The sequence below is a fragment of the Lates calcarifer genome, linkage group LG1 (assembly GCF_001640805.2).
Source record: "Lates calcarifer isolate ASB-BC8 linkage group LG1, TLL_Latcal_v3, whole genome shotgun sequence".
Classification (NCBI taxonomy): Eukaryota; Metazoa; Chordata; class Actinopteri; family Centropomidae; genus Lates; species Lates calcarifer.
In genome coordinates, this window is record NC_066833.1 from 2327801 (window position 1) to 2388748 (window position 60948).

General features: G+C 41.7%; 1 protein-coding gene and 1 long non-coding RNA gene across 2 annotated transcripts; both read right to left on the reverse strand.

Annotated features, from left to right (window-relative positions):
- Nucleotides 1–49465: 49465 nt before the first annotated feature.
- Nucleotides 49466–51451, reverse strand: LOC108897635 (ADP-ribosylation factor-like protein 4C). The gene has a single exon (XM_018697361.2). The coding sequence runs from the start codon at nt 50718–50720 to the stop codon at nt 50142–50144; it is 579 nt and encodes a 192-aa protein (XP_018552877.1). The 5' UTR covers nt 50721–51451; the 3' UTR covers nt 49466–50141.
- Nucleotides 51452–54689: 3238 nt separating this feature from the next.
- Nucleotides 54690–60126, reverse strand: LOC108897629 (uncharacterized). Its single transcript, XR_001963331.2, has 2 exons — nt 59939–60126; nt 54690–56579 (listed from the first exon to the last, which is right to left on the reverse strand). It is a non-coding gene; the product is annotated as an uncharacterized LOC108897629 (long non-coding RNA).
- Nucleotides 60127–60948: the final 822 nt, after the last annotated feature.

The window sequence follows — 60948 nt, forward strand, 5'->3', positions numbered from 1 at the left end:
TCTGCTAGATTATATGTTGCACACTTGAACACAAAAGTGACTTTCCAGGCGTGCATGAGTTGAAAAGCAGGTCTTTTACTTATTTTTCTCTCTGAAAACACAGACACACAAGCACATCAGCACGACAACATCGCGACATTCAGGCTGTCTCAGGGTTCACTCATTAATCAACGTTGACCTAACGTACAACATACGTGCTTGCGTTTATATAATAAATCAACACGCTGATAATGGCACTTCACACAGACGATATTTTAGCAGGTGGTTACACTTTTGACATTCGCCATTAACTACTGTTAGGTTGAGCACATTGTCCCACAACTCTCGTTTCACTTGTAAAACATCACACACCGAAATCACATTTACAGTACACATAGTCTCTTATCGTCACGCACTCTCTATGCATAAGTACCGTAACTTTTTTACATATTTCCTCATCTTGCTCACCTGAAAACACAGACACACAAGCACATCAGCACGACAACATTGCGACATTCAGGCTATCTGGGTGTCCACTCATTAATTTAACGCTGACCTGCAGCGGGCTTAAAGGACCCCTAGGCTGCCCCGAAGTGCCTGTGTGAGCTTTACTCCTTGTAACCATTTATTACCCCTACTGAAAATAATAGCTGCTCTCGTAAATGCACATATCAGATCACAAAGAAACAAAATAACAACAACAAAATAATCAGCATAAAGTACAGTTAAAACACAATATGAGAATGAGAATGGGGGGTGTCCGTCCACACTGCCAAGAGTCCCACAAAAAGCATGGACCACCTTCTCACGGTCTGGAGCTTTGGGATTTTCATTTCATTTTTCATTTTTAAAAAAGTAAACTTTGTCTAATGCATTAAAAAGAAGCCTTGCATTTTTTCTCAAAATGTATAGACTACTGCTATTATGTAAAATAGTTGCATATGAACCTCAACTGTAGAAAATACAAGTGTATATATGTTAATATGAAGAGCAGCACATGTAGCAGTGTTGTTATATTGCAGTAAGTTTAGCTGTAATTTGAATGCTGTGTTTTAGTGCTGCCTTCAGTGAACCTGTTCTCCTTTGCTACAGTAAATCATCTTTATGTTTGTGTTTAATCAAAGTGAGAGCCTCATTTCCCTCTCCCCCTCCTGTACTTTGAAACAGGGTTAAGGCTTTGAAGTGTGAATAGTAGCCAGCACATTAAAATCAGCGGGGGAGACTCCAATTATGAACTGCTCCTGCTGGGTTACAGGAACTTCAGGATTCCTCCATCCGCCCTGACTGAACCTGGGTCAGACAAACCCTCCCCCCTCAGCTGTGTGGAGGCCACAGGTCACAGTGGGCCCTGAAGCCCTGTTAGCACTCTTAAATTAGTTTCTGAAATTTGTGTCACAGAGAGCTGTTTCAGTTGAAATGCATCTTCTGATTGTTAAAGTGTATTTATGTTTTAATTGACACTTTTTGTCAGGCTGTGGTACAGTATTTTTGTTGGGTTTAAACCTACTGGGTAAGTGAGGGTAAGAGACGCAGTGACTCCAAGAGTGACTCCAATTGATGTTTGAGTGTGTGATATAAGCTAGGACCTGCACAGCACAGCTAGGGTCAAAAGCAAAGAACAAAGGGAGGAAGGCAGCATGTATAGACTCTCATTAAGGTAAAGTGATTGCACCTGAGGAGGGGGCGGTCCTCTCCGAGCAGGAGCGCTTATTTTTGTGTTTTGTTTGCTTGAGGTTTGATCAGGTGATTCTGACAATTGTAACTATGCAAACTGTATTTCTTGGGCTTATGTTTAAGTTTTCATCCTGAAAATTTTCTTAATATGTTCTTGACCCCTGCATTTTGTTAACAGAAGGTGAATACTGCTGAATCTCGATAGAGCTGTTTGTGTTTTTACTGTAACATTAAAGCCTCTAAAGGGGATAGTATCAAATAAGACACTGCAGTAGAATCAGCAGAATTTGGGACTGAATACATAAGTTTGAAAAGCAATAAAATCTGTTGGTGTGGAGTTAGAACGAAGTGAGTTTAGCACACCTCAGCAGCCCACTCTTCATTCTGCTCCCGGCTCCAGGAGTGTGGAGTCATCTCACATGTTCAGTTTTGCTTGTTGGATCTTTGGATGGACCAGACAAAACGAGTCTTTCCCAGATGACATGAGGTGTGATGCTGATGAGAGTCAGTCAGAGCAGACAGAGTTGACCTGAGCTGTTGTATCTCTGTGACTGTAGCATGTATGTTTTGTATTGCATAAGTGGAATTGCATAGAAAGTCAAATGAAGCATATTGGAGGATTTCTGATTCATTATTTCTGTAACATGTACTGTAAGGTAGCACAATCAGTGCAATACAGTAATAAGGTGTCATTCTTTTGTAGTGATCAAATCTTGGCTTATGCAGTGAATTTAGTAAAAATGAAAGCCACTACAAAGACAGTGGTGAACCTGTAGTGCTACTACACTGAGCTGCACGTTGTTAAAAAGAATTTTGAAAATGTGAAAAATTCATGTAACCTGTGATAACTGTTGATCTCTGTACATGTGTTGTTCTCCTTCTTTTTCAGCTTTGTCTCTCTGTATTTTAAATCTACCTGCTGTTTCTTGTTGAATTCCTTTAACCTCTCAGCCTCTCATCATGCCTCTACCACAGACTGTGATGTTTGTTCTCAGGTGGCAGATCTACAGCCCGTCTATTCTCTGTTAACATTTTCTGCTCTACTTCCGCCTCTCCCCCCACAGGGCACAAACAACCCTGGCAACAAGCAGTGGTGTCGAAAGGGGACTGGATGGTTGCATCTGTGACTCCACACTGAGCAGCTTGTCTGATTGGCCGGCCCAGCGACAAGCGATAAAATGCAGTGCGAGTCAAGCTCCCGAACAAAACTGTTGATGTTCCACGGAGCTTCTCCACCAGCACATTGTCTCTGCAGGAGATTCCTGCTGTGCTCATGTTATCATGTTAACAGGATGAACAGAAAGTCTGATACCCTACTTCAACCAGCCAACTCATGGCCCCACTCTGACCTACTGACCTCACAGACTCTCACAGACTGTGGAGTAAATGTCTTACAGTTTTGTGCTGCGCCATTTATTTTGAATTTTCACACCTTCAGGCTCAAGTCTTTGAATGCTCACCTTCCTCTTTGAACTTTTTTGTCCTCAAAACACAGAAACAATCCAATTAGCCTCAGCAGCTGTGATGCCTGGATGTGAGGAGTGCAAGATTCACAGTTGGTTGGGAGCTGCCAGCCCTTTGGAAGAGAAAGTGTCTCCCAAACACTCCACGTGGCCTCAGTCAGTCGAACCAGGTCACCCTCAGAGGAGAGGAGACCAAGCATGCATCCATCAGAGCTGCACAGAAACACAAACTGGACAGCTGATATGATGATAGTTCCCCTCCTCCTGTTCCCTGCACAGTGTCACAGCTGTTTGTGTGGAGATTTCTTTCATACAGATCTTGTTCCATCAGTCCAGTATCACTACTGCACACACAACACTTAAATTAATTGATAACACACCACAACAGCATGAGTTTAGGAATGATATGTCTGACCCTCTGAGTCTGCAGCCATGACAGAAGCTCTGTGAGGCTGTACCTGCTAACATGCTAACATGCTCACTGTGACAGTGCTAACATGTTGATGTTTGGCAAGGTTTACTATGTTCATCATCTTAGTTTTGCATGTTACCTTGTTTTCATTAGCACCCCTGAATGTGCACGTCATTCTCACACAGCAAGTCAGTTACACAGTTACTCATCATGGTGACTCTGTGTTATCATGTGCAAAAATGTCACAGGGTCATCCAGCTGCTGGCTGTAGCTTCATATTTAATGACATGAAGTGATATCAATCTTCTCATCTAACTTTTTGGTGAGGAAGGGATGAAGCATACTCATTCAGTGTCCCATAAACTTTCTGGGACTACTTGGTTAAAAAGGCTCACAGCAAGTAAACTGTATTTGTACAGCTGTTTATACCAAACAGCGTGGCCAATCAGCAAACAACACAATCAGGACATAAAGGGAGAGTGAGCTGTCTGTGAGTCTGAATCAGCTTTGAAGACTTTCTGCTCACCACAACGAGAGATCCTGATGGATGTCGACATGTCGTGTCTCCAGGACTGAAACCCTCTCTGCCTCAGAGATCAAAAGCTCTTTGAAATCACTGAAGCTGAATCCCTCACTGGTTGAGACAATGCCTGATGCTTAGTGCAGCTCACTGAATAAGAAACACCCACCACTCACAATCTTTTTATACTCAGAGGTTCACAAGTCAACATCAAAGTCAAGAAAAGTAGTTTCCAGCCTAATGAGATTTGTAGATTATTGACTGAAGTATAGGTAAACAGATTGTCCAGTGCTTATGGTCAGTTTGTGGCAAATTTTCAACACCCAGCATTCATCTGGATTTCATATTATTAAGCAGCCTTAAACTGGGAGTGTGCATTTGAAAATGAAAAAAGCAAGTATAATCTTAACTGTGGTCACGGTCTTAGTTTTGTGGGTGAGCATGGCACCATGATTTATTTTACAAACCAAATTATTGACCTGATGATGGCGCTAGATTAAAAGTCAGAGGATCATCAGAGGGGAACACGAACGTCTGAACTAAATTTCATGCTCATTTTTTCAATAGTTGTTGAGACCTTTCACACAGAACCTCATGGTGGCACTAGAGGAAAAGTCTGTGAATCACCAAACTCATTAAGGTTGTTCACCTGAAACCATGTGACCCATCCAAAAGTTTTCAAGAGTCTGGTTCCATCAGTACAAATGATCATAACAAGTTGTGGAGTAGGCAAATGGAAAATACTGATAAAACCACATTTATCAGTATAAACACAAACAAAGCTGTGAGCTCAGACCACACATGTTGTCTGTCAGTAAACTGTTTAAAATATGTGGGGAACTTCAATGTGTTCACTGGTTTGGACATACAGAGCTGAGCAGTAACGGAGGTGTTGGAGTATTTGAATCACAGATTAAGAATTGAGACACAAAATCATCAGCTGGTGAGGGAGTGAAGATAATCTCCATGTAATATGCAAAACATATTTTCTGTACTTAGAGAAAAAAAGGTTTTAAAAGTAATAATCTCCTTAATGCTGTGTGCTGTTATTTTTTTAATCAGAACCTTTTTTTTTTTGCCAAATGGGATGCTGGGATTTGATGTTTAGTACCTCAGCCCTGCACTTTAGCCCCACAATAAAAAGAGGGCTTAATAAAAGCTTGAATCACCTGCAGGAGATCTCAGGAACTCTGGATCAGTCTGACCCTGGATCAGTCACAGTGAGCTCAGATGACGTCGACTCTGTGTTGAGTGATAAGATGAAAATCGGAAAAATCCTGCACCTCTTTGATCAGTTGACCTGCATCAAAGCCCGACTGTCCTGCAGCGCCGTCGGTCAGCTGCTGAGAAGATTGTCTTCACGTCAACACGGCTTAGTCTTCCATGGCACGCCACATTTAACCCGCTGTTAACCCCGTCTGCTGCTGCTGCTGCTGAAGTCAGACTCATAAACACACCAACTGAATCTTCAGGAAAATCTGAACCGTCACATTTTGAGCTGCATGAGTCATTTCTGTGAATTTTCAAATGAGTCAAATATCACTGCACAGATCTAACCACTCAGCTATTATGAGTATGATTTGTGGCTGGGTTGGACTGGGTCTGCTCATATCTGGGTCAGCTGGTGTTGACAGCAGTAGATAAAATCATGTAGTGTGATGTGTAAAGATTGTAACTGTTCAGCAGTTGTTCTTTTTAAGATTTTTTTGGACATTGTTTCAATTGACATCAACCAATGATGCACTTGTGTGTCAACCAAGGTAAACAAGCTTTAAACCTAGGTTTAAAGTTAGCTTCATTTTACAAAGGTCTCTCAGGGTTTTCCACAAATACAAAGAATGTACAGCAGGGTGACAGAAGTAGTCACACATTGTTAAACAGCTCATTGTGTTTCATGTGTAGGTTCAGATTCCTTCAGTGTCAGTTCAGGAGGTTTTTACCAGGAGCTGAATCCTCCTCAGAGGTCTCCTCCTCTCCAGAACAAACAGAGCAGCTGATTAAAACCAGTCAAAATATGAATAAAACACTTTCATGTTAAAAATCTGTGTTATTCTGTGACACACTTTGGTGGACACAGGACATCAGTGAGGGGCTGTGGTCTGTTAGCTGAGATGCTGCTAACGTTAGCTCAGCCTGTTTGGAGGTCAGGATTCCTTCAGCTGACGCTTACGGAAAGCCCTGGTCCCACACCTCTCCATTCAGGATCTCAGTGCCACTGCATGTGCTGTCCAATACAATTACACGTGATAGTGTGTGCTCTCAGTGGATTTATGTGGTTGTCTACCTCCAGAAGTCCAGGTGGTGGTGGATTTACTCAGTTATCAGGTTTATGCTCCATCCTCACTGTGAAAGACTAAAAACTCTGTGCAAGTTGGTTGAAATGATCTCTATGTGCTTTGTCCAGACTTGATAGGTTTTAGCTGGTCTTCAGCTTCATCCCATGATTACAGCTGCTTATTTTTGACAGGAGCATAATGGTTTGTGTTCAGGTTCATGTTTACCTTCAAGTCTGAAATAAATCAGGTTTTGTTAAATGGAGCATGGTATTAGTTCAGGTGGAGCAGTGAAGTTGCTTCGTTCATACTTCACCATCAGTGGCTCTTTGAGCAGTGATACCAGAGATGATTTAAAGTCTACACATGAAGAGTCATTCTAGAAACCTAGAATTCAAATCAGTCTCAGACATAAAACATATGAAGAACAAACAAGAGTTGATGTTTGTTCCCAACAATGCTGAAACCTCAGAGTGTTAAAGTTCACACTATGTCTTCCAGAAATCAGATCATCCATCACACATGTTGTCATATCTACACAATGAACCTCTGTACCTCTGTGGTTCAGAAAGATGCTGTGTGAATAATGAACCATCTCAGACTGGGGAAATGTACTGTACTGCTCCTCATACTGACTTTGTCCTCAGCCTGTGGTGACTTTGATCTGTTCTGTAAAGTTTAGACATTCTGAAAACTTCCCTCTCATTACTCTACAATAACTTTACATTGTTGTTTTCTTCTGTTATTTTTTGTTGTAGTTTTGTGCAGATATTTGTCTCTTTCCAAACCCTCTACTATCTCCCATTCAATGCTTTCACCCCTGTTTTAAATACCAAGTCCAATCATCCATGCATTCTAACTAAAAAGTATTTTGAATTTAAGAAAACAGAGCAGTGCTTATTGTCGTGGTGCCACTGAAGTGCAAACATCCTGTGCATGGCAACCAGCAGGCAGCTTCTGACACAGTTAATTGTGATTGGTGGAGCTGAAAACAGGCCACAGTGAAACTGAAGTCCACAGCAGCATTTGGCCTTCACTGCCAAAGGTCACTCACAGAATGGAGGGGTGAATCATCATGATGTGCTCTTTAGGTTTTTTTCAAACAGTTAATTAATTCCTAGACTGATCTCCTGAAGCATGTGCTCTAACACTGTATGACTGTAAGACTGAACAAGATGTCTGATCTGTATCACAAAAGAAGAAGAAACATTCATTTACACAATTGTCATTGATTTTTTTCTAACACAGAGCCCTAAAGCCACGGTCCGAGCGATGGATGAGTGACCTTCACAGCTGGGAAGCGGCAGTATACTGTATGATGATACCAGGTCATTCAACTCATAGACCCATATACTGTGTACAGATTTTAAAACCAGTCTGCAAGTACAGCCACAGTACAGCTGCTATGTAACTTTGACAGTAACAAAAACACATGACCTGTAATGTGATGGATTAACCAAACCATCAAGTCAAGATTCAAGACTCTTTTCAGACTTTTAAAAGAAGAGGAAGTTAAAATCAGTTCCCTGTTTCCACAGGTGAATGATGTAGATTTCAGTAGGGAGAGGCAGCTCCTGGCCTACAAGGATGGCTTTGATGCACTGTATACTATGTTGTCCCAGTGGTTCCTGTTTTGTGCTGACGTGCTGCCATACCACACATTTATTCTGAAGGAAACCAACAGAATACAACTGCATTCTACCTATATACAGTTCTGATAGAGAAACTTTTTCAGCTGTCTTAAACAGAAAAGTCTGAGCTGTGGTAACACAAACCGACAACTGCATCAAGGTTAAGAAAATATTTTTTTAAAGATTATTTAAAAATAGTTCCAGCTACACTGCACATCATTTGTACAAAAATAAAAACTCAAGTAAATAAATATATTTTAATAAAAATTATATGAAATCATCAAAAGTGCCAAGAGGTCAAAGATTTACAAACTGACAGCTGATATGTATCTGCAATCAATCAGGAAAATGTGTCCTAACAATCATCACATACAGATGACATTTAATAAAAAGCCATTTTCAGTGTCTTTAATCAAGTTACCTACCAAAAATAAGACAAAGGAAAAGAAAAGGAAAAAAAACTCATTAGTAATGGAAAATGTTGTAAATCTTGTAAAAGTGAAATCCTGCAGCTGTGAGTAATAAAGCTGACAGGACTGGCAGGAGGTGAGCTGATGAGACAGACTCACCTTGTCTGGAATATTTCCTCTAAATTTTATAGTATGTTCAAGCTTAATGTGGGACTTTTAATTAATGTGTCCTGTCTGGAAACATTAGAGGAGGAGAACCAAGGTGGTTTTACTTAATGTGTGAGTTTATTTGTACTGTGAAAGTTACAAAAAGTATCTGTTTTTTAATTTCTGTTTTAATGAGCACACTGATATTTGAATAGTGCTACTGCTGAACACATTATTTTTGGATCAAGATTACACACAACATCATAAATCTACATTGATATGTGACAGAAAATGCATTTTGAGAGAAACCTAATGCCTCCCAAACTACATATGTTATATTAATATACATTTTGCAACTTTACAAATAGGTTCATGTTTTCTGCTGGTAGTAACTAGCGGGTAGCAGTCACAGTTGTGGTTTATCAAACTTGTCGGTGTAGTTGTAAGCAAACAGAAGAACATGTGTTAATCAAAGGCAATGTTCACTTAGTAGACTGTCTCCCAGAGCTTTTGGCTGCATCATGTGGCCTTCATCAGCTAATGGAGTTTACTTAGTTGTCTTGAGAGTGAAGAAGATGTATTTCTAAATAAGCTCTTAATCAATGAATATAATAAAATCAACATAATCATTTAAATACTAACTATTTCACATTGAGTACATGAACATTTTATATGATCACAGTTGTCACATGTTATATTAATAATACTTCTTTCTTTATACACAGGTTACAGATGCTTCACAGGAGAAATTGTTGACAAATGCATCAATATATATCTGTTCACAATTTATAAGCCATTTATTAATTGTTAAATGCTGCATGTAAATGTTAAATAGGTCAGTTAAAATAAATTGTCACTGTCCACTCATATTGTGCTGTTCTGAATCAGATTCACGCAGTCCACAGATTAACTCTTGTGTTTCTTCTTCATCCAGGAGCTGTAAACAGGAGCCAGTCCTCAGTCCTCCCCCAGCACAGAGCTCTGCAGATGGCAGAGGTCAGCAGCTCGACCCAGCTGGTAACTGGATCCTGCTCTGGGAATGTTCATCTTTCTGCTGTGAGGTCGAGTCAGAAAAACACAACGCTCAACCAGCTCTGATCCTGAACCCTGCTGGTCTGGCAGACACAGATCTGAGTCATTCAAATACTGTGAAGAACTGTATGTTTAAAGTTGTTATATTCACACCACCACTGGTTTGTCAATGTTTAGAAACTCAATGTCTATTTCAAATTAAGGGATCACCAAAGGCATAACCATTCATCCTCTGAGGACCATGAATGTCTGAACCAAACTTCATGGCAATCCATCTAGCAGTTGTTGAGATATATATTCAAGTCTGAACCAAGCACCTCACTTTACATAAAGCAACTAAAACATGAATTAAAAGTCACAATGGTGCAAGTCATAGTGCCCTTTAAGGTATATTATAATACAGAGATGTGTCCTATGAACAAATTCTTTGTTTTTCTATCCGTGTATCAGGGAGAGCCCACATTAACTGACATCATTCTGAGGTAAATGTGCCACATTTAACTGAAGACTTATTTCTGTTTTAGTCCCTGGGAAGATTAATGTCACCATCATAGTTACCGTTACGTGGCAACACAAGTAGTCTTTCCAGTAATAGAAATTCTGTAAGAGTTGACTGGTTGTAAATGATCCCATTGATGTGTTTAACTGCCTCATAAAAACTAATGACATCACTCTCTTCATATTTCAGAGCCAGTCTCCATCATGCAGCAAATTTCTATTGATAATCGATACCATGTGAATTTCCACCGCTCATCTCTGGTTACGAGCAACATTTGGAGCCATCGGACTGGAGGATCACTTTCACTGCATGTGTTCACCAGCTGCAGATCGAATCATCTGTTCACCTGCGTTGATAAACTGCATTAGGTGCAAAATGATCTGAGCAGTTTTAGTTCAGCTGGTATTACACACTGATGATTTAGCTGGAGAGCTGTGCCACTGCATTATAAATGTAAAGTTTGTATTGAGGGTGGAACTAGGCGCCTTTGATTCCTCTCCCACAGTCACTAAAACAGCTTTCTTCTGTTTCTGTTATCAGCTCTATATAAATACAAACTGACTTTACTCGATAACTCTGTTGTACATAACAGGCCAGTGAACTATTAACCACATGTGCAGAGCTTATGGTTTTGTCCTGAACTGAGTAGAACAGCTTTGATGAGCAAACAACAAATAGAAGACAGTCTGAATTGGCACTGAACTTTAGGCTGTGTGAACAGTGATGTGTTCACTTACTACTGTACGTACTGAACCCCATAATCACTGTTGTTTACGTCTATATTTGCCAATGAGCAAAACATTGTCTTCTTCTTGCTGCACTTGATGCATTGGTGCATCAACAACTGTCAATCAGCAGAAAAAACGTAAATCCAGCAGCAGGGATCTGTATGATATGTATGTTATTGTGTGTCCCAGTACTAGTGATCAAAATCGTACATCTATAAGAGGTTTGTTTAGAGCATGCTCACTCTTTATCAACAACATCCTGCTTGACGTTCATACAGCCAGACTCCTCTACTGACCATCTCTTCAGGAAAAGCAGCTCTTTGTTATTGGGAGTGTAAATACTGCCAACCCAGAGTAAATCAGCCAACTGATTTTCAGTTAGCACTGAGAATAAGCTGCTGAATGAGAGTACATGCCTATCATACCTGAAACAGCTTATAACAGAGTCTCATTCCTTCTCTTTGCTCAATCTGAAATAAAGCGACCTGTGAAACTGGATTTTCTCATCGACTAAAACCAGACTGATGTCACTGCTGATCAGGGTGGTGAAGGGACTGTGAGAGAATGAATCAACTCTTGCTCTTATCATCTTTTGGTTTAGAGCAGCTGATGAGCATCTATGGAGTGTTTCTCCTCATCCCATGTGTGGTTCCTCAGTTCACACGCCGTGTTTTTTGGTAGTAATAGTTTGCAGCCATGTCTCAGAATGAGGATTTTGGGTGAAATTCATGTCCAGAACAAGGCGTCTCTAACTACAGGTCAGACTACTGTAACTTTAGAGATATTCTCCATCTCAAAAAACAATGCTGTCTCCTAGAAATTATTGATACATTTGATCCAGGTTCAACTTATCAGTGGACAATCCTGGAGCCCTCTATCTTTGCACCTCCACTGTGCCGTGCTTTAACCCTAACTCATAAGCATTATCAGGTTTTGTTCAGAACACATCTACCTCTTATTACGCTGCCTCTCTCCTACCAAGAAGGAACGTTTTGGGGGCTTGGCACAAAAACAGTCTGAATCATGTCTGTGATTGACCATTTCTCTCCTGTACTCTGGCCCAGATTGGTTAACCTATGTTCAGTATCCATACAGAAACTTGAAAGGCTGGTAAAGCTGGAGCTGAATAGAAATGGGATTAACGACAGGTTCCAGGTTACTGGGACGTGTACACAGTATATTTCAGAGTGCTACAATGCCAAGATTCGAAAATACCTGCACTGCTGAAGTAAACAGCCAGTGAATTCAGATTGATGCTCCTCTAAATAGACTCTGGGGCCTCCACATTAGGAATTTTGCCTGGAATACAAAAAGAGACTCGGCTGCTGAGATGCAGGTAAACAAAACACACAATGCACTCTCTCTCTCTCTCTCTCTCTCTATTCCTCTCTCTCTCTGTACTGTGCTGAGATAAATCTTAATGGAAATACATTTCATATTTGACATGCAGATTTGCAGCAGGGTTTTAAATCTTCCCACACGCCTGTACAGTGTATGCATATGTGCACATACACTCCAGAGAAAGACCTTCCCCTCCTTCCCCTAAAATCTGCATCTTCTGTTGGATTACAGGGCTGTTGGGTGACCAGACATGGTTGCCTGGCAACCCCGTCTGCATGTGAGGTGGCGAGTGATGGGATCACAGCACACTCGCTCGGGGGAGACTGACATGTTTGGGTGGAGAGAGACACACAGAGAGAGACGGAGAGAGAGAGAGGGAGAGAGAACGAGAGGGGAAATCCTCAGTCCACTTTGGCTGAGGATCAAACACAAAGCTGAGGAGTTGTGTGCTGATGAACATGAGACAGGCAGAATATCTTAATATGTCTGCAATAACCAGAGGAGAGTCTCAGATTACCACTAGTACCTAAAAGCAGTGAGGTACTAAAGGAAAGAATTTCCTGCTACAATGAAAACATGTAAAGTGGTTATATTCTAAATAAAGGAGGGAAAAACACCTGAGGAAAAACTAAATCAGTATGTTGAAATTCACCATGCTCCTGAAATATACGGTATGTTTCTCAGCAAAGACTCACAGCATTAAACACATGATCTGATTAATGTGCAGTGAGGTCCTGTTGTCAAGCTGTGGAGCAGTTGAGTTGCAAATTGTATTCAGGCTGAAGAGTTTCTGAGAGCTGGGGTGAGTTTACTGAGGAGTGGGTTGGAACTGATGGCAGTAAAACATGTTGATCATATCTAATTATACTGAGGAAGTGTGAAAGGAATACCAGGAAGTACACTCAAGTATTAAAATAAAACAGTACTGTAGAACAGATCATTTTTATTATTACTGATAAATTAACATCTTATTTTGTGGGTTGATGTGGAGCAAATTGTTCATTATTGTTGGGTTTAATTGGCAACACTGTGTCATGTCATAAACTGATCATAGGTTTTTTGTTTGTAAAATCTGTAAAGTTACCAGTAACTACAGCTGTCAAATGAAACAGCCTGAATAAAACTACACAAACTAAAAGTACCTGAAAATTGTACTTAAATTCAGATGTGTGTAAAGTTACTTTATTACTTTCCTCTGCTCATCATGTCTGCCTGGTATTTTACTCACAGTATTTTTGGCTTGTGATTCTTTACAGTGCGGTGATGTCGACTAGTTTTGATATTTCCTATCTAATTCTTAAAGGCTAGGAAGCAACTCCGTCTCTTTAAAATGACCTTTATATATCCTACTATGAGTGCGTTCTGCCAGTTGCCTTTTGCAGGAAACTGTCCAGCATGTGGTTTGGTTTAGGCAACACAAGCACTCACGTTTGGGTTCAGGAAAGATTATGGTTTTGCTTTAAGCTGGGCAAATACAGTATGGATTAAGTCTGATTTTAACCCTGAATTGATCGACCACAACTAATTTTAGAATGGGACTGAGTCTCTGTCAGATCAGCTGTCGTTTGACCGTCAGTCTGAGGAGAGTCACGGTCATCAGGGTTTTAGATGATTGGTTGGATTTATCTTACAGTCTCTTGGTTATTCCTGATCCCACTCTAAAAATATGACTAAGTAATTGATTTACTATGTAATTTATTATAAAATGGCAGAAAGTATTGAAAAAGGCTCATTATTATATTCCCCAAAAACATTAGACCAATGGCAAGCGGCATACTGTACTCTCACATCTGAGAGGTTGGAACCAGTGAAATTATGGCATTTGTGCTCAAATCAAAGTAGTTGATTAATTTTCTGTCAAACAACTAATCATTGCAGCTCTAATTACTATAGTGCCCTCAGTTTCAATGAGATTTTATTACAGGAGCTTCAGTCTCCGCACTCCTCTGTAGAGTTTCTCCCATGAGAGACACAGCACCATCTTTATTGGCACTAAGCCTCCTGTTCTTATCAAAACAAAACAATGTTACATTAATGGAAGGATGGAGAACAACAGAGTCAGCCTACAGCGAGGTGGAGGTATTGTTGTGCTAATAGGGGATATGGGTTAGAATTACCCTGCTTGTATAAGTGATAAAAAGGGGGAACTCCTACTGTGTTCATCACCCTGCAGCCAAACATACCCCTCCCTCCCCCCAGCTGCAGTCACCTCCCACAGTGCTGGGAGGGTGGAGGTGGTGGATGTGGAGCTGAATGGATTGAGGCATGTGGGAAACTCGAGCGCTGACGACACCCACTGAATAGCAGTGGACCCAGCAGAGGGAAACACAGTGATCCTGGCCTCAAGGCTCTAAAGGTTATCAGAGCCAGTGTTTTAAGATTCATATTAGACAAAGTTTAGACAAAGGAAAACAAGGCCACAGGACGGTAAAATGTCTGACAGATAATCTAATGTTTTGACTTGTTACACTGAAATACTGAGTTTCAGTGTATGTCAGGAGTCCAGCACATGGCTAGCATCCTCTGGAGACTGTAGTGTTCAGTTCAGCTATGATATGAAAGTGCTGGACAGAACAAACCACACACTGCTGGTTTAGCTCTTCTTATCAGTATCAGAACAAAAGCCATGCTGGTGCTTCTGTTCTGGACAAACTGAACCTGGGTGGCCAGGGAGAGTGGGTTGCTGTCTGTGTTGATTATTTCTAGGCTGCTCAGAAATACCATTATTTGGCATGTTATAGAAAACATCTTGTGAAAGTGTCTGCATTCAGTTTGTACCTAATAGCTGAGGGACTTCAGATATTTAAAAACTCTTTTCACACAACAAACATCCACAGCTGTTTCACAGACTGAGGGTAACATGATAAAATTCTAAGAAAACCAACAAAATAAAACTCCACCCTCTCCTCATGCTCAACAAAGTTTCAGGCATAGCGAGATCCAGCTGGTTCCTTCAGGCAGGTACACATAAGCCCTGTGTTTACACACCTGGAGAGCCTGTTGGTTCACAGATAAGCATGTAGAAACATGCCGGGATGCTGGAATAGCCCAGTGTTTGTGCTCTCACTAAACTCCTTCACACTTCTGACCAAACCCTGCAAGGACATGTGTAAAAATGCCATACACACTTTAATATTATTTTTAGTCACATGTTTCATGAATGTTTAGCAGAGTTGACAGATTCACTCTGAGTAACTAACATTTTTCCAGATTCACATGTAAATATTCATTTTTGATTTGAGTGCAATGAAGCAAAGAATAAAGTTTATTGCTCAGCGTCACACAGCACAGCAAAATAAAGCTAATCTCTTGTTTTGATGTTGTAGATATCCAGTTGTATATTTGAGGCAGTGCTATTTAATCTGGTAACTTGCAGAGGTTTTATAGCCAGTCACTGAGAAAATTCTACATCATCTAAGAAATTTAGTTGAACAGTAACAGTTTATATAGTAAAAAAAAGGAGAAACCCACAAGATTATATCAAGAATGCACTGTCAAGGTTTTCCCTCATGAAGTTGCATTTCAGAGCGACAAGGTTAACAACACTTTGTACTTGAGTCTTGAGTTTCAGTTACGGTTTCCTGTGTGAAAGCAGCGTCAGAGTTCATCTGTGTAACCAGACTGATTCATAATGTGACAGCAGCTCACTCCATACTAATGAGACTGTGGTTTGCACTGATCAGGCAGCTGCATTTTTACATCACTGACTTTTCTTAGAGTTAATAGAAGTGAGAAATAGAAAAGTGACTTCTTTGTTCTTTTACAAGTTGCCACATGTCACCTAAGTGTCAAAGGTAAATGTGTGTTTTCAGCAGCACTCGGCTGGTACATGGGAGGAGCAGAACACAAACAACAAGCGAAGGATTTGGAGAAAGGCAGCAGTCAGCACAGCTCTTCATGTTTGACACAGTTCGACCAGCCAAGTGGTGGGATTTCCAGCCCTGCAGCTGCTCTGTGTCCCCGGGAGACTGAGAGACAGAGAGTTTGGAAGGAAATCAAACATCGCTGCCAGTGATTCATTTAACACCAACCCTCCCCCCAAATCCTCCCCCATCCCTCTCTGTTTCTGTCTCTTTCCCTGCCATCAACCTCTTGACCTCTGCCTCCATCCTGCCCTCTCTGCCTGCTCTCTCTTACTGTAATTCACAGCAGTAATGGTTTTAGGTTTTCAGTTACATCCATGTCACTTATTATGTGTGGCTTGGACTATATTTAGGTCCTTTTCAGGTTCTTTGATTTATCGAACACTGCACCGACAAATCTTGTTTTACATTATCTCAGGGTCATGGGACAGAGGTTATTTATGAGCTATTACACACAAAGAAAACAACACAATGCTGAAGTGAAAATGATATGGTCAGTTCAGCCACAACACAAAAGCAGTTGTTTTTTTCCCACACATCTCTTCATGTATGTATGCATGTATGCAGACAGCTTTGGTTTTATTTGCTGCTGATCTTGTCTTGGTTAAGTTGCAGCTCGACTCTGACATGTCTTGAAAAACTTGAAAGACTTGACTTGTTTCCATTTGGCAGAGTCTGGACTTGACTCTTGACTGAGGCCAATCTCGGTTTAATTGAGGCTTGATCTGAACTTGTCTCGATTGATTTAAGATTTTAGGATGGAGACTCAACTTGGAGTTTTCGTAATGAACGTGACATCTGAGTCAGATTAATCTTGATTAGTTTAAGACTTAAGTTTTAGTTTAATGTGAACTTGGCTCAGTCTTGCCTTGGTTTACTTTAGACCAGAATTAGAGGCTAGACTTAACTGACTTGAGACCTGACTCAGATGTGTCCTGATAAATTCAGGACTTGAGTTGGGCTTGTTTTGATTAACTTGAACTTTGTCTTGATACCTTCTGTGTACTTGAGACCTGAATTGGACTCATCATGGTTAAAAAGAGACTTGAACTGGATAATTGGTCTTGCCTTGAATAATTTGAGACTTGACTTAGACTTGTTTTGATCCACTTGAGACTTGACCGGTCTTAATTAACTTAAGACTTGAAATGGACTTTTATTTCTTAACAAGAGATCTGGCTTGGAATTGTCTCAATTAACTTGAGACTTAACTCTGGAAGATGCTACTAGGGGTGAAAAGAAAAATAATGATCATTGTTATCTGCAAACATTTCCAGTGTGTATTTTCTGTCTGTGAGGCTTGCAGCAGCTCTGCCTGCACCACTGAGCTCCAGGATAATTAGCATCTGATTTTCAAAGGCTGACAGAGCTTTGACTACCCTCATAGAATATACATCCATTATGCATTCATACAGTTCTTCTCTGTATCTCATATTCTGTTTCATATACTGCCTTTGTCAAATGTGACGTGTTGTCTGATATACACACATGTTCAGTCAAATCAAAGCAGTGTCTGACATGATTATTAACCCTTCTCTGCACGTGTGTGGAATATCAACACAGCAAGGCATCCTGGGACAGACCGTCTCAGCAGAGCAGATGTGAGATGTGGTGGCGACAGGGCGCTTGGTGTGGGAGAAAATGAGGGCTGGTAGCACTAATAGTGGTTCTTTATCATCTTGTTGCTCTGTTTGTCGCTCTGCAGAGTGATTATTATACAGAGCAGCCACATCTGCTGTGTGTGGAGCAATGTTAAGATGGAGGGGTAAACTCTTAATACTTACATACCTAATGAGTTGATGAGATGTTAAGTATTTACATGGTAAGAATAAAGTCAGGGGATTAAATTAATACTCCAACATTATTATTTCTGACTTGCCTTTTAAAAATGTCAAGAGCCAACTCCATACAGCCTTCATAACAGGCGTCTTAATATAAATGAATGATACAATTGTAGCTGAAATGTAGAAAAGGACAAAAAGACAAGTGGAAATGGTCTCTAGATAACATTAAAACAGCTATCCAGCACATCTAGCATCGCCTGTGCTGTCACATGACCTCCTAAGTGTTTGCTTGTCAAAGACAAAAATTGAATATCGTCAGTGTAGGAAATGTTTATTTTAACCATCCCACTTAGACAGGTGTACATGTTTAGAAAGAATGAGAGCAGGGACAAACTGTTAGCTCAACCTAACTTCACTAAAACAGAAAGCTCTGTCTCGTTTTCACCTCTTTCCTCTCGCTGTTGATGTTTTTCTTAGCTGTGGATGGTTAGGTTGGTAGCATCACTGACTGAAAACAGCCCATCAAACATTTTTGTTTTGAAATGGAAATTACAGTATATTGCATGTCAAATACCACCACAGCTGATCAACTGATAGACATCTTTACTGGTCCTGTTGAAGAACAGAACTGTGGGTTTGACCTGCTAACAATACTCCATCCAATAATGTTAAGCAGGTATAATGCTCATTATGTTCACTATGGTAGGATGCACAAAGTAAGCTGATGCTGAAGGGAATGTTGTTAATTTCGCAGGTCATAAAGCAAAGTAATGATACCAGATGAAAAGTTGACATGATGTTGTCATCCCTTTACAACAGAAATCTGCTTACTTTGACTTTTCCTCTAGCGTCACCAACAGCACAAGTACTGTCTGACCATCCTCCTCAGAGAATGGACTCTGGAGATGTTAATGACCCCCTGACCTTTAGCACCACCTCTCTAGCCCCACCCCATTTTCTGCTGCAGATGTCCGTTACTGATGTGAACATTCTGTCATTTTAGAAACAGGGTCAACACCACAGGCTGTCTGTGCTATCTGATGAAATGTAACTGACACAAAACAACCACAGCAGTTGCATCCATGCACATTTATATTTATACTGAAGGACAGGTTTTCATCGGCATGTCATTGTCACACTCTAAGAGAAAAAAAAAACATAAAAACACGTTTCTTTTTTAAATGAAGTGTATCTCTGTCAACAGAAATAGGCCTTGAGTTGCATGGCTAACCTAAAGACTCATGTTTCCCAGCCTGCAGCAGTATGGATCTATTTCAACCATCCAAAGTATTCTTGCAATTACCCTCCACTTTATTTAGGATCTGTAATCAAATACCATTATGGCTGTGCTCTAGAACTCCACATCAGTCTATGTATAGGAAGAGAGGAATATTTAAAGCATGTGAAGGATTGTGAGCGTCTCTGGCTTCTCGAATATGTGCTTGTCCATCATCATCACGACCTCCCCTCTGCTGTGCCGAATCAAAACATCAGACGACAGCTGGCAACAACCATTCCTGGCAGGTCTGTCAAGGCTACACCCTTGAGGAGGGTGATATGCTGTTCAGGCAGTGATGGCTGGTGATTTTCAGGGCGTAAGGAGGGTGAAACAACCCTGCATCACTTCAATTCAAAAGTAAAAGCCTGTATTGCTGTCTGCCAGTCGTCGTTTCATCATTTCCTTCTGAAACCAAGGTGGGCCCTGATCCACGGGGTGATTCCTGGGACACAGAAGCAGGCTAGTCCTGGATTAGGAATTAGACCAGAGGATCTCCATTATCCTGTCTATGATGAGCTGCAGCATTTCAGAACAGCAGGGCCTAAAACGGACTGCTGACCATGTCATTTATAAAAGCAAACACTCTAATCCTCTCCTTCCAAATCTGAGCAAAGTTAATAATTAAGTGCTTATCTGTGGCAGTAGTTTCCAGCCTGGGGGTCGGGACCCCCACAGGGGTTGTAGGATAAACATAAGAGATCGAGAGATGATTGGGAGAATAGAAAAAAAATCTGCAACATTAAAAAAAAAAAGACCTCTAAATAGTATTCAAATTAAAAAAAAAAAAAAAGAAAGAAAAGAAAATCTGGTAGACACAATCAGTGCAAGTAAACATTGCTTTGTTTAAAGGAGTCACCCACAAAAATGGCATCAACAGTGTTAGAGACTTTTGACATATGATAAGGATTGTTCCTCATGGTTGTTCATAATCATCTGACAACAAACAGCCTGTTTTCTGAAGGTTTTTCCCTCCAGGCTGCGACAGATTTACTGTCATGGAGCAGGCATGGTAGTGTAGATATATCGGGGAAGAATTACATCTACCATCACACTTGAGGGGATGGGAAAGGGGGAATTCCATTAAATTGACCTACTGTTAGTAGTGTGACAACAAAACTCTTATTTCCGAGGTCAATAATGCATCTTCAAGCTTGTAACACTGGCATTGCCATTCATAAAGCTGTAACAGTGGTGGAGTGAAAAGTGTTATGTTTGTCCTAAGGTTGGTGCAGTCATTAAAATGTAAGTGTGTTGTCCTCTGGGGAACAGGAACTGGATTTGTAAACATCATGGAAACCTAGCCAAGAGACCACATATCCAGATGAAGCAATCCTCCAGTGTTTGCATATTTCTATGGACATTAGCTCTGCAGCACCAATACCTTTCACCTGCAGTGAAAACTCACCACCACTATGACTGTGACCATAGTAACATGACCTGAATGATCCTCAGTTTTACTGTTGTCAGTGTTTAGGGTCAAGTGACACTTTACGTTAATAAATAATAATAATCTTACCTAAATTAGTTTAAAACAGAACATCAGCAGCTTTAATCCCTGAAAAAAAAAAAACCCCATCAGTTTTGATAGTAGAAAATCTTTTAATGGTCACAGTCCACACTTAAGGCACTGCTCATGTGATGGAGGAGTTTGTCACTGTCATGTCTGAGCATGTTGAATAATGGGGAGATGATGAAATATCTTGCCAGAAATAAAACCAGTAGAGAGAGAGGAGTGATAGAGTTTTCTATCATCAATAGAACATGAGTATTGCTTCAAAAATACTTCTGCTTCCCTCTCTCTTGGTGTGAGATATAATAGAACATAGATGAATGATGCACTTATTAGTTCTGAGTTAAATGAAAACTAAAATAAGTTGTAAGTGGCAGTAGCCAGCACAGAAACATCAATTTTCTACTTACATCTCCACACAAAAAAATAAAAATATTCACAAACTGTGCATTTGTTTTACACTAAAGTTGTTCCCCTTTTCTATATTTAACCATTTTTACTTGTCTTTTAAGATGTAGAAATTAAACATACTGAGTGAAGACATCCAGTTGTGCTGCACAGGAGAAACATCAAAAATGTTCTGCTGCTCTGAAACTTTAAAACCCACTAAAAGAATCAGGACAAGACAAAACAAATCTTGATAATTTGTTGCAGCAGTTTCAAAAATAACAGGGAAAGGTTTGTTTGAAAGTGATGCTTCACTCTCAGTTTGTGGTTTGTTCTTCCAGTAAGTGCTGCAGATGTGTAGAGCAGGAAGTGATGAGCTGTTACGTGTTGGTTGTAGGAGTGATTTCTCAAGAACAGACCTAATTTCCCCTGAGGACTACTTATTTCTGTCACAGGTATTTCACCTCCCTCCCTGGATCGGATATGACAGCCCATCGTTAAAATGTTCCTGAGATTAATAAATGAATAAATAAAAAGCTTTATCACAGTATAGCACATTCTTTCATGGAAGTTTTGGAGCAGTTAAAAGTCACATCTGTGCTGCTTCAAACGAGAAACAGCACAGCTCACTTCAGGATTATGTGCACTTCTTGGCTAACAAACAAGTCAGGACTGGTGTGTGATCAAACACACGTGTGTACGCAACCCCATAGTGACGTGGCTGTAGCCTCGCATAGCACACGCCTGTGTCATCATTTTCCACCTTCCTGCAGCAACCATGTGTCGCAACTACTAATTTCCTGCATCTTCATCATCAACCTCAGAATAACTGGAAAGAGAGATAAAAACAGAAGAAGTGTCTCTGCTGAAATTGTGCAAGTGAGAATGTTGCAAAACCCATATTTTTAGGGTGTGTAGTATCCTGTTACAAACAGGGAACAGCCTCCATAGCACTGTGTAAGCAGCTGGATATAAAACACATGACAAAGGAGTATTGCTGGGGTGACATATGTTCACTTCTTAATCGTTCTTAATGCTATCTGCTCTGAAAATATAAGAGTATATAGAGATCTGTTGTGTGATGTAAAAGTGTAAAGCTCACAGTTTAACCACCTAATATTCCACAAATTATTCTTGTCACATGTGTTAAAGCAAATGGTTTTCAACTCTCCCACAGCTCCCCAGGGTGAGGAGGGCCCCTTCAACATGAGAAGTGAGGAGTGAGGAGAGGATACTGCAGGGAAAGGTGCATGCAGGTGTTCTGAAAACTGCAGAGTTAGTTATTATGGTTGCTGCCGACTAGGTCCACAACACAGTCAGGAGTTGCAGAGGCAGCGTTCATGACATAAAGCCATATCAGGCTGTGATATCCATCACAACTGTTATCGTCCATATGCCCCACACCTAAGGTGACAGCATTAGCAATTAGTCATTACTTTTGTGGGAATATAACAGGTGTCAAAACGTGACTTTAAGCAGAAAAAGAGCCTGTTCTGAAAGTAATTTTAAAATGTGTGATTGTTGTAACTTTTCAGATTGTACAGTGTTGTTAATTCTAACATAAGTTCGTCTCTAGACACTTTAACTGCAAATCTTGTTGTTGTAAAAAGGAGCACTCATTCATGGCTGGTTTGGACAAGCAGTGGATTTACATCCTCCAGCTGGAGACACCCCCTCCTCCCACCTCCTTCTCGAGCTCTCCTGACCCCTCCACAGCCAAAGCACAAAGGGTGTGGGACTCTCTTATCTCAGACCTGGGCCTGAATTGTAATGCTTTCCTGGGAAACCTCTACTCCAGTGGGAAAGGACAACAGATCCTTTGTGTTCCTGCTCTTCCCCCCCTTGAACCCCTACAACCCGCCCCCTCCTTCATGTCAAGCCTACAGAGACCACTGCCATTAGTTGACCACCCTCCTCCTCACCCTGTCTTTCTGTGTCTCGCTCTCTCTCTGCGGTGTCTTAAAAATCCTTCCTCCTCCACCTGCAGCAGGCACAGATCCAAAAGGCTGATGGCTCTACTGTATGCTTGATGAATAGTATTTCAGCCCATAGTCAACAGGCCTCTGCCGTTCTCCCTTGTTTGAGAAACAAAGGCAGTTCCACCTGTCCCACTTCATTCAATAGCTGAATGAAGTGACCTCTTATTCTGGGATGTTTGTTCAGCAGGTCTGCTGTAACGCTAGCTGCCCCAGATTTAACCAAACCCTAAATCACCCCCACTGTTCTCAGAAAACTCAGACCCCAGAGGAAACCCACTGGTTGATGTTCCGAGTAGAACTTGACCTGGAAACACAGGCCTGGTTTGGTCCCACTGATGCAAAGTCAGCTGAGACAAACAGCTTTTTAACAGCCTCAACTAAGACATATTTGCCACATATATATTTTTTGTCTTACTCTTAAATCCATGGTTGACCCTAAACCAGTACGTTAAGGCTGCATACAACCAAAGAAAACTATGTCTGTATTTGCCCCATCAAGTAAAAATGATTTAAAACCATCAAAACATTGCAGGTTTCCCTTTTGCTGTGGGTCATAGCCCTGTATTTTTAGTCATGGTAGCAGTATGGCCCTAAGGATGGCAATGTCAGTCTACCACTTTGGTCCACATGGAATGAAAAATTACATATAGGCTCTTAAAAACCTCTAAAACCTGCATGGGTAAAGTTAAAATGGTGTCTCTCAGCTGCTTGCCTTTTATGGCTTATGATTTTCTAGTCTCTCCAGCGTCTACTGCAGAATCAGTTGAGCACTAGTTTCTTCTCTAATACATTTTGAAACTGTACCTCTTGAATCATTGTCCAAGCACTAGCTGCCTTCTCAACCCTCTGCCAGCTAAACTCTCTAAAGATCTCTGGCCAGTCTTGGGACCCGCAGTGCTGAATATTTAATATTAATATATTTAATCACTGACGACTATCTTGTTCCTACTAGCTTTAATACAGCTGTGGTTAAACCTTTACTTAGGAAACCACACCTTAATCTAAGGTCTCTAAGTAACTAGTGGCTTTAGAACACCTCATTCTTTTCAGAAATACTAGAAAGAGTTGTGTCCTAGCAGCTTTCTGCCCATTTCAGGCTGAAATAGCATTTGATCTTCTATGGCTTCAGGTTCCACCTCTGCACTCCTCTTACTCGATCTCAGTGTGGTCTTCGATAACACACACTATTTCATATTCATCAACCAATTGGAAAACAAATTTGGCCCTCAGCTGGTTAAAATCCTACTTGTCTGTTAGAACTTGCTGTATCTCCCATAATAATACCATATCAACATATTCTGATGTGAAAGTACCACAGGGCTCTGTTCTTGGCCCCCTGCTTTTTTCTCTTTTTATTTCACCTCTTTTTTTTTCACTGCTACGCCGATGATACCCAAGTGATGTGCCCATAAAGGCTGATGACTCTTCTCAAATCCTAGAGTTAGAGCTTTGTCTGTCTGTTGTGAATAACTGGATGTCTTGAAACTTCCTGCTTCTTTGGTCAGATAAAACAGCCTGTTATAGATACCAGTTGATCAAGTAACAAAATCCTTTGACAACTAAGAATGTGTGTGTCACATTTAACCCTGCTCTCTCTATCAGCACATTAAAGACAACACCAAGACTACCCTCTTTCACCCGCTGGTACTGAAAGTCATCTAATGGTTCAGAATACTGCTGCAAGATTGTTGAGTAAATCTAGAAAATTTGACCAATTTAACTGCGAATTTAGCCTCCCTTCACTGGCTTCCTATCCAAGTCAGATCAGACTTTAAAAAAAAGTGCATCTGATGACTAAATTTGAACCTGTCTGCTCTCCTTAATCCTTATATCCCATCCCATGCTCTGCTCTGAGCCCTGTCTGTCCCCAGAGTTAAATCCAAACTTAAAACCCAACATTACACTTAACTTTCAGTTAGTGCCTTATTCTCGCTGTTGCTCTCTGCAGGTATTTCTGTCACTGATCTGTGATGGCATGCCTCCTGCTGCCCCCATGATGCTGCTCAATACCTGTTGTTGCATTTTAAATCTATTAGTCTTACTGCTAGTCTTATTGCTATTAGTATTGTCACCATTCTAATAGTAATATATAATTTTTTAAATGATGTGTTCTCCCTCCCTCTCTCTGACTTTATCCAGCCGGTCGAGGCAGATGGCCGTCCACCCTGACTCTGGTTCTGCTTGAAATTTCTGCCTCTTAAAAGGAAGTTTTTCCTTGACTCTGTCACCTAGTGCCACTATAAAAAATAAAACTGACATGAGTAGAGAAGAACACACTGAATCAGAAGGTAAGTGTGGTATTCGAGATGGGCCTTGTGCCATTAAAAGGTTGTCTCTATTTTAATGCCTCTAGTATTTCATTACAGTCCATCTCTGTCTCCTCCATCACTTCAGGTTATATTTGGCTCAAACAGAATTTGGCCATTTGGGTCACTGCTGCCTCTAATGCTGGAGTACTTCTTGTCAAGGCTTTTTACTCTCAGAACGTAGGTATCACATGAAGGTTAGTGGATCTTCAAACTGATCTTCCATTTACCTGATGGCTGCTGGCTTCCACTCCATCCCTGACAGAGCGTGACATGAATGTACTTTTATGAAGTGCATTAGTCTTTCAAAGCTGAGAGCAGCAGTAAAAATGGCTCTGCAACCATTTTTTGTTTTATTGTAACATATTTACATTTTTGTCACAAATATGGCATACAGCACCAACCCAACTTTGTTTCCAAAATTGTTTAAATCTGAACTCTAACAGTGACAGTGATGTCCTATTGTGTCCCTCCTTTATGTTACCATCCACAGTAACATGACATGGGGTTGTTAATCAAGTAATATCCAAATGAACGTGTATCAAGGTTATTTTCATGGATGGATTGGTGAAAGCAGAACTACAGTGATGGCAAATAAAAATAGTACGTGTTTGAAGGCCATGTTGATGTCATTTACTGACCAAGCTACACTTGCCTCTGCAAATATTTGTGTTAGTTTGCTGCCCAATGTCGCAGAGAAGTCTTACTCCTCATGTAAAGTCTCAAACAAAGAACTGACGCACTACATTTATCTGATATCCTGTATGAGTGGAAGGAAACCCTCACAGTACTGATTAACTTTACTGATTCTCATTTAGGATTACTCACAATAAGCCTGACAATATATTATCTCTGACTATATTATATCTCTGGTGTCTCAATAAAGTGACTGGATAATCACTGAATGGTAAGCAGATGTTTTGTATGATGGGAATATGAAATTCTAATCTGTGAGAGTGTTAGTAGAAAAGATCAGTTACAATAATCAGATCAGTGATGGATTAAAGTGGAAAAAATAAAGGAACAGGAACTTGAGGATTTGAGAATTCACTTCATTTAATCAGAGGGATTTTACAAACACGACGGGACCACTTCAGTCCCCATTTTAATTTTTTACACGCTCATCCCTCCCTGCATTTTAATATCAGCTCACAGTTGGGAGGGTAAGAGGGGCTTTTGACAGATTACATTCCTGGCTTGGAGGGGATCCTTGTGTAATTTCTCAATGATTCATGGAGAGCAGCTCATTCTATAATTCAAGAGTTGGAGGTTGTGAATATGAACCACCTGCTGTGAAACAGGAGGAGACTCATTTTCAACCCTTTCAACCCTTCCTCATTCCCCACCCTACAACACGCTCCTAATGAACCGGAGCTGTGTTAGTGTCCTGCAGAAATCAACCACACACACTGGAGTTAAACTGTTAAACTCTTTGTTAGCTGGAATAAGAATAAAAATTAGAAATGTGAACCACAAATCTAACTTGAGAAATCAAATTATACTACAGGTGTTCTTGTCTGTTGACATGGATACTCTGGATTTTCATTCTATGTGCTAACCCATAAATGACCATGGTGAATTTGGGCTAAGAAATCCAGGAAATCCCCTCAACAACAACTTTCTGCTTTGATCAAACCTGATCAACGTGATCCTTGTCAAGAGCCACATCCCTGCTCCTATAAGCAGCCTCACTAGCATTAACTCTGTGTGTTTTCTCCATGAAGGTTTCTTTCGTGTATTTATGACAAGATGTAACATGTTCCTGCGATTTTCTGTCCATATCTGAAGATGAATGGCATCTTCTGTGCTGAATAAGACCTCACTATTGTCATGTTGGGAAGTCATGTTCACTCTTGATGGTGTAAATCTCCTTTCAGTGTAAATGGTTGCTTAATAACCATTTTATGAGCTCATCTTGTCTCCTCACATACTTTACATGAGAAGACAGAGGGAGGAAAGTGCTGCTTAACTCATCAGTAACCTAACAACTGTAAGGTGAACTAGCTAGGTTCAGTCTACTCACCAATACTGAACGACTGCGATTGTTAGTTGTTTGACAAGTACTGACTTTTACTTTTATCAAGTAAAATGCCAAATATTATCTGGTTCCAGCTTCTCAAATGTGAGGATTTTTTAAACTGCTGGTTGGACAAAATAAGCATCAGTTTCATCACTTTACAATCTGTTATATGTTACTCACATTATTGTGACCACTGTGTCAGTAGCTGCCAGTCTTAAATACTGTGCATGTATTTAGTCATCATCAATAATGCACTCTGCATGAGATCATGTCTCTGAGTGGACTCTCTCTGGAGGATATGGGTGGTTTTAAATTTCATCCCCTGTATTTCTGCAGACCAGCTGATGTTACAAGTTCAGGACCGGCTATTAGTACCAAACACACAGTACAGTGGGTTTATTTAGCTTTCTAATGTGGAGATAATATTGTGGAAAATCTGGACACTTCAAAGACTCGTAGACACATAGGAAACAGTCAGGGATATTTTTGTGGGGTGAGGGGTAAAGACTGACAAACGTCCACATTTCAGGACCACAGGAAGATGTGAATCTTCCTTTAATGGGGTCTTACATAAAAAATCATCTCAGAATAACTTTGTAACAGGATATTTATGTTTTTAAAAAAAGAAGGTCATGTAGTTTAAAAGCTCTTAATGTACTTGTCCCTCAAACACCATAAAGCAGTGGTAGAAAAATCTGTTTGAGTCATTGAATTCTCCTCTGAGAGTTGAGTTACGAGCAGTAAAAGAAGGCACACACCTCACACCAAACACAACAGCTGATATTCCCATTTTTTTCCTACCCACTGTGCTTTTAACAGGCACATCAAATCACCATTTAAACTAATCCATATGTTCTTCTGCCAAAGGCCTGTGGCTGTTTTACCATCCAGAATATAAGGCAGCTGCAGCTTACTGCTGCTTTAGACCAACATGTTCAAGTCTAGATAAACTGTCTTTCTGCAGCAGTGTTCTCAGAATTAGTCAGTGTCTGGCAGCCACAGCCTGTGGTACAAGTGTAGATTACACGATATTAAAATGATGCAATCGCTTCCTAAATGACTTAACCAAACAAAGCTGAAGGGCTTTTTGTGCAGAGACTCGGGCAGGGGATCAGATCTGATCGGCCTCAAACACATGACTCAGTGCAGTAGTTGGCCATATTTGTATATTTCATGATTGTTGTAGGTAGGATATTGAAACACAGTGGTTTCCAACCTTTTTAGTCAGACTGCTCCCATAGTCCTATCAGATGAATTCAAGTAATCTCACGGTCAAACTTCCCTCCACATACCTCCAAACAACTGCAGATGTCCTGGTTGAAGTAATCTAACCCTGGCTGAGAGTCAGTGTAGATTAAAACTCAACTCTATTAAGAAAAGAAAAAGAAAACATGTTGCTCATAAGAGAGCAAAGAACTTTTATTTCAAAGGGAGCAAGTTTTGATCACCAACTAAATACAGTGGACACATGCCTGAGGGCCCCAGACCTCCAAGGACCACGAAAGCTCCAGGTTCAGAGTAAGATAGCCAGTTTGTGCAATTTTAAAATCAACACTGAGTAATAACTGTGACAATATTGGAGTAGCAATATCACCCATTATTTCACCTTTCGTACTCTGTGTCTAAATCATTAATTAACAGGGGCACAGCAGTTCATTTGTGCCTCAGAGTTCCTTAGTAGGTTGATTTGGCCACAAGCGTCAGTGCTCTGTGAAGCAGCAGTATGACCAAGAAATATATGGGACAAGCAGGTGGCTGTCAATGTTAACATGCACACAAAAAGCCAGCTCCTTTAGAGAACATGTTAACATACACATGAAATCAGATTTCTGCCCTACCTCCCAAAGTTTCTGAATTTCATTAAAAGCCAAATGTTCAGAGGTGGAAACTGACTTATTTGGACTTGAAGTGGCTGCTTAGTATCTTTGCAAAACACATGAAATTCTTTTGAATATGAGGATGCATCTCTGTGTGCAATGCTCTCTTGTTTCCTTCAGCCACTCTCCCATCACAGTCACACACTCCCTGGCTAAAGTCACTGTTGTGCACATGCTCACATGTAAAAAGCAGCTTAGAGAATTCAGTACGTGATGTATATTTGGACAAGAAATCATCTTACAGGAGAAGTGTAGCTGGGGAAAAAAATCCATCTTCTCTAATCTGATCACAGAAAACAGGTTTGTGGTTGATTAGATACTAGAGATCAGATCAGTGCAGGAACCCGACAGGAACCTGGTTAGAGAAGTGTTTGTAAACGTCCTGATTATTGGCAACACTGCTTCATTTTTCAGTGTTTCCCTTTAAACACAGCTCTTATCTGAGACAGTGGGATGGCTAATGTTTTCTAAATTAGAATGAGTCAGTCTCTTTTGTGCAACTTTTTCTAAGAGGAAAAAAAAGACTGGCCTAAATCTAAACCACTTTACCTCCAGAGCCTGGGGGGGGGGGGGGCTCTGTCCTGTGGAGGCAAAGAGCTTTTACTTTGGAGGGAAAGTGACATGAGTGCTGTTTCAAGCAGCAGGATGACCACGAAACATGGACTCACTCAGCTGGACAAAACCAAAGGTTAGAAAAACAACTTCACCCAGCGGTATGAGACAGACTGACTCTTTCATGACCTCTTTGATACATATGGGCTTTAAAGGACAGAGTTTCCCACAGAGCGCTCACTTTCTATCCTTGCTCTTTATACTCTTTTTAAAGCTCTGCTCATTAATTAGCTCACTCGGCTTAGTGTGTGATATCAGTGTCAGAGAGATCAGCTGCTTGTGTTATTAAATTCCTAATGAGAGTCACTGAAGAGACCCTGATATTACAGGAGGACACACACTTCCACTAATGGCCTGAACAACATTAAAGTCTGATACAAAGAATCACCAACAGCCCTGTTTCTCTGCTGTCATTTTACATACACTGCATTTTATTTAACATTTTTCTTTTTATAGCTTTACTCTTATTTATTTGATGTATTTTACCATGTTTTATTTTTTATGTTCAGGTCTCTGTGCTCTGTGAGAGAAGGCGACTAAGAAGAAAACTAAGAGAGGATGAAGATGTCCTAGTCATCTACGAGAGAACACTGAGGACAGAGCCTCATGATTTTTTTTCCTCTCTCAATTGGGCAAGTACATCTTCCTCTTCTCACTTATCTGTCATGCAAATTAAAGGTTTTCTACGTCAGAAACTTAATGGGTGATGGAAACACCATTTCAAAATAAGTGCAGTAACTTAAAAAAGGCAAAGCTCAAGCAAGTGTAAAACCTTTTGCACAAGAGAGGAAGTTTTGAATTTTGCCATGGAAACACAGCTACGGTCAGCTGCTGTAAACAGGTGTGTGTTTTAATTCAATGATGAAATGCTGTTGATTTGAGTGAATCCTGAACACAGCACTTGATAATATCCTCTGGGCACCATGATTCACTGATATCTCTGTCACAGACACAGGAAACAAACTGTTTCCATAAACAACGATGAAACTATTCTAACATTATTCTGATGAAGCACTTTACACTCCACCCATTTCACCCTCAGTTACTCCTCTCAGCGTCCATCTTTGTGTGCCATGTGAATGCAGGGGGGTGGCTGACTGACAAACAAGTGCCGCCCCTATGGATGTGTGTGTGTGTGTGTGTGTGTGTGTGTGTGTGTGGTGGGGGGTGACATTCCTATATCTCTGAAACAGTCCAACAGCCACAGACAGCTGGACAGGAACCAGCTGACCGGTTGCTATGTGAACGCCTTTCTTTGCTTTCATCCCAAAACAATTGATGGTGACCGACTCAGTGGCCCTTTAATCCACTCCTCCTGTGACAGAGCAGCAGAGTCACAGTCTGACCTCAGATCTTTGTTCAGGCTGTTTGAGCTGAAGCTGTCTGCTGCAGCTTATGTTTCATTACACTCCTGTTAGCTGAGCTTTACTGCCAGCAGATAGTGTTTCTCCCTTGAAGTAGCTTTTTGAAACTTTGGACAGTATGTTTGATAGAGAGCTGAAAAAGGCAGATCTCATCTTTCACAGCTGAATGGATATCAAGAGGCAAAACACTATAATGATACCAGTACAACAGCCATGCAAAAGATGCCATGTGAAACACAGAGTGTTAAGTATTCAACAAAGAGGATTTTATTAAGAGAATAACTAAAGTTGTAGAAGCAGCTCGTCCATCCCTCTCCTACAGCAAAGACATTTCTTAAGCTCTGACTACCTGCACACATGAATAACACAAAGTATTTACTGATACAGCTCTCAGAAACTTTGATTTTCTTGGTCTAATGGCTCATGTTGTGGTAACAGTCTTTCTGGGCCAAGACCATTACATACCCTGTAGTTCTGAATGTATCCACTACACTAAAATTGCTCCACAGTCTGGTGCTGTACCAGGGGGTTTGGACACCCTGTTTGTTCGAGGTGGAGGGATACCTGTACAGGCCAACCAGGCACTGGCCCATAGGGTTTAGGGCCCCCCTCTGTCAGTGCCTCTGAAATTACCTTTAACTTCTGTAGGAAAGTTGATAAATAGATGAACAAAGAGACGCAAAACTACTACAATAAGACATCCATTTCAGTCTGCATGCTTTGTTCCTTTATTGGACTGGTGGAAGACCTTTTACATTTTTGTGCCTCTATCTGTTCTCTCTACTGCTGTGTATTTTCCATTCACTGAAATAAACAGAGTGAAATCCAAAGGTGACAGGGTGAAGGAGAAGGGGGGGGGGTTTATGAGTATTGTGGAGAAACGTGAATCAATTACAACATCTGTGTGAGGAAGAGCCCTTTTTACAGTCTTATGGAGTCATAATGCTGCCCTCATCCCTCACACTCAGAGCTGAAAGCTGCTGTGTCCTCAGACGAGCACTCAGCTCATGATAATGACCATGAGTCAAGTGACCACACACACACACACACAGGAACCGAAACCTGCTGCAGCAGAAGCAGCGAGGAATAACCCCGTCCACGCCTCGGACTCTCCTCCTTCCCGCCGAGAGGTGATAATGACTTCTTGATATCATCGGCGAGGTGTGAAGCTTGGAATCGCACATTTGAAGGGTTTAATGTGCTTTTCCTCTTTCACATGCCAGTTTCCTCTTTCCACATGCAGAGCGTTACCATGGCAACGGCCTAAACTGTCAGCATAAAGACAAAGACTTAAATGAGATTAGGGAAACAGATCCACACTGGATGGAGACAGGAGTCAGCCATGAAGATAAAATATGAATGTTTAGCTTTACGTCTCCAAATGTAGCTAAAGCGTAAGAAAACGCGCTGCCTCGAATAGGGATTTCATGACCATCCATATCTGAGTCAAGTGTAAACACTTGTGAAGAGTCTCTTTGCCTCCATTTGCACCTCAGCAGGGTGCAGAGAGTGGAAATCTCAGCAGCATCAGCTGTTCACAGTAAACACCCAGTTTTACACCTTTAATGACCAGAAATCTTTTCCTCTTTCATAAAAACGCCACCTGACATCAACTCCGTGAAATTTTGTAGCAAAAATCAGTTCATCTCAGTGGAGCCACAAAGATCAGTGGATGTGTTTACAAGGGTAAAGTACATCAGTCAACTTGAGCCGTCTTGACCTTGGAGGGTACAGAGAGCTGAAGAGTCCACAAGGGACGAAGCTATCGTAGCTTAAAGTGAACGTATCGACCAGTTAGCGATGAGCTAGCTAGCTTTTTAAATGTATATAGCACTTTTCTAGACATGTCAACAACTCAAAGCAGTTTGGGATTTCAGTATCTTGCCTGAAGGATGCTTCAGTAACTATGAAGTCAGGAGGTGAATGAGGTGCAACAAACATTTCAATCAAAAAACAAATTTGATTTCATTTGTTTGCTGTAATGTTAGAATGTGTAGACAGTAATGCTGTACATGCATCTCTGCAAAGAGCACTGTGCTTACTGTCTTATTTTTGACTGGTGTTAAGTTAGATTCAATTATTCTTTTAACCTGAAAAGTTTAAATTGCTGAACCGTATTTTAACCCTGAGTAATATTTGCACATTCATCTCAGGCAGCTTACACTCCAACAGCAGCCTGTGTGCAGCCCTCAACTTTTTCATCAGCTCAGATCTTTACTCATCTGGACTGTGGTGGCTGCACAGTCAGAACACTGCTCAGGAAAACTTCAGGTAACTGGTAAAATAAAACTGAGGAGGACAAAAAGAGTTTTGTTATGTGCATGTTGTGGTGTTTTCTTTGTGTGAGGTTTATTTGAAGGAGGGAATGGGAACTTCTCTATCTAATGTATATAAATCAAGACAGATTGTTTCTGAACTAGATCACTGAACTGGGGTAAACCCAGAAACACGCTGCATCATGTGGTTTATGGCTCCTCCAGCGTGAGTGAGGTGGAAAATTAATGCTGAGCAAATAGGCTGAGGTTTCTGATGAATCACCGTTCAGTCTGACCTTAACCCAGTACTTTTAATTTCCTCAAATTCACCAGGGTCGGAGTCATTGTTGCTATAACCACACTATGTTTGGATAACCACAGTCAACAACTTCCTCCAGTGAAGCCAACAGGCCTTTGTCAAACACTACAAGCTTTTCCATCGACAGACAAACTGACCCACAGCTCCACACAGACAACTCCGTCACTGAGACCAAACAAAGCCTGAGCTGTTTCCATGTCTCAGCAGCTGACCAGTGAGTTTCCAGCTGATATCATAAACACTGCTCCTATAAAAGCTTCGCCTCCACTTGTGAGTTGTCCAGTCGCCTGCTAACACTGACCCCCCCAGTATACAAAAGGAGATATTCTTGTCATCAACACAAAGCTCATTTGGCTGTGTCCTTGGTTCTTGCTAATATCTTAAGCATCACATTAAAACCTGGTTCTCAGTATATTTTGAACTGAGTGTGTTATCATTATATAATATAGCCATCTGTGGTTGTGGATATATTTATATTGTATTATAAGTGAGATCAGTAGTGTCCTACCTCATAAATCAGCCTTAGCAGTGGAGCTACTGTATGTAATGTAAAGTTTTGTCCTGAGTGAGGCGCTAGACTTAGGATGAAGGTGGAGTCCTCAAAATCTAAGGTTCACCCTGTGGGGAGCAGGAACTTTACAAACTTTGATACTCCTTGTGTAGTGACGTTTGTCACCAAATCCTCCTGTGGAGACTGGAAATCCACAGTTCATTTCATGGAAATCTTCAGTATTTTTGGAGGTGCCTTTGTGATGCTTTGACTAAAATGATGACCAGGGGGATTTTTTCAGTTCTGTTTTTAGAGGGACATTTGGAAATGCACAATATTGTTAGCAGATGACACATCATGTGATTAACTCAAACCTTAGTTTCTGTTTTTTCCCTCTTCAGTTGATGGTGACTTATGTTTTTAAACAAACAAATGTTGGTGCCTCAGTCACCCAGAGCTTGGGTATTTGATAATCTTATTAAGTATAGAACACTGGTGGGGTCTTGTTGCTTCTGGCTCCTTGGACCATCGACTACCTCACCAACAGACCACAGGATGTGAGGTTCGTGACTGTGTGTCTGATGTGGTCTGCAGCACGGGGGCTCCACAGGGTACAGTACTGTCCCCCTTCCTCCTTCACTCTGTACACATCGGACCTCAGACACAACACTGACAGCTGCCACCTCCAGAAGTTCTGACAACACAGCCATTGTTGGGTGTGTCTCTCAGGGGAACGATCTGAGTACTGGTCTGTTGGTGTAGTGGATCCTCAGAGAGAGACAGGAAGAGACTGAATATGCTGGTCAGTCCTGGACTGCTCTCTAGACTCCACTGAGGATGTTGGCTAAGCTAACATCCATCATGGACAACCCCTCCCACCCCCTGCATGAGACTGTGGGTGACCTGAGTAGCTCCTTCAGCAACAGACTGCTGCACCCACAGTGCAAGAAGGTCATTAATTTACTGCCATCAGACTGTACAACAATAAACCTGCACTCACACTTTATCTACCTCACTGATCACCTTTTTCTGTAAAACAAACCACACATGTTTATTACAGAGTTTTATGCTGCTTTTGCACTTTTATCCTTCTGTGCCTTTTTAATATTTTTAATCTTTTCTATTCTTCACTCGTTTGTTCTCACTGCTGCTGTAACGAGTCAATTTCCCACAAGTGGGATAAAATAAAGTCTATCATCTTCAGGAACCAGTGAGATGATGAAATTTGATCTGGGCTGATCTCCACATTTAAACAATCAGCACTTTTTTACCCCACCCTGCAGTATGGACAAGTGGAACAACTTTGTCCGACCACTTGTCATACATACTCACTGTTCGAGCACAATCCAGCCTTAAGAGGCTGCAGCTACTAGCAGCTCTGCGACACTCTTTTCAAATGCTTCCTTTCAGGTTAGTTACTCAAAAAGCTTTAGAAAAGTGTTACAAAGCCTTTTTCCAGTCTCTACTGCCATTATTCTTAAGTTGAGAGAATTGTCATTAGCCACTAATAGCCCTTCTGGATTAATGTAGCACCAACAATGTGTTACATCCTGTAATGTCATCAAGGACAATTATCTTCCAACCACCTTATTAGCACAGAGGAAGAGTGTAAGAAGTGCAAAATGTTTTCATTTTCTTAATTCTCAGTTTCTTTCCTCTTACAGAGCATGGAGTGATACTGAGGTCAGAGAAGAGGAGCACAGTCAGTCTTTTCTAATAAAAAGCACCATCCCATGTTGATCAAAAACATGTGTATAATTTGTCTCGTTCAACTCTTTGTTACCCGACATGAAATTAAATGTGGTGTTCAAGTTTATTTTCTGACTTTGATTTTGTTTCATCACCAGATGAGATGTTGCTGCTCTGTTTTTAACAAGCCTCTGCTCTGGTTTGCAGCCTTCATGTCTTTTAATGAAATTAAGTTCAAAACGGCCACATTCATTTGACTTTTAATAGATTCCAGCTCTGTGCGTTATATAAGACGAGGGGGGTCATGATTAGATTAAACTGTAACCGAACCAGCTCCTCTCGCTGTGTTTCATTAAGTCAGTTACAAGCCACTGACATGTCAGGGATTTCACGAGAGAGAGAGAGAGAGACTCTTTCTGAGGAGGACATGAAAACAGTTCTGGAGCTTATTAGCCCAAATCATCAATTAGCTTAAAACACTTTGTAGTTAATGTTCAAACGTCCTGCAGGAACACCGGAGTGTTTGTCTGTGTGTCTGTTTACTCTCAATCTGCTGAAACGTTTAAAGGTTAATGTTCACACTCCTCCAGAGACTCAAACAGAAACAAGTGGCTGTTGGAAGCAGTAAAAGTCAGCTTGTGTTTACTCTGCCAGGCTGAGCCCCAGTGTGCTTTGACCTTTGACCTCACCCATCCCCCCTCCATCAGCCAACAGGCTGCAGTCTTCCAGAGAGCTTAGTACAACAGTCAACCCCTGCCATGGTTCTTTCCCCCTTAGACAGTGAAAACTCACTTTTCTTCTTCTTGTAGTCAGGAAGTGCTCAGTGTTAATGTTTTACTTCATTTATACAAACGTTAAAAGAAAATTAACTGTCAGTTTCTTATCATGGTAAATTGTATCAATAGTTACATATACAATGAAAAGCAGTACATTCACATGTGGTTTAACTATGGGGTCATTGTGCTTGAAAATGAGTTGCTGTACATTATACATTTCACTCAGTTTTAGGTCATATTTCAGATTCTATTCCCCAAATTCATTTCTCAGGAAGAGCAGGGTTTTTGAGGGAACCATCCTGTTAAAAATCAGTGATGTTAATATTAGTTTCATTTATTCAGAGTCTGCTGCTACATCAGTGCTCTTTACACTGCATGTAAAATCTGCTCACCATACCATGGCTATGGAGGAACTGCAGCAGTCACTTAAGTATTTGTATATTGAGGACACCTTCTCTAGATATAGTTCCAGTTCCTAGTTTGTCAGATTTGATGTACACCCATAAAGTGAAATTGACACTGTAGCTGAACACTGTCTCCATTTCCCCCATAATCGGCATTAAATTAGAAAAAACTGTGGGACTCATGAGGAGCAGTGAGTCTTATGGACTGCAGCCTGATGACGGAGTATTGTTTTCTGTCTGTGGAGCTGATACTCAGACACAACATGAGATACACACTTTATTTAGTTTCTTTCCCTTTCTTTGGAAAAACATCACAGGTTTACAGTGTTTAATTTTGAGGATCTGACCACTGAAGCAGTAACAGACAACGTTGTCTCTGTAAAGTGATTTTCCACATGTCAGGCAGTTACAGAATTTGAAACGTCGCTGTCAGGACGACTAAACATCACATGTCACTGCAGCAAACAGAAGCCTCTGACACAGGAACACTTCACATTTCAGAGTGTGTTGAGTGGAAACAGAGAAGGAGATCCTCTGAAGTGAAATGGTTTACAGCTTCATTCTGATGTGAAACTACACTATTTATTCCAGCAGTGCCAAGGCAAGAAATGAAAGTTCAAGCAAAGTTCAAGTTAAGCAGTAGCAGAACAACAAGAGGTGAAGACAGGTCTTTGGAAAGAGATGGCGATTTAAACTGATGCATTTCTGACGAAAAAGGCGTTGGATTCAGGGTCACTGAAGCTCCTTCAAACAAAGCTTTTCAGGCTTTGTTGAGCAGAACTTCCTCCTGTTGTAAAGTCCACACCTGCAAAGGTAATGGATCAAAGTCTTAATAACTGGGGCACAGGACCAGGTGTGCAGAAAACAGGCAATAAACCCATTAGACAGAGCAGCTCATAAACACAGTGGGTGTTTGTGAGTTTTCATGCACTTCAAGTTGTCGGTTTTCTGCAGAAGCCTCATCTGCTGAAGGATGATTGTTTAGAGGTCCAGTTTCAGGTTAGACCAGTGTGTTTTCTTACGACTGTAACTGGTTGTTGAATTCTTGAAGCAGATGTTATTCAACAAACTGAGGCTGTAAGCAAATTTAGACACAACCCTCAGCGCTCTAGTTATCCTGCAAATCTAATTACATTTCACCATCTGGCTGTTCTACACCAACATGATGAATAGAAGTCGCTATAACTCAATGATTGTGACTCTGACTTTGTCCAAAGCTCTCATTCTTGGGTTTGGGGTAATGTTCAAAACTCTGCTTCAACATCTAAAAATGACCACCACCACACAGAGTTAGAGGATGCTGGTGACTTCGAGGTCTGAGCTTTGGGTGTTTTCAGTAAAATGAAAGACGGAGCAGCAGTCGATCATAAAACTATAATCATTAACGACAGTCCCAGTCAGAGTCTCTCCACACACCGTTCACTCATTCAGCAGCTTTGCTCCATGGGTGCCTGTGGCCCATTGGCTGGTTCATCAGCCAATTCATCATTTACTCTAGCCCACAGTAAAACAAACAATATGACACAGACATTCATGGTTGTCAAATGGACAGTGGAGCCTTTAGTTTTGAGTGAAATGCCTTGACAACTGATAGAAAGTTAGAATGTGTGATTTATTATTTGACGATGACTTTTCTTCTAGTGGTATCTACTCAGCATGGGTCCAGGGATTAGGCTACATGCAAACAGCTGTATTCATTATTGTGGAAATGTTAAATAAACCTGTGTATATATTGTGTTTAAGACCAAACACTGATATTCCCATCAGCCTCAACTGTACGTTGTCTTGTGCTAATTAGCAAATGTTAGCATGCTCACATATGGAGCTCTGTTGGAGAGATCACTCTAGAATTGTAACATCATCATTTACTACATGCTTTAAATACTATAATGCTTAAAAAGAATTGTATCCTAACTTGAATTGTGGGCAGTGACAATTGTAGAGTTGTGTTTCCACTCATAGAACCTGTGTGTCTCTGGAAAATCCTAAAAATGTGTCCAGAGCTGTTCAAACTGAGTTCTTGATAAAGTTCCTCAACGAGATGAAGAAGCACTGAGAGCAGACAGCACAAAGAAAGTGTTCAACCATGGCAGATCCCTTTCTTCCTCCATTTCTGTAGCCAGGAACCTGGGAAATAAAAGTGAAATCAGTTTTAAAAACAACCACTAGTTCTGCATTCTGTTTGTAAATCAGAGCAGTAGTGTGGTAGTGCCAGGCTTCAGACAAACCAAGCAAACGCTCAGTGATAACAATAGATAAATGTCAGAGTCTCTGGAAAGCTGTAGGATGACAGAAATGGGAACAGAGGAGAGAGAAACAGTGAGCCGGTGAGTGGGAGGAGGCTCAGGAGCAAACAAAAACTGGGGCAACAAAAAGTCTGCTGCATTTCCATCTGAAAGATGTTTCCCCTGGAAGAACAAGGCAGCCCTTTCTGAGAGTCTGCTGGGTGCTGGCTGGGCAGGGAAGCTGGAAGACACCTCCCCTGCTGCCCCACTTTACCAAACCTTCATCAGCCCACTCTGACTTCCAGATAACCCCGGCACTCCTCTGCACACTGCAACATCAAAGTCACCACCTCAAAGCAGAGGTAACTTATTCATAAACCAATACAACACTATTCTCCCATTCATCTTGTGCTTTCAGTCTCTGCAGGAGCTGAGAAACTTATTAATAATGACTGCAGAATGGGAGGCTGAGAGCTCTACATTAACATACACTGTACTGTATATGATAAATAATCTGATGAGACTGAAAGCACAGAGTGAGGACTTAAATGTGCAACCAAAAAAAAAAAAAGGACTTTTACTTTAAAAAGGTTCAGTATACAGGTAGAGAAGTCTAAAAAGGGCTGGAGAAAATGGCTGACTGTGTGTCAGCAGGAACAAAGATGAAGTGTCACAGAGGGAAGAGAGCACACTGACTATAAACACAGGTGCAACACATTAGGGCGGGGCAAGCAATCACAGGAGCGGGAAACACGAGAAGGCAGGACGTGGGATTCGAAACGAAAAAGAGAAAAGTGACAAATAAAGCAGGGAATACTGCGACAGAGGATAGAAACAGAAAATATGATCTGATGTGTGGGAGTAGGCATAACACTAACGCTATCCACCAGAATAAATACTCTGTATTCCACCATCACCACCGTAAATGTATACAGGACTTCATCAGTGGAGACCAGAACTCACGTCCTTTTTTATGCTATTAAAACACTTTGGTCAAGTTTTGGAAATACTGTGGTTTTGGCTGAATATTAAAGTAAATATGTCCTGTCTTGTGTCAACATTGACTTTTTCAATATCGAACAAATGCTGATTTTTTAAATATTTAACCAAGACCTCCACTGTTCCCAAACAACTGCTCTGAGTCTGAAAGGAATCATAACAACACAAGTCATGCTTCAGTTGCAATGATCAGATACTGTAGTGAAACAGTGACATACTGTTGACACTGAATGTTTTGGAGATACAGTCAGTATGAACACTTTTCTACATTGCAGGTACATTCACCTCCTCGTGTTGATGAAAATATTTTATAGATGTAAATTACTAACATATAAATGGGATTTTAAGAGACAGGGTTGAATATAGTTACTGGTGAATATCACACCATCTTCATGTTTCTAAGTACAGGACTTCATTCACATGATAACAGGTGGTTGTAAATGGGGCTCAGTGAGTTTTTTTTAGCTGTAGTCACTGTTTGGTTTCCAGTCTCTTTCCACCTTCTATTTAAACATTACAGTTAAATAGTTGCTGCCATGTTGTTGTTGTTGTTGTTGTTGTTCACCACCGTGCACCAAGTGTCACTTTTTTAATCTAATATCAGTCTGATGTATATCATCTTCACAGTTCTTTGAAATAAATACAGTTTTTTTTTTATCGTGATTCAGGTCCTGGGTTCAGTCAGTCCTTCCTCAGCTTGGTGCTTCAGTTGATGACCTGACTGTCCTCACCTGGCTGCTCAGCTGCACCTGGTTAATCAGTCGTTCTTCCCAGTGTATTTAAACCTCAGCTTTCAGTTGCAGTCTGTTTGACTCTCACCTGAGGCATGTGTTGTCTGGGTGCTGGTGCTTTTTGTTTCACATTACCAACCTCATGTTCCAGTTTTTAGTCAAGAGAAGAGACAGAATGAGACCAAACCAGGTCCAGAGACCAACACACAAACACCCGTTTTCAAATGTATTAAAGAGCCTCCACAGAACACAAAGATACATGTGTACATGCACACAAACATTAAGATTTCTTTTTCTTAAGAAACCCAACCATTTGGACTCTGCTGCACTCTGAACATAAAGCATGAGCATGCATGTTTTGGTTTTTGTTTGCTACAGAAGATGGATGTCTGCTGGCAGCCTCACTGAGCTGCTGTTTGATTATGCACAGTCTGACAGGCCTCTTTTGTCATCCGATAAATGCATAATTCATCTACACTTTACAAGGCAGGAAGCGAAAAGAATGGATTATCATTTCCTGTGTGTGTGTGTGTGTGGGGTACTGTGGGGAAGACGAGTCCTGGTGCCAAGATGAATGGTCTGGACTGGTAGCGTCAGTGGCTGGAGGAGCCTCTGTCCCTGAAGGCCTTGTCTCCTTATAGAGGCATGTTTCTGCTCTCAGACTAAACTGCAGCAGCAGGGCGACACATTCATCAGTCTGCTGCTCAGCATATCACAGCAAAGGGAATAAACCAACACCAGCACATTGTGTAAAAACCTCCTCCCCCAGTACCACATATTACAACCATTCATTCTCAGACTCTTTTAGCTGAATGTGATTTCAGATCTAGCAGAGCAGCAACAGTTAGCTCCGTGGATGTCGTCACATTTGATGCATCTGTGCAGTAAATATCTGTTAATAAAAAGCCAAGATGCTTTAGAGATGGAGGTGTTTTGTTGTTTAAAACGTGTAAATGCATCTGTCTGTGTCTCAGACCTGTTTCTTAGTGGATACACTTGTATGTTCAGTAAGTGGGACAGAGCAATTTGTATGTGTAAAGAAGTAGATGATGATACCAGCATGAACATCCATCCATCCATTATCTGTAATGCTTATCCTGCAGGGTTGGAACTAATCCCAGGTGACACTGGGCGAGACAGATCGTTAGTCCATCACAGGGCCAACGTATAGAGACAAACCATTAACGCTCACATTCACTCCTATGGGCATTTCAGAGTCACAAATTAACCTAACCTCACCCCACGTCTCTGGACTGTGACCTGAGTACATTAGCACATGAATACATCTACCAGCATTTGCAGAATTTAACTCTTTTTACTGAAAATAGTTAGTGATGTGGTTCCAAGTTGGTAACAAACATTTTTTAGCAGGCAGGGTTGATGCCTCCTCTATCAGTGAAGAATTGTTAGCAGGGGGGGGGCATGGCTGCCTCATGGCCGCTTCATGGCCACAAAACACTATAAAATGCAGCATGCACAAATTCCAGCAGAAACATAAAGGCTATAAACTTCTATCTCCTGTTACATTTTCATCAGCTGAGGAGATGCAGCATTGGTTCTCGGGTCCAGACAAAGATCAGCTGATCTTATTGACAACATTGGTGCATTAGAAAATGTTTTAGGATATTCAGAGGATCAGGCTCTGCAACATGTTCCGCAATCACAGCAGAACAGCAAACCTTCTACTGACCGAGGGCCTCCGTACGTTTTGCTGCATGTCACAGAGTAGTCAGTGTACTTTACTGTAAACAGCAAATGATGCAATACTGACTGTTTTTTGTTTTTCATAATGTCCTGAAGGTGTCTGAACACTATGTGCAGTTTATTTAAAATGTTCCCAGCTGTGAGATGTTCCCATTCCTTCTCCTCTGTGGGACAACAGTATTTCCAAGCAACACTGTAAAATCAAACATTGTTTAATGTGCGTGCTGACTTTGACTTTTACTCTACTGTGTTTTACAAGTTAATGTCTGCCACGAGAGAAGAGTCTCTGCAGTCAGATGTTAGCTGAAATAACTGCGTCCACTCTGTTGTGTATTCACACTGTAGGAGACAGAGGAGGTTATCACTGGGTGACAGCAGCTTCATCCCTCAGATGAAGGGGCTCTGGCACTGAAAACAGTGACATACCCACACATGCAGCACATACAGAGTGTGGAGGAGGCAGAACAATAAGAGCATGACCTATATATGCCAGGGACACCAGAACAATGCACAGCTTATCAGCCGTCTGAACACACAGTAACAGCTGCAGGAGCGAGAAAGAGCTGATCCACTGGGGACAGCAGCTCTGTGATGAACGTCCTACACACTCCAAGTCTCAACATGTTTAATGAAACCAGAGATGTAAAGTAACTGAGTCCATGTGCGACGTTCAAGACCACTTTCGAGGCTTTGGTTGGGCACTTGAATATCTCCATTTCATGCTGCTTCGTTTCAGAAGGTCTCTACACACATGCAGGTTTAAGGACACGAGACCAGCAGCCATGTTTCCCACACGGTGGAGCCCCCACAGGAGACAATAAAAACACTCAGGAAACAGAGCTGGCTGTTCAGGTAGACAGCATTTACACTGTCAGCTTATTATCTTTTAATTTCTGCAGTGATTGAAGCAGCACAAAGACACGCTGCTCTGTAATCAGCAGCTTGTTTTGCTCCAGCAGACAGCTCTGTTCCTGCTTTAAGTAGATAATTGGAGAGCTGAGGGAGACACCAACAAAGACCAGAGGAGGAGGAAGAAAAATAAAAGGAGGTGGTGGGGAGTTCAGAGCTGCAGTCAGCAACTCAAAAACTTTGGACATGGAGTGAAGTATAAGACTGGTGAGAGCCACGTGTTTGCTTTGTCATTTGACTTGTTTCAATCATGGTCTGTACTCTGGTCGTTAGCAGGAGGACTAACCTGACCTAAACACAAGCTACAACTCTATATTCCTCTCCAGTCAACCCAAATGTGTAGTTAGTCCTCAAACCAGCACAGTTCAGTCCAAACCACAAGGTTCAGTGTGGATATGTTCAAACAGCACAGCAGTCATTTCCTCTTGTCTGCTTCCAGAAAAATGTGTTTTCTGTCAGAGTCAACAGAAAGTGGCAGGAAATTCTTATCACTTGCTGCAGTTTACAGTAATCCAGCAGCAGAGCCTGGCTATCAAGCTAGCAACATTAGCCAGCTCACTATCCCATGGTGCCAAAAGCAAAGCACATCAAAGAACAATTTTTGCTCACGAGTCTTCGTCTCAGGTAAATCTGCATCTGTTCTCGTCTTTGTGTGCAGTTATGCCTCTTAATATTTGCATTGCTTTACACACGTTTAGGATGGAGAGTTGGTCAACAGAGTGTGGGACTTTTTTACAGTGGAGATAGCCGTCATCTCATACTCATCTTTGAAACCATGACTGTGATCTTTCCCTGCCGTCAGGATCAAACAAACTCACACCAGCCCAGAAATGGACTGACCCAACACAGGTGAAGCTTTGGGGGTGAAAGTTAGTGTAAAGTGCAGCAGCTGCACATTCAGTGGTGTGTTAGGGTGGAAGACAACCACAGTGGTGGCACTAACACAACCATCCTCCTGACAGCAGCATCAGATCAGCTTATACATATGGAACTTTGAAAGGCAATGAGAAACTATGTATTTGTATGTTTCCAGGACTCGTCGAACCTTCCTGTCCTGAAACGTACCTGTTGTAATGAATTCACAGCTACTGTGTGCAGTTGACAAAAGTCAGACCTGGTTTCTGTAGACACTAAAACGGTTCCTGCAGCATAAACAAGGACAAGTTTCTCTGGAGGCGGTGTATATTTGGAGGCCGTTTGGTTTTATAGGCCACTCATGTAGCTAACTGTGCTGCACACGTGGCCTTCAGAGATTTTTCTAGCAGCAGCTTCAGCATGTTTCAAACAGGACAAATGGGTCAAATGAAGAGAGACTGTACTGATGTAAGGTGGACACCAGGGTTTGTGTCATTATGTCTGACCTCACTTTATGTGAACGTTCTTCTTCATATTAATATAAAGAGGTTGAACATACTAAAGCTTATATAAACAGTTATTGTTGCAGGACAGAACAATGAATATTGTGTTGTTAGCAAACAGACAGGTCATCATTTACTGACCTTTTACACAACAAACAACCTTCTTGCACTTCAGTGCTGTAAACCTCACTGGCACAGTGTAAACACAAACTGTGACTGAAAGATAACTGATGACTGAACAATGATTAACTCATGGTTTTATTATTGGTGTGTAGATTGTTATTGTCAAAGTCCTAACAACAGTTTGTTGGTGAAGTAAACTTAAAGCTGGAACCAAGCCACAGATGTGGCTAATTTGAATAAGAAATGACAGCATTTTATAAAGTGTAGTGTCCACTGGAGAGACACCCGCTCACTTTTATAGTTTCAGGCTGATTTCTCTAATAAAAGTCCCTCTGTTCAGTTGCTCTCTTGCTGTCCTGGCACCACACGGGGAAGTTTTTGCCCAGAGTTTTGTCTCTCAGGCCACAAACAGTCTGCCCTTCCTAGTTGGTAAAGGTTGTTGGAGCTGTACGGAGCTGCAACTAAACACTTGCAGGCACTACAGCCAACTTCATTTTTAGGTTAAAAATAATTGAATCTATATTTGACGCTGGAATTGAACATTGGTTGAAAACAGGGCAGTGGAGGGACAGTGCTGTTTGTGGTAAAGATGCAAAATACAACATTATCCATCGCAAAGCAAAGGGAAGCATGATGAATCTAATATTTGTTTGTTGCTTTGTCACAGAACCTACAGTACTGTAGTTTAAATTCAACCCCTGAGCTGAAGATACTGAACGTGTCTGAGAGATTTGGGGGGAAATGAAGCACAAGATACGCAGAATATTTGTTGGAATGGAGCAGAAAAACACAGCTTTGCTTCATCGTGTGGTGTCAGAGGAGATATAAGATACTGTTACACTGTAGAACGACGTGAAAGCGTTTGTCTGCATTTGGATAAACAAAGGAGGCAAATTAAGGGATGAAGACGTTATTCTTTGAGTCCTTGTCAGGGTAAATACAAATGTTACCACTGCAGACAACTGCAAGAGGGGAAATCTGTTTTTCTTAAATCACTGAGGCTGGATGGGGGTTGGTTCTGCTATGCTGTTGCCATAGTGACGGGTAGTCCTGAGATGACAGGGCTGTTTCGGTTTCTTTTTTTGTGAGAAACCACACTCTGTGTTTTTCTGAGCCCGTTGTCATTAAAGAGCATCAAACATTCCTCAGAATGAGCTTTTTTCTGAGGGTTTTCATGAAACAGAAGGAAGTTGGCTTCGACTCTAAATAGACTACGATTTGAAGGAACATGAAATGGCGCACTTGTTGATGTTCCTGTTTAAACCTGTTGACAGGAAATTTTAAACAGCTTTTCCTGTTGATTTCTGTGTGTGAGAGAATGATTTAACTACCAGCTAAAAATGACTCATCACTGATAATAATGTAAAAGCATAACAATTGTATGTACTCGCAATTAGACACCAGCCAGAGGGAATGCTGGATTCTGATTGGCTAGAGGGTGTGCATTATTTTTAGATAACCTCACAGATCTTATATTGTGTCATTAATCCTCACAGATGTAAGGTTTTAGTTTCAGCTGTTACCAGGCAACATCTTCTGCTGCTGGTTAAAACACTACTGTTTATTTTAAGCCTGAAAATCAGAGTGCCGATGAAATATTCACATTTAAAAGGTGCACTGCCTCAGTATGAAGCGGGGGTATACAGCCATGCTAGCTGCTAAAATATCATAGTTTAGTATGTGATTTTGACCTGATGGTGGTGCTAGATGAAAAGTTAAGGCATCACCAATTGATTACAATGTATCTACACGGAGAGCTAAAGGAAGAGTCCCAGGATCACCACAGTTATTAGGAGTCATCCTCTGAGGATGATCAACATATGTCCACCTGACAGGTAAACACTTATGGATTAAACTGGTGGATATAGTGATATATTCATGATGCTATTGTGGCTAAAAACAATATTAAATATTAACATTTCTCCCGGTGTGGTAGTAAATGTTCGATAATCAAGTCTGAACGACGCAGCAAGAAAAACTAACTCAAAACTATAGTGAGCAAAACGATGCATCTTACATCCTTACACAGACCGGCTTTAGACTCATGTGATGTATAGTCTTAGTTAACAGAGAAGTCATGGTAAATGGACTGCACTTGTATGGCTCTAGTCACTCTCATACAGCACTATAGGAAGTGCTCTAACACACACACACCAATGATACATCGGGGACAATTTGGCATCTTGCCCAAGGGTACTTCTGCACACAGACTGGAGGAGCCGGGAATCAAACCACTGACCTTCTGATTAGTGGACGACCCGCTCAACCTCCAGGACAGTCTCCTTCCTGTGGGACTGTTACCTGGGTCCTCAGGTTCAGATTTACAACCAAACTGCAGCCGTTTTATCTCTGGATATTGAAACATAACAGGAGTTGTGAGGAGGTTTTATTTTGAGCCTGTTTAAATAGAAAACATTCTCCACTAACTGTTGGAGTATTCAGTATGTCAGCTCTTTGTCTGCTCTGTCACTGGATATGAGCTTAAACAATCAGCTCAGAGAGGGTTTCCATTCTTAGAGGTCTGGAGCTATCACAGTGTCCTTGTTTGGAACAAGTAAAATAAAATGACAATCATGCGTCAAATGCTGAGTCATTTTCAGGTGATGATATAAAGGCTTCAGGTAATACTGCTCCTGTGCCGACCTGTCGATTCAATTCCTCCGAGGGTTTTATCAGGAAGAGTCTGTACAGTGGAACAAAGCAACGTCCTGTTGACTTGAAAGACCAGACTGGTGGGGTTTTTATGTGTTAGCCCATTCACTACAGAGCAGCTTTATTGCTGCTGATCTCCTATTTAAGAACATGCTGTAGTGTTTTTAGATGGAGCTTTCCTGCCTTTGCATCAGCCTACAGTTTCTGCTTATTTCAGTAAAGCTTGTGTTCTGTGTTCACTGGAGTCAAAGATAGTGTTGTGTGAAGTCAGGATTATGGCGGCAACTCATGATTATTTTCTCGGTTAATTCATTAGGTCAATAACATGTTGGAAAAATCCCTGCTGCAGTTTTCCAGAGCAAAGATCTTCAAAGTGCTTTTCTTTGTCTGAAGTTTGCTGGTTTTCCTCAGTGTCAAGTCAGTGGTCTGGACCGTTCATGTGGGCCTGGTCTGTACTCTGCAGAGGTGAGAGAGGCTGGCGACATCCTGATCATTCAGAGTGATTTACTCACATGACAAGACGTCTGGCGCTGTGGGACACGGCTGGCTCTCCAGTTTTTTTTTAGCTCTTTTAACTTTTTTAAACCTCTTTCCCTCTACTTTTTTCATTCTTATTCTATTCTATTTATATTTTGTGTCGTTTGCAAACTGTCCTGTGTGCTGTGTCTGTCTGTATAAGCTGCTGGAAACTTAATTTCCCTGAGGGAGTCATCCCAAAGGGATCAATAAAGTCTTGTCTAAGAATTTAAAACCCTCTCATACAAAATATTCATTATGTGTAAGAGTGAAGATTTATTCAGATCTTCAGTACCACAATGTAAAACTCAAATCCTACTTAAGTACAAGTCCTTTATTATTAGCTAGATGTAGCATCAGCAGTGAAGGTACTCCTCCTGCTGTAACAGTCAGGCTGATATCTGACTCTGACTTCACATAAAGACACTGCTACTAACCCTCATGAAAACTAGGTACACACAGTAATTATTTGATCACTGAACCAATCAAATGCTTCTCTGCCAACACTTAGGTTGAGATAGTTTATCAGACACATGAAGATCACAGATCACACACTACAATTATTCATGTGAGGCTACAAATTAGAGCCTAAATATGAGTCAAATGTGCCATCATGTTTCAGCCTCTGATAATAAACAGATTACTTTTAGATTGTTGTTCAGACAAAACAAGATATGAATATGTTGTCTGGGTCTTCAGGGGAAACTGATGACTGACTCTATTTACCAAACCAATTAATCACTTAATGGCAGATTAATCAGTAACTCAAACAGTTCAGCAAAGTAGAATCTAAGCGGTCAGCTTTCAGGCTGAATTGAACCTCTCACAGCAGCTGTACATTTTGCCAGTGCTGATGTTAATAAAAGAGTAGTGATGGAGAATCCATGGTACCCAGGTCTAACACTGCTGGTCCTGCTGTAAACCCTGCCATGAAGCACAACACACAGCACTGCAATGCAGATCCATAAATTTCACATTTCTGCTCCAAATGTTCACTTCATGTGCAGAAAGAAGATTAAAGCAGAAATCTGCACTCAGGCCTTTTCCACAGCTCTGTGACCTTTTGACCTCTCTTTGATCCACACCTGTGAATATGTCAGGATAAAGAAATCATGTCAGGTGAATGTTTGACAAGCTGTTTGTATTTTCCACTTCCTGCTGGCAGTGTCACATCCATCATCATCAACTTCAACCACATGTAAAGAAACAACAGTCACCAGAATCATGGATTTTAAATCTTTTAATATTCAAAAAATACTTCAATTCTGTTTTCTTAGTACATAAACCTCCTGGACCTGCTCCTCTATTAATACAGTGTAATTCTCTACTGCTTGTTAGGAAATGAAAAGTGCAAAGTAGTGGACACTCTGTCCTCAGCCCACCACGCAGAGGAAAGGCTACTTCAATGCTCCAAGAAAGAAACAGTCTGTGTGACATCCAGAATCAAACACTGATACTACAGATGTCTGTTTAGAAAAAAACAGAGCAGGGGGCACAGGTGACCCCAGCCACGTGCAAAATCAAACTTGTTTCAACAGTACATGTCCTGTGGATGGAAATAAAAAATACTAGTCCATTAGAGTCCTCAGGGAGGGACAGCAAAGGAGCTTCTTTAAAGTCTATGATAAAGCAGCAGATAAACAGGCCAGCCTGTTCCTCCTCCTCCCTGCTGTAGAAGAGTCATTTCAAGTTTCTTCTCAGTCTTTTTGGTTAAACTTTATGTTGTTTCATATCCTGCAGCCTCCTGTCTGTTCAGCAGGGCCTCACAGCATCGAACAGCTTTAATCCAAACTGAGGATGTAAAAAAATCACTGCAAAGTAAACCTGTGTGGGGCACCACTGGCAGAACCCGGATTCCTCACAGTATGAGACTAAAACACTGTCCGCAGAGTCAGCAGCTGTTACCGCTTCTTCTTCTGCTTTAAGGATTTCCTCCTCTTCAGTATCATTTCATACAGTTTGTCCATGCCCTCGTGAAGCCCCTCGCCTATTATGGCGCATGCAGGTTGGATGTGATAGGTGGTGGAGGGGGTGAGCTCGTGCAGGGCCAGCTGCTTCTCGATATCCGCCACGGGCAGAGATTTGGGCAGGTCCTGCTTGTTGGCGATGACCAGCAGCGGCGTGCCCTGGTTCTCCGCAAACTTGGTGACTTTGTGCAGTTCGGTCTTGGCCTCCTCCAGCCGGTCAACATCCACAGAGTCCACCACGTAAATGATCCCGTCGGTGCACCGGCTGTAGGACTTCCACAGGGGCCTCAGCTTCTCCTGGCCTCCCACGTCCCAGAAATGACAGCTGATGCCCTTCGCGGTGCCGTTACTCAGCTTGATCTTCTCGGTGTTGAAGCCGATCGTGGGAACCGTGTTGACAAATTCATTAAATTTGAGTCTGTAGAGAACTGTGGTCTTCCCCGCGGAGTCCAGCCCCAGCATGACGATGTGAAGAGACTGGAAGGCAGAGATGTTGGAGAAGCTGTTGCCCATTTTGGCGTCTTTTTGTCTGCAGCTGCTGGAGGGTTTAATCCACCTCCGACTCTGGAAATAAAACCGCTCCGGTGCTCAGACCCCGCTCATTAAGTCCTGGGCTGAGGGTGTAAAATTCCTCAGGTCGGGACTGAGCTCTGGACGACTGGTCGGCTCTGTTGTGGCCCTCAGCAGCAGCGGGGGACGCGGTGCGCCTCAGCAGGACGCAGCGCGCCGTTCATTAGTATTCTCCTCACGCACTCACACCCATTTGGCGAGGAAGAGGCTCCACAGTTAAAACGCTCCTGCAGGACAGTGCGGACGGAGGCAGCGCTGGAAGGACAACGATGATCACAACCTCCACCAGCCCGAACAACCCCCGTCTCCTCTGTACTGACTCAGTCCTCTGCACTGTCACGAACACAGTCACCTCTCAGGACTGTGACTGCGGTCAAACCCAGGGAAATAAGGTCCACAGAAAATCCACGGACTCGGTCACCGGCTGGTGGCGGACGCTCCTCTCCTCGCGGTCGCTGCAGCTGCTCTGTTGTGAGGCTGAGAAAACAAGACCGCAGAACAAGAGGCAGCCCCGCTACGCTCCACCCCGCCGGGACATGTGCCAATGAGGCAGCGAGCGTCTACACGAGCCACTGTGCTGATCCTGTTCCTATAGACACGCAAACACAACCACTGCAAAGTCCCTCATCTGCCGCGTGTGTTCTGTTCCTAACGGCAGACTGTAGAGATCAGTGTGATCACTGAGGTAAAGGCTCAGCACTGTCTGAGTTAACTGGTGATTAAAATGCTCCTGTGTTTTATATCATGAGAAATCCTCCACAATCAATCCTGGCCAACTGCGCCACCTCCTGGTATAAATGGACATGACCATGAAGGAAGGATGTGCAGCTGTTCAGGTCGATCACTTCTATCACACAGATAACTGAAGTTGACATTTAAAATTAGAGGAGTACATGTGTCAACACAGACATTGTTTTAACACATGGTTAAATGATAGAGTAGGACACAGTGATTACACATCAGAGACAGTCAGTGTGAATGTGGAAACCTGCACAGTTACCCACAAGTTAAACACATAAAACAACGAGGAAAACAAGTACGTATGTAGTATACGGACACGTGAACGTTTCACCCACATGTGACGGCTGAGAATCTTATTCGAAATCCTCAGGTGTGAATTCACTCAGGCCTCAGGCCTTCCACCTCCAGTCTTTGCAGCCTCACACGGACTGAGCTGCAGCCTGTCACCAACACTGTTCTCATCAACATGAAACTTCAGCACCACCCTGTGACCAAGGGAGTTAAGCTGCACAGTGTTTTAAAAGGTCTCCGTGTTCAGGTTTGTTTGTATTGTTGTGTAAAGAGATGAGAAACAATCACAAAGAGATCTCCCAACTGGACCTGTTGGACCAGTCCCAGCCTGGTCAGCTACGAACATGAACTTGGATGAGAGGTGAAACGTCTTCTAGACTATAACCAAGTCCAGTTGCTTTTGATTAAAACTTTCCTTGAGATACCTATGACCTGGATGAATGAGAATATTCACAGGCTTGAATCACAAAGAGACATTCACTCAGTGGGGGGGGTTGTTGTCTCAGTCTGTCCATGGCTGTTGGCTTCTTGGAGTTACAAAGAGCAGCTATTTATTTTGCATATTTAAAGTTGTTTATTCGGCTTTTCTTCATTACACTGAATAAACACTGTAACTATTAATAATATCCAATTTATTATTGCCAAGACCCAGATCAAAAGCCTCTAAATATAGTCCTGATCAAAACTTATTGTATTTACATACATGTGTCAAAGTACAGCTGTAGATTTTATGATCTAGTCAGGTAAATCTGAACCCTGTAGAGCTCAAAGTACAGAAACCATGAGCAGGACATGTTGCAGTAGGAGGTCTCTGCAGAAATGAAATAGTTTTTGGTTTTGTTTAGTACATTTTTAGGATGATGTGATATTACAGTGTGGGCTGTGTGGAGTCTGTATGTGTTGACAGACAGACAGAGACATTTGCATCAGACCCATCTTCAGCTCGTTTCCAGTCACTTCCTCGTCTTCCTTTTGTGTTGGTGTTTTGTAGATGCTCCATTCTTCTGAGAGCTCAGACAACACTGTCTGTCTGGCCTGTTATTCTCTCTACTTATCATACTAAAAGGAATACACGTATCTCTCCAGAGCACTTCCACCCTCACCTGCTCCTGAATAATGCAACAACCATCCCCCAAAAACATTCACAACCTGTGTCTCCCCAAAGCTGCGAGCAAACAAACAAACACCAGGAAAGTCCAGGACCAGTTCAGTGCATCTGCTTTTAATCTGAGAGTGACGCAGTAACTGTACCTGAGGTTATTAGCAAAGTGTTGAATAAACATCCAACTCCTCTGTTATGTCTTTGCTTCACATTTAAACAGCAGAACAAATCACTGATTGGTCCTTTATCATAAACACAATAGTTTGTGGCACTGATGCTGTGCGACCTTCATCCACTAGATGGCAGATAGAAGTCTACAAAGAACATCAGCACTGTCTTTCTCCCACATTCAGCTCTTAGATGTTTTTATTTCATCAGAGCAGTGTGAGCTGTGATGTGACACGACTGTGACATGAAATGTGATTTTTAATCTGTAGTTTCTGCACATTTCCTCAGCAGTGAGTTCAACAGCTGAGTGTTATGATGAAGGTGTGGTGATAAATGAGGTCTGAGCCCACACACACACACCACACACACACACACAGTTCCAGGAAGTAGCTGTAACGTGTTAGAACAAACCGTCAGGGTGCATGTGAGCACATGTTTCAGCCTCTTCAGTTTCTCCTTCATCACTATTCCACAGAGGATACCTGCAGGAGCACCACGCCGCCCACCTCCTCTTCTCTCTAAATAAATGCACACACACACATCTCTCCCTCTCCTCCTCACATACACACACACCCGTTTGTTTCCCTGTGTATGTGAGAGCCCTCTGCTGACTGCATTTATTCCCTGAAGCCTGATTCATTTCCAGGGATGTCATTACCGGGGCTGTACTGGAGGGTAAACATAAATAAACTCCATTTACTCTCTTCTCAGAGGCTGAAATAACATTCAGGATCTCTTCTCTTTTACATTGTTGGATATTGTTATCTTCACAAGAGCACAGAGGAGCCATTAACCCACCACCCACACACCACCCTTTTTAAACCAAAACAGACCTGAGTCCCTAATAAACTCTAAGTCAGACATGTTAGACATTTAGTTTCATGTTGACACTTCAGCCTGGAGATATTTAGTGGACACTTATTCATTTAAAAAATGTACCTTATTGGTACATTTCAATAAGGAAAAGAGGAAAAGCCATGTTGTTTGTTCTGTTAGTCTGTTAGCATGTTAGCACTATTCCATGTGCCTGTTTTCAGCGTGTTAAAATCCACATAATAACTCTCACTGTAAGCATGGCACATGATACTGTAGATCATTTAACATGCTAACATGCTAATATTGGCATAAAGCTGGTTTTTAAACTGGTCACATTTGACAAGTTCAAACTCTGCTCTGCCAGTGAATTAAAGGCCCCACATGTGTGTGAAGCACATATTTAACACTATGATTTATTCACATTATCAGGCTTGTTCTCCAGAAGCATCTTCATGTTCTCAGTGGGAGTTTTCTGATCTGCTGATGGGGGTATTTGCATGTGTGTGGGCATGTTTATCTGCTGTTCCCTCAGCCTCGGATGTCTGGGTGTGTCAGACGTTCTCTCCTCTGCAGGCCAGCCTCAGCTCTGTAAAGACTGTGAACTTCATGCTTGTGTTGTTGTGCTGGTGGTGAAATATTCTGTGTATTGTCTGAGCTGTGGGTTGCATCTGTACAAATGGATGATGTTCTGCCTTTACTGTATATCCATAACCACCACAGTAAAATGTCATTTTGTAAATGAAAGTGCGATGCCTGCTTAATGTTTAATAACATGAATGAAAGATAGAGGACGATAAAATGAGAGCTGGTTTTATTCTCAAAGACAAAAAGAAATCAGGTTTCGTGTCCTTGAAGGGACCAGGTAGAAAGTGATGTCAGATCAGACAGTTTGTCTGAGACTTCAAAGACTGATCTGCAGGATATCGCAATCCTGATATAACATCCAGACACTCCTAATGACCCCGGAGTGTTTGCATTTCTGAAGCTGGAAGCTTTTTTTTCTCTCCAGTTTTGACAGAGAGGCTATAGAAAATTGGACTGCAGCAGCCATGAAAGATGAGTGATGCAACGGAGGTCTTTGGCTGTGAAATCCATGTTAAATGACTCGTGGGCCTGTGGCTTTCAGAGCTGAGCTCACTCTTCAGTCATGAAGTCAGATTTCATTCAAAACTCTGCCACTGAAAAATATCAGGAAATGTTGTCATCCCTAACCTCCAACCTCCTGAGCGGTCAGAGGATGGATGGAGGCTGTCCGAGCAGGGTCTGAGACAGGGAGGGAAAGCAAGGTAACAGAAACAGGTGAGCTGTCTACGTCAGGACGATGTGACGTTACATTTTTCTACCGATGAGATGAGCAGAGACAAAAACAGCGTGGATGGGAATGTGTCCAGAGAAACTACCACGGCTGCTCTAACACTGATTGTGCCTTCATGAAGAATCACCCTGAGAAGCTGCTTAAAGAAAAGCCTGGCAGAAAATCTGTGAGAGCATTTCCAGTTTGTAGTATCTCTATCTAAACCAGTCCAGGAATAAACTAAATTCATGTTGATGTAATATCGTGCAGTTTATTATTGCACTTCTGAAGGCTCAAAGAAATAAGCGTTTCAGGTTTTCCCCTGAGAGCAGAAACATGATGTTAGCTCATCCTCAGCTGAATGGAAACCTCTGTGAACAGCCTGCAGGAGGCTGTTGATGGAGCAGGTTGATTGCTGCTGCTGGAGGTGCACTGCAGGTTGTGTGTTATCCAACCTGATAGACCACTGAGCTCCATCTTAGTGGATCCTTCAAGCTGCTTTTGAGAGATAAAAGCATCACTTTTAGTATCACATGTGCCTCCAACAGTTTGCACTGAGGTACAATGGAAACTGACAAGACAAGTTCACCTCCCTGAAGAGAGCGTGTAAACTCAGATAAACAGGCAGAGAGTGAGTTGTTGCTCTGTGTGAAAGACAGAAACATGGCCTGAATTCTACTTTCATGCTTCACATCTACTATTCACATCCAGAGGCTCTGTGTGAACCACAACTGTCAACTGGTTAGACAGAGGATCATCAGAGTTATTAGAATTCATCCTCTGGGAAACATGAATGTCTTTGATAAGGTATGGACCCAAGCAGTGGACCAGCTGACAAACTGACACCGCAAGTCTGCAAATAAATAAATACATTTAAAGAAATGTTTGTTTAGAAGAACTCATGACCCCTCAGATTTATCTTGTAGACCATTTCAAGGCCCCAACCCTCAGGTTAGGGGTCACTGACCCACACAGAAAGTCTGAGTGTGTGCTGTGACAAAGGTCTACTGGACATTTCATGATGAGATTTTCAGCGTCCAAGTGAAAATGTTGTGGCAGTCAGCAGGAAAACAGCTGCTTGACACGACACGCCGCCACATGTTGACGTCTTCTGCTGTTTGTGAACCTGTCTGACAAACACCTGCGCACTGCTGCACCACAGACCAGGAATTCATCACCTCTGTGAAGATAAATATCCTGCTTCGGAAGCGAGTCCAGTCAGGCAGAGCGATGACGCATGCAGACATGACAGCCGCACCACTGAGTCGCATCACTGCAGCCACAGCGAGGACAGCTTCTCTGTGATTGTTTGCTTCCAGATCTGCAGAGATGAAGACCCAGTGAGCAGGCCTCGTACACACCAGCCTGAGCCCCCGCTCATTAACACCTCCTGTTGGATGCAAGTGAGAGATGGCGATTGAAAAATGAATAGCTGCAGGTCACAGCAGTGTCAGTGAAAGTCTGGAAGCAATTATGAGCATCCTGTAAACTCAGTAAAAGACAGAAGTGTTGAAGGACGAGTCTTTTCTATTCTCATTCTGACTGAAGCTCACAGTCAAGTTTCTACAGTCTTTTTTAACAAACAGGAGGAAACAGTGCGTTTCGACTATTTTTGGATTAATCCACATTTGGTGCTCTGCTGAGTGTTTGGGCAGCAGGACAGTGGGTGTGTTACCGAGTCAAAATAAACTACAGTGTGTGTGTGGTCACAATGACAGAACACGTCAAAACAATGTGGTGTTTTTAATAGTTTTTGGACAACAATGACACAGAGCAATCTGATGTGTCAGGCGTTGGACACACACACACACTCACACACACACACAGAATGTTAGTGTTGGGATGGTTCGGCACATGGGATTTGTTGACAGTAAGACAAATAGAAAACATCAGCAGACTTATCCTTTCACTGAGTGTGAGATCAGACTGATTGGACACTCAGTAGAGGTACTGTTGCTATGGTTACCTGTGGTTTGATGTTGCACTGATGTTTAACTGTGACTGTCTGAGGTTTAGATTTTAATGGACACCTACCAGCCAGTCAGAATGAAGTATCTCTGTGACAGTGGGCTAAACCATTCAAAAAACTGAAATGTCAACCTTGTGGTGGCACAAGAGTAAAAGTCAGGGGATCGTCCTCAGGGAACCATGAATGTCTGCACAACATTTCATGACAAGTTGAGAGATTTCAGTCTGGACCTGACGGCCCTGTTGTCGCTCCTGGAGCTATGACACCCCTGATGTTTCACTCTCTTGAGAATAATGTTCTTTGGACACTTTGCTATTTCCAAGAAGAAAGAATACCTATGAAACTGAGTTTTGCAATTTGACTGAACGGATGCTTTTAGAAGTATCTCATCTAACTGGAGCAGTGAATGAAAAATGAAGAGACAAGAGGCCTTTGAGAGGTGTTTGCTATCAGGAAATTGTAGAGTTGTTGTTGTTTCCCTTTGTTGTCCTTCAGCTCCCACATCCCCACATCATTCATCTCGTGGATGCTGCAGTCAGAGAGGAGCGTGAACTGACTCATTCTAAATACATTCTCTGTTTATTGCACCTCTGACAGTCATTTGTCTTAATGTCTTTCAATCATTACCCTTCCCCTTTTTTTCTCTTCCTCACTGTCTCTGCACACATGCACAAACACAAAGGTTGCCATGGAGATCTGCATGCTGTGCTCTGGAGGTTGCCATGGCACCAGTGTTTACTGAGAGCAGAGTGTTTTGTTGGCACGGTGGTCGCTCTGCCTCCTCCTGCAGCTCAAATTAATATAACAGTTATGTTTGTGTGTGTTGAATGCGGCGCTGGATGTTTACTGACTCCTGTAGGGGATCGTAATGACTGACACTGAGGAAATGGAGGATGTGGGTGAGACAGAAAGTGAGGGAGGAGCGTGCTCCGAGGTGAGCTGTGATCTGATGATTGAAAACAACCCTGGAGTGGCTGCGAGTGCCGAGCAGAGATCCCAGGATGAATTAAAGGAAGAGAGGCGGCGATGTGCCGAGTTACAGCCCAGATAGGAAGAGAAATACAACTTCTTATTATTCAGTCATGCTGTTTTTACCATAAACTTTTGTCATTAGTCTCTGTCTTAAAGCAGTCCATGCATTAAAAATCTCAAGCCTCCCTCTGTGGTTTGGTGCACATTAACAGAGAATCAGGGGAGCCTGCAGAAGAGACATCCACAGACTAATCGTCTGAATCCGGTGAAATTTAGCATCCAGCGGGACATTACTTCACATTTTAAATAATAGCATGAAGAGACTTCCTCTAAGCAGCTCCTAGATTTTATGATGTTTTATTCTGTTTGTTACTTATTTCAGTCCAGACCCCGGCAAAGAAATTCAGATACTAAAAATACACTCATGCCTACAATCATTTCCTATACAGAGCAAACAGTATTTCATTTCTAAATTCTAATCTCATTTTAAGATTGTGGGGAAATATGTTTGATGTAAGTGTGGATGGATTTCCATATGGGTATACTGAGTGCAGGCTTAGGGAGCCAAGGGGTCACTGGGCCTCTGGACCAGAGCCTCTGTGTGAAATTAATGTCTCAGATCTCAGTTAAATAACACAGAAAGAACACATGATGACCACAAAGATGTAAAACACTTAAACAAGGATGTTTGCAGTCGTTTCGTGTCTCTCTCAGTCTGGGCTGCTGGTGTACAAGCGGTGGGGGTACTTGTACCTGTCTGTGCCCATGGGCCCATTTTCTCATAATCCGCCCACGGATATAAGAAATGAAATCAAGACTGACTGTGAAATGTTCAGTTCTGTTGCTCTCTGCTGATAAAAGGCAGAGATTTTTTAAAGCTGGTCTCCAGTGTAACACTGATGAAATGTCCTTATCTCTGGCAAACCTATCCTCCCTCAAACCAAGTAGGTTTCAAACTGGAGAGGTTTCCTAGGAGACAAACGGCTAACGTCAGCCACGGTGCAGTTTTCTGTTGTCGAAAAGAGACATACAGGCAGAAAAGGAGGAAAGGCAGCCTTCTGTTAGACTCTCCTCAGTGAAAAGTGCCATATTCTGTCCACCTTTTTAGCATTTTGAAAGCTGTGAGAGTATCTGGCCTCTTTCCAGTTTTACCTTCACAACCTGTCCTCAACAGCAAATCCCTAAAAATCCGACAAAAGTTCGAACCCCTTATCTCAGACCAGGGACTCTGTCTCCAGAACATGTAGCTAATCGATGCACTCCATTTCCTCCAGCTCTGTGAAGCTCTTCTCTGTACAGACTCACACTCAGTGACTTAGTTATAGGAAAGTCCACCAACACCATTTAATTAACACTCTGAAAGCACAGATCCAGTAAGAAGGACAGGGTGTATAAAAATATGCTGCACTTACTAAAAGGTTGCTCGCTCACAAAATCCTTAACAAGTTGTTTGTGTGCTTGAACCTGATCAAACCTTATCCTAACTCTTTTATTTTTACATCTTTAATTTGTGACAGTTTTGAACAGTTCACACAGATGTTGTCCCACCTACAGAGGTGTCACATTAGAAAACACAAATGACATGTTCTGGTGTTTAATCTGGAGGACTTGTTGTGAGACGGTCTGGACGTTAGCTTCTTGTGCCAGAGTCAGTGTGTCTTCAGAGTGAACTAACTAAACAGACAAGCTGTCTGAAATTGAATTAGTAGAACACAAAAGCTTGTCCATTCTACAAATAGTGAAATCATTTAATAGAAACTGGGTTTTAAAAAGCTGCATTCTGAGTTGAGAGATATCTAGAACATTACCTGAACACACTGTGCTTGTCTGGGTTTCTGCCACACCTGTGTGTCATGTAAACATGGAGCTGGAGCTCAGTGTCCATCCATCAGATGCTCGGTCACTCAGTCCTCTGAATGTGTCTCTCCTTCTGCTCTGGTTCCTGTTTGTTAGCTCTCCTTATCTCCCCACGAGGCCTCATACCAGAGTGTGTTCAGTGCTCTCACACACACACACACACACACACACACACAAAGGTTATGGACTGTGGTCACACACACATGGTTTGGGGAGGGGGCTGATGGTGCTGAGTACACAGAGAGAGTCAGACTCTCTGCCAGGTTTCGATCGTACTCACCTTTCTCATCAGAGAACAAACAGGCTTCTGTTCTGCTCACGTCAGCACAGACACAAACTCTGCTGCAACACCAATATTAGAAAACATGTTCATTCATGTACATCCTGTATGTACATCTAAAGCAGCAGCTGTTTATGAAATTCATACATAAGATCAAAATAATACTCGTGGATAAATAAATAATGATAAATACTGTATGTGTAAATGTGACAGTAGTAGATCATTTAAAACTGATCAGTTTGATTAATGATCAGAACATCAGAGAGCTTGACTTTGTTTGCTGCCAGCTGAATGATCACAAAGAGCTGCAGATTAAACCTGCAGCAACTGAAGTTTTCACTTTTACATGAACAGTTGTTTATTGCTGTTGCAGTTAGAGATCAATATTAAGTCCAATATTCACTCTCTATCAGCTCTGTTTGTTTCCTCCCCTCATTTCCATTAATAACCCAGGTGAGCCTGCTTGGTTACAGCCCAACATAAATGGACAATCACTGGTCTCAAGTGTTTGTTCTGATTTTGCCTCCACAGGTTCCTCAGCCAAAGCAGCATTAACAAGTTTAAACAAGTTTTCAGATGAGACTGAATATTGCTAAAACCTATTGAACTCACTTCCACAAGAAGACAAGAGAGCAGTAGTTCTTGGCAGGAAAAGAAAAAAAGCAAGTCTTGTTCTTCTTT

Excerpts from the sequence above, each read along its gene's own strand:
- LOC108897635 (XM_018697361.2), bottom strand. The coding sequence starts at position 50,720 with ATGGGCAACAGCTTCTCCAACATCTCTGCCTTCCAGTCTCTTCACATC.